This window comes from Rissa tridactyla, chromosome 2 (genome assembly GCF_028500815.1).
Source record: "Rissa tridactyla isolate bRisTri1 chromosome 2, bRisTri1.patW.cur.20221130, whole genome shotgun sequence".
Classification (NCBI taxonomy): domain Eukaryota; kingdom Metazoa; phylum Chordata; class Aves; order Charadriiformes; family Laridae; genus Rissa; species Rissa tridactyla.
In genome coordinates, this window is record NC_071467.1 from 131,421,715 (window position 1) to 131,493,803 (window position 72,089).

Below are 72,089 nucleotides of genomic sequence, written 5' to 3' on the forward strand. Positions count from 1 at the left end.
AATATGCACATTTTCTCTTGACTGTCAGGAGTCAAGGAATTGAAACATTTCAAAAAATAGTATATTATAATGGAAATTTTTATAATGAACCTCAGTGGACCTGAGAAGGCAATATACTGCAACTTGAAGCAGCCTTTCACCAAAAGATCCAGTTGTCAATGTATAATGTATTCATTTAAATCGTAATCACAGCCAAAGTCTTTCTCTCCTTTTCAATTAAATGTATTCAGAGTATTATGAGTTTCTTCTGAGCAAGCTCTGTGGAGGTTGATGGGAGTCCTATTTTAATTGTATATTTAAAATTTTATATTTTCTTTTCAATCATCTCCTGGAGCCTTCAGTATCACCTTTATTTATTAAAAAAATCAAGCTCTCCAACATATTTTCCTACTCTAAAGACAAATCTACCTACAAAATGATAAAAATTATCTGGCCAGCTGTAAGTGCATTAACAGGGACAAGTGCTCTGCACTTAGCAATTGCTGTTCCAGTGTGACTTGCCATAGGTCCTCCTCTTACGGCAAAAGTGGAGAAAGAAGTGTAAATGACCACAGTCTGAAAAAAGGTGGGTTTGCACACATGTAGCTAATTGCCTTTGGCAGTGGTTATCTTAGGTTCCATTTTAGAAATTTACCATCGAGATCTTTAGTGACTTCAGGCAGAGCTGTGGCCAGGCCCACTGAAACGTTAAATAGCTTAATCTAAAAGTTAGGGGTTCAGATGGGTGGATATCCAGTGAACGTTTGTTTGAAGATCCTTCAAGTCTTATTACTCAGGACAAACATCAGTTATGCTTAGTTCCCCTTATTCTTCCATAAAACACCCTCATGACATTCTGTGTAAACAGTGCATCAAGCTGTTCACTCTAATTCCAAATGCATTTGTTGATGTTTATAATCCTGCCCTGTCTCAATTTCATCCCATTTAGTTTTGTACTGTACCCCCTCCAATTTCATCCTACTATAGAAAAAAGTTTAACTCTTACCAAAACTCATAGGAAAATGCAGAGATGTTATATAAACCAGAAATAATGTTCCACTGGGACATAAAAAGTGGCTTTCTTACAGTTTGCTAAAGCTCCTGTACACTGAAATTGTGCCCATGTTTCTTTCTACAGAAAGAGCACGCACTGTAGCTGTGTCAGCAGCCCTTTTCCAGACTTGCTCCTTCTCAGTTGTCTCCTCATGCTCCCATCACATGCACAGTGTTTGTCCTGGCCTTTTTCTATCTGTCATCTGTGTCGCTCCTTCTTCTGGAGAAGAAACAGCTCCAAGACTTAAAATGCAAAGTCAACTCAGAAATCTCCTTTGAAATATCTGCTTCAGCAGATTCAGAAGGGAAATTCCCAACATGAAGAGTGGCTTCGACATCAGATTCGTTTCACCTGCATGGCTGGGGGTTCTGCTGTTTGGATGGGATCAGACAGAACCAGCCACGTGGAGCAGATAAATAACCACGGCCCTGAGACAACCTTTTTTTATCTTCAGTCTATTGCATTTTTTTTTGACTCTGCCTCTCCTGGAGTTGCATTTGGAACCTGATTTTTTGTCATCTTAACTTTTCCTCTATCCTGGCAGTTCTAAAGCTTGAGTAGCTAAAGGTGAAAGTGGTGACCCAGGACGCTGCAAGCAACAGACAATTTCTGGAGGATAAACACTCCCTAACACTCTCTTCTGACCTGTCTGAAGGCATTTCAGTCTTTGTCTCCTGCATGGTCTTCACAGATATAGCACAAGGACTACACAATCTTATCTTCAACCTGTTAAACCATTGCTGTTGGGTTTGAAACATATTGAAAAGACCGTGTTTTGGTCTCAGCCGCACCGTGGTGGCAGGTTTACCAAATCATTTAAACTCGTTACATCCCAGTTTCCCCATCTGTTCAAGGGGAGGTATACAACTGCTGGAGAAGCATTTTTTGAGATACAAGTCACAGAATAAATAGGCATTATTATGGTTTGGGTCTTCCCTTCCCCTTCCCATCCTGCTCTGTACTAGGGAGAGCTTCTCTCTTTTGCATAGGAAGTCCATCTGTATCTAGAATGACTCTTCCTCACTTTGAGCCCTGGTACCCTCCATGACAGTGACAAAAATTTGGTGTGAGAGTCCTGATTTGTGAACTCTGTATGGAGAAAGATATATGCATATAAAATGTATAAAAGTGCACTTGCCCACAGTTTTTTATATAAACCTGTATATGCATGTACATACACAAACAAAAGCCACACGGACTATGGAACTGCACCACTGAGGACATTCCTCGATTGGTATGAAGGATGAGAACACTGTCCATGTTTCTGTAGCACCCAAAAAGGTCAATATGACTTAAGTGGGACAATTTTGGCTCTTTCATTAGGAACCACAACAACTCTGGTCTCAGTGGATCTGCACAAGACACTGTCATTATCCCCGGATCATTGACACGATAGACCAAAACAGCTCCAGTCTATCGTGTCAATGTGCACTTAGGGAGTCCTTAATCCATGGATCATTGGCATACGATGCTGTAAAATCTCTGTAGGAGATGTTATGGTGTGGTGAGTCAACGCACACTTAGGGACTCCTCCATTTGTGAATCATTTACAGTGCATCGTGCCAATTTATACTCAGGGAGCCTTTAATCTGCAGGTTGGTGCATTTAGAGTAGCCCTGTATACTGGAAATTCTTGTAGGCTAACTGTTGCAGTATAAACGCAAAGTTCACTTTCTTAAACATATTTCAGTTTGCTCAAAAAGGAACTCCTGAAGGCATATGAATTCCAGTGGCGCAATGATGTATCATGCCATGAAAATTTGTAGCTTGCTGGGATTCTAGGGAATCTTTCAAAATCTCATTGTAAGAACAAAGGCCAAAAAAAGCTGCTGCTGAAACCTGTGTGGGTTTGACCCTCCTATAAGTTTTTAAAAAATGCTTGAACCAGTCTTTTTAACATGCTGCTTACAAAATAAATTAATCCCATGGGCCTTCTGTGCTAAAGGATCATTGATCATTTTCATAAGAGCACAGAAAGTATCCTTTTCTGCAAATAATGAATGAGTTGCTGATCCAAAAATGAGACTATTGAGGCAGCTAAATATTTACCAGGGTGATGATTTTTTTTTAAGTGGCCTTCAGTTTCACAATGCACATGTGACAACCTGCAGATGCCTAGCTACCTAGTGACACCTGCCCATCAAGCCTAAAAGCTATCATTTGCTCCTGCAGGGTTGTAACCACAAGTGGGTCCAGCTACTGAAAGCAGAGAAAAGACAAGCCCTCCTTTCAAGTATCCATCCCCCAAGCCTTCATCCTGGTATAAATCACTGTCATTCCATTGACTGCAGTGGGTTTATGCCAATTAACACCAACTGACAGCCTCGCCCCATATTTAGTAAAAGCTAGTTTCCAAGGCTAATGGGGTTGATTCAGACCTTTTGCTTACCAGGCAGCTTTGCCACAGGGTTTTTTTTTATTTTATTTTTTTTCCCAAAAAAATTGACTTAAAAATTACAAAGGCCGAGTCCTGACTGCCTTGTTATTTATGATCCTGTGGTTTCGTTTATGAGGACAAGGCGTGTCTGCGATACTATTTGCCAACACCCCCTTGACACTGGTACCCACGAGGGCTGAGGACCACCTGGCCACTGTCTCCATCCCAGCGGCACGCACACTTTGCACCGTGCTCTGCCGTTCCTCGGCACACGGGCACGGTAGCCACGCAAAATGTGGAATGTGCAATCTTCATCTCCACCTTAGTTAGAAAATCTACCTAAACTTGAAGCCGTTCTCTTCCTTTTGACCATGACAAAATGCCCCAGATGTTCGATCTGGGGTTCACGTGGTACCTTGGGGAGCTCACCCTGCCAATTCGGCCGGACCGCTGCCGCAGCCTCGCGTGACCACCCAGGACACTTGCCACTCATTAGCAGTCAGCCCATGACACCCTGTGTGTGCTCGTGGGCCAGCCCGGGCGCCCAAGCAGCCGCAGCTGCCTGTTCCCTGACTTGGAAACAAAAGCGCTTGACAGGGGCAAGAGTGCAAGCGCAGTTGGAGCTGGGGAGCCAGCGAAGCAGTAATCCAGGGAGTCGGTAGATCAGCTGTGGGGATGGGGGGGGAGAGCGGGGGGCGGAGGGTGGCGGCGATGAGGATGGTGGAGGGAGAGCTGGCAGGTCTATTTGAATATCAGGCTCTGCCACACTCGGGGCTCCGCTGACAACTTCATTACCTCCACATATAAAAATGACTGCAGGGTAATGCAAATGGCTTTCGCGTCGTACACTCGCCTGCGTTCTGCGTGCCGGCTGCAGGCCGAGGAGACCTGGCGATGGAGCCCGCAGGCAGACGAGCTTTTGTCCAATTTAATAGGATGTCTCTTCAAGGCATAATCCTCCCCTCCCACTCCCCATGCATTATGGAGTCCAGTGACCTGGCTCTTCAAGCACGAGGAGGAAGGGGGGGCTGTCTCCGGCTTGACCTCATCTGTCAATCACAGGAGAAAGAAAGCTGGGGGGGGTGAAGAAGGAGGGAGGGATGCCTATCTATCTATAAGAAATTTCTAATGAATGTTAAGCAAATTTCCTACAGCCTGACACGGTGATCTAATTAATATTATAGAAATGTCGACGGAATATCATTCCGCAGATAGGATTTATCACCTTGAACTGCTGCATAACTGATGGTGAAGGAATGGGCACCCCCGTCCCCCCTGATGCTGATTAAATTAGACATAAGCATCAATATGTTACTTATTGGAGACTAGAATTTCATGCTATTACTCTTCAGTTAATCAGAGAACTGTATCTTTTTTTTAAAAGATATCAGACTCCCAGTTCTGCTTGTCTGATAAAACAGATGAAGGGTTTGACTATATGACACTCACTGTGTGAGGGAAAAATCCAGAAAGAAATCCTACCTCAAGCAGGCTGAAAGGTCCTGCAACGACCTTGGGAAAGCTCATCCTGAATGCACCCGACCCAAAATTTGGGGTGGCGTTGATTCAGATGAAAGGAGCAGCAATATCATATTATTGCCCCTTTATTGAGCATAAAAAGACTGGTGAGGAGGAGGCCTGCCATTCATTTGCCCAAGATGCTTGGAGACAAGTCTCTTCCTGCTATACAAGATGCACCCAAGCCTTAGTCCCCGGAGCAATGGCACCTGAGAGTGCTGGAGAGCATGGGGCTGTGGCACGGGGCTGCTGCCTCTTGCCCGAACCAGCCACATCCCACTGCGCTCTGGCATGCCAAATCCTAGAAGTACAAAGTAAGCCTTAAGCTCTTCTTGTGAGGAGTTTCACCCTAATTATTCATTATTAGGGGACACTTTTGTGTGAGTAGCAAATTCCTCTTTCCACAGTAGTACGTAACACATCCAGCTGGATGTCTATTTTCCTAAACTTCCCTTTGTTCAGCCTTTATCATCCTTCCTCAAAGGATGTGCGCAGAAGAGAGTTTCTCTCAGAGAATCTTTGCTTGACGCTGAATGATCAGGGCACCTCAGCACCAGAACACCACCAGTGATGATACCAGTGGTTGAAATAACTGACTTTTCCTTTATGTGTTTAATACCTAGCAGGAATGATTATACAAAAAAAAAAAAGGTGGGGGGGGGGTAGGTGGTGCTAGCTCTCATTATATTTTGCAAGGACGTGGCTATGAAAGAAGTTAGAGCTGTTCAGGAATGTGTAACTGGGTAAAACGGGATGTATCTAAGCATAGGAAAATTGTGACAGAATATCAGGAAACATTTCCTCACAGTGAGGCCTTCAATTGTGTAATGGTCACCCCAGGGAAGTGATAGAAGTCTTGGCACTTGAGTAATTTAAAATTAGAGTGAGTAAAGCACAGGGGAATATCCTGTTGGGAGCAATCCTGTATTGATAGTTGAATAGGCAGAGTCACCTAATTGGTCTTTTCAGGCAGAAGTGGGAGTCTGTGATGACTGATCTGTCCCTTAGGCATTAGGTTGCAGAATGACCATTTTGCATCACTAAATGCCTGTTCCCGATTTTCTGGTTGGGCAGTTTAATGCATTTCTAAGCTTGACTAGCAGAGACGAATATTGTTGCATCCTATATGGGGCATAAAAACGTTAAGCTTGAAAGAAGCTCTTACGGCAGATAAGAGGATTTGTGATTCTGATCCAAAACGTTGTGATTAAAATCTAACAGCGTGATGCAAAATTTAATGAATGGCTGTCAGCACCCTTTTCGCTCAGGGTTCGATTTCACAATCCGTTTAATTTTGTACAGCTACCAGCAGCAGCAACCCTCCCGCCTCACATCGCCGGCAACCTCTGCCTTCCCATCTTCTCCCTTGTGCCAGCACTAGCGACTGAGGGGTTGCCTGGTCAGCTAGATCTCTAAAAATGAAAAGTTACCCGGCGACACCCCCCAAAGACTAGTGCTGAGCCAAATCAGCTCTCAAAGCAGCTGCCCGCTGAGCTGCGTGGATGCTGAGGACAGCAGAAGCGAGGGATACAGATATGCAGCTTCAGGTTGGGACCTTTCAGTGACAGCCCAGACTTAGGTCAGCTTCTGCTGATCAGCAAATCCGGTCCTCCTTATCTTAATGCTCTGAAGAAATAAGGCACAGCCAGCATATGCACTTCGCCACGGTCGTGCGGTCAGTCTCCAAGAGCTTTAGCTACCTTAGGGTCATCATATGATGACCTCCCCTCTCAGCTCCCCAGTGGAAGTCGGATCCAGCGCAGATGGATAGCGTGGGATTGAGCTCGTCTGATTTAGCAGCCTAAAAGTTAGGCTTCCAGCCTGAGCTTTCATCAGCCCAAGAAGACAGCGGGTGTCTCTGGAGGGTGATTCACCTGCTGTATCTTAGGCTTAGCCTCCAGCACCAGTTTCAGGCTGGTATGAATCTCAATGACTGTGGAGGGAGCCCAGAAGACTAATTCCATCTAGATATCTAATTTCCAACAGCTGAAGTGAGCTGGGGTGAATGCCTATCCTTGGATATAGAGAATTAGCCCATGAAGTGCTCGTGCTAATGATAAGCTTCAAAATGATATTGAAATATTGTTTTAAATATACATTTAGCAATCAAATCTTCTTTCGGAGAGGGAGCTCTGAAAAATACCTTTTGGGATCGAGAAACGTTCTTTGTGGTCCCACAATGACAGTTCTCTTTCTCAAACAGGTGTTTCATCTCTCTCCCACATTTTTCTCAGACCCCAAGAGGCGTAAACTCGCAGATTAATTTTGTTTTGTTTTTTATTAACTAGAACCATCTTTTGCTTAATCTGCAAAAAGCAGAAACAACTTGACAGCAAGCTGAGGCGAAGGGGTGGGAAGAGTGGCGTGGGCCACAGCCCCTCTGTTAAAGCCAATTCGTTTGGCTCATATACCCCCGGGTCCAGGCACAGCCAGGCGGCCCCTCGCCCAGGTCACCTGCCCCTAGCAATACATTAAGGTTTGTGATTGTGTGGACCAAATCGCCCACCGCCCAAGAAATACTTAGATGTACGTCTCCACTCAAAAGAGATGGTACCATGACTGTTACACCTGGCTACAAATGTGGACCTCTAAGTGTTGAGATTTTCTGCTCCATATACATTATAAGAAGACACACGTTGTGTGAAGGCTGTGGCTACGTGACCTGCTCTAGCGCAGGAGATGGCACGTAACGCAAGCAAACGCAGACGGTATCACGCACCGTTTTGTACCCCCCCAACAAATGCACAGTCACATTTGCTTTTGTATATAAGCATTCGTTCATCACCTAAAATACCAGGAGATAAATACGGCACAGTTCTTCCCTTTTAAATCTATAGGAATTCCTGTGTCCCAAGGAAAGCAAGACACGGGGCGTAACATTGGCTTTAAACTACATAAAGCTGCAGAAAACCTCTGTTTGATAGCTGTCTGTTTGCAGCATGAAGATAAAGTGCACCTTCCCAGCACAACTTAGACTGCTCTTATTACAGGTTTAAGGCAGAGATGAGGAAAATGTATAACAATTTACTAACATTCTTCAATGATGAAATACAGTAAGAGAGGAATGATAACTTTCCTTTTCAGCAACTGCTCTAACCTGCACTAATGAGTAGACTGTTAGGGATTTTCTTCACTTAGCATTTCTCATTATTAATAAATTTTGCACTGACAACTATAAAGTGAACACTTTGGATTTATGCACCTAACCTAATTACATATGCTGCATGTACGCATTTCATTATTTACTTGACAGATTCATTCCTTGATACCATAAATAATTAAAGAAGGATCAAATATTAACAATCAGATACATGTTAATTCTCCTCAAATCTGGGGAAACAAACACATTTTATTTTCTGTTCAATGAAAACAGAATAAAATGCTTTCATTAGAAGGATTCAAAAAATAGGTAAAGTTCTTGAGTGTCATTTTTATTTTGCATAGAGTGAAAATTAAAATGTCCAGCTGCTCTCTAGTCTCTTTACAGGAACGTATATAGCAATTTTAATAAGTATAAAAGGTTAGTAATTCCTTTTTGACAGTTTATAAATTAAACATTTTGGTTTACTCTTTGTCAGGCAATCTCAGAGGGAGGTGACTTCAAATGCAAAGTCTGATCCTGTCCTCATGAATGTCAGCGACAAATTCCTACTGACTTCAGGTAGGGCAGCATCCGCCCCATTATTTCCTACACATTAGCGGCTCGTTTTTTTCCAACCTAAAACCCCAAACTTGCCCCCTCCCACCCAGCGCTATCAGCTGAGCGGGGGCCTGATCCTGCTCCCTGGTGAGCTCTGGCCGTGCCCACGGGTAGCCAAGATCCCTGCATGGGCAGCACCTCTGGGGTTTAGCCCTGCTGTGAATTAAAGGTGAAATTCTGCTCCTGCCCCTTTCTGCTGCTGCGTTACACCCTCTCTGCAAGCATCCTGCTCCGGCTTCGGTGGGGTTTTTTGTAGAGGGTGTTGCATAGCAGGAACCAGGCAAGGCAACTGGTCCCTCGACCAGGAGCCTGCTGTGTCCGTGTGGCCCCTCCAGCACCGGCAGTGGCCGGGGGCCGAGAACCAGCCCCAGGAGCCACTCAGGGCCTCCAGAGTTAGATCTGTTCTCAGAAGAGCTACTGCTTAAGCTTTAGATTATAATTAAATCTTCAGGCGAATTATTTGTGATGGAAAGCTGCTCCCAGCCACAAACCCGTACGAACTGTCTTGCCTGCTGTGCAATTTAAATTGATGTTTAAATATTTTTATACACATTATTCAATATCTCCATTTGATCAAAAATATTCTCCAATTTGAACAAATTTACTTTTGGATATCACATCCCACAATTTTATCATTTTAAAGGTGTTAAAAATTCATAGATTGCCACATTATTCATCATGCAAGATTAATGCCAGCCTGACAGGTTTTGCAAAGATCTGGTTTTTTTTTTTTTCTAAGTGCATATACCATATCTGTATGAGATGTACCTTGGTTGTTGAATATTGATTATTCACATCTCCTTTCTTATTTCTGATGCTAAAGAGAGAATATTAGGGTGTGATTGTCAGGGTTAGTGTCTCTCTGACCTACACATGTACTATTAATAATTTATGAGTTGATTTGAAATAGATCTCTGTGAAATGAGCTGGCAATAAGCAGGGCTGTCTAAGATGACAAAGATTCAGAACAGGCCAACTCATGTACATCAGCTTCTCGGTTTCAATCTGAAAACAAAATGAAACAAAATCTCAATATGCCTTACGCAGTAGTTAGGGATTTATCATTTGAATACACCAAGCAATATCACTGCTCCATATTAAAAGTTACGTCTGGATGATGCAATTGATATATTAGTCAAACTTTCTAAAGTATTACTCTTATTCAGCTATGTAAATATATATATATATATGATGCATGAATGAGCGATAAAAGGTTCGGCAATCTGTTGGTCAGCCCTGCAGTTGCTTGATGAGCATCCGCTTACAAGTACAGGGACAGCTCGCAGACTCCTAATTCCATTTAAGAGTTGTCTCCCTGAGCCCAAAGAAGATAAAAATTACAAAGGTCAAGATCTGTGAAGGCAGCAGCTGGATTGGCTTGAGGATGCCTAACATCTAATGGGAGATCCTCCACAATTAGCGTTATGTTTTCTATGCTTTAAAAGCCTTCTTCCCTTGCACTTTACCCCTTCATTTAGAAAGCAGCTCTGTTTATCTTCACAGACTTACTGAGGATGCCCAGATCGCATTTAAGGGGTGTCCTCAGGAGCAGACCCGGAAAAGGCAGTCTGTCTCCCCATCACTGACGCCAGGCACTCCCTGACAAGGTGCCTCCAGCAGATCCGCACCCCACCGGAGCCGACTGCGGAGAGGAAGGGTCTCCCCTGGCAAGGGTTGGTGAGACCACAGAGTGCCCCCCCAGCCCCGAGCAGGGCAGGGGTGGCCACCTTCCGGGACCACCCAGCGTGGGCTTAGGTGTGACGGCAGCAAGAGAGACACAGCTAAGAAGCCACAACACAGATGCCCACTGCTTTTCAAAGTGCACCCTAGCAATTTCGTAGTAACACCGACTCTCTGCCAGCTCGCCCAGGAGAAACACACCTAGTAAACTGCGGGCCTCATCGCCTAGCATTGGGATTCTCTGCATCTACATTCTTTCTTTCTTGGCTGCTGGGCTAAATGTGTTTGTTGCTCACTGACAAGGTGCATTTCTGGTTTCCTTGTCAGATGCACTGCTGTGATCCTGAGCCCTTAACCTGGATGGAAATATGGCACATAAGGAGGTTTTTGGTTTTTTTTTTAAATGTGATGCAATACAAAAACAAATGGGGAAAGTAAAAGTCTAACTGACCTTACCAGAAAGAAGACTGTTCCTTAAACCGCAAATACCTAACAGCTAGGCACACGGAAACTAGTTAATACCTCATTACAAATCCAAAATAAAGATGTTCAACCAAGGAAATCACATTGAGCAGCACAAGCTAGAGGAGCACAGAGCAGCGTGTCAGAGTCACGGGGGTGTTACGGTGACACAGAGACAGTGAAAAGGGACGACACCGGCTCTTCTCGGTGGGAGGGCTTTCTCTGTCTGTCTCCTGGGAGTTTTGCTGCGCATCCCTTGCAGGAAACCTTTCCACCAAAAGTGGCAGCAAGCCCTTTGGAAGTCTTATTAATATTCCTCCTCGGTGCTGTAAAGTATGCTGTAGACAGGAGATGACAGTTACCTTACCGCGAGCAAGGGAAGAGCAGGGGGCTAACACCAGCGACTGACATACTCCGGTAAAACTGCATCGCTGGCATCTCAGAACAAGAAATGAATCAGGCGGGAGAATCGACTCGTAATCCCAAGCCCAGCCAGCAGCCGAAGCGGTTATTTATTATTTGTGGTACGGAGCACTGAACGCGTGCTTCCCAGACAAATCGGAGGGCAAGGTCCTTGCCCTGAAGAAGATACAATTTATGCAGCCGACCCTGCGAGACGCTACGGGCCCTCCCGGGAAGTGCGGAGAAATTTCATCTCAGGATCTTTTTGGTGCATCTGGGGAGGTCTCGCCTCTCTTGCTAACACAAATGGTTCTCCTGACCCTGGGGGATGACTCCTGTAAGGGAGGATGGTTCGGTTGTTAATCTGTGACTCGCGAAAAGTAAAACCCTTTATCTGCCTGCAGAGTTTCTGCATGTGCACAGTATTAATACTTGCCTAACCAAGAGGGGAGTTTGAACTACTCAGATCTACTAGGGGGGGCTGCAAAGTGCATTCAAGTGGCAGAATTTGGCAGGCGCCTCTCAGCAAACCCCAAAGCACCATTTCCTTAGGGGGGAAAGCTGGGCAGGGCAAAACCACATCCAAGTGGTGCAAACAGGTGCTGTTCGTGCTCTGATTTGTCTGGGAAGCACCACCTGCAAGAGCAGGTGTCCCTCCTGCTGGTGACATCCCTGACACCACACGCAGCCAAGGCAGTCTGCCTTGGTTGTGGCAAGAGAGCTTGAACCAGGAGCACCTCCTTGCCCTCCCTGCTATGGCAGACAGAGGAACAGAGAACTGCCAGAGGATCCTTCTCTAAGACCTGCTTTTCACCCTATAAAGCTAAATCTTTGAGGTCTCCTTCCCCAGTTATTCCCACATGGGAATTAGGGCATTGCCTTCAAAGAAATTTCCTGGGGTGCTGACAGTGGTGGTCACGAATGAGTGCAAGCACATCACCACCACTGCCATGAACTGACTTCCCAAGTCATTTTTCACTAAATTGAACGTTCAGGTCTGTACTTCCTTGTGTTTCACCCAGGAAAATCCCAAGTACTCAGTTCCCAGACCAGCAAAGTGCTTTGTGGACTCCCAAGCCCCGAAGTAGCCCAGAATACTCCTCTCCTTACAGGATGCAACACATCAGCGCACATCCAGCTCATCAATCCAATGCATCAATGAATTTGCCATCTTCAGAAGGAAACGTGAGCCTCGTCTTTTCACAATGGCTCCAACATCATCCAGGAACAAGGAGGGACAAACTAAACCAAGGAATTTCCTAATGCCTCTCTGCCGTGGGAAAGAGGAAAGATAACATTGTGCTTCTGGCTTTTGGAAAGGACAAGAACTCTCTTATTTACAGGCAGTGGCCTGCGCTGATAAATGTGTTGTAGGAAGCCATTGTGATTAGCAAGAAACAGGGTGGGAGGGAAGAGCCGGTAAAGCTCCAGGCACAGCACAATGCTCTGTCCTTGGCACAGTCTTCATCTCCTGCTCAGAAGTCATCGTCGCTTTGTACAAATAATGCAGAATCAAGGATACGCTCACAAACCCCGCTGGTGAAGCGCCTCAGTCACCAACCCGAGAAAAAAACCTGGTCAGAAAGCAAAATATGAACCTTGGAAGATTCTGCTTGGGTTTAATTAAGCAGGTTGATGCAATCTAGAAAATTATATTTACCTATATTGCTTGTATTTGAAGCCAATTTTTGAGAATTGTTTTTACAGTAGTATGGAAGGCCAGGTCACACATCCCATCAGCAAAATAAATTCACGTGGTGTGATGAGGTCTGCTGGAATCAGCTGAACAGGCAACACAACGTTGGCAGGGGAAGTTTAAAGCCCAGGTTTGCAGTGCCCATTCACACCAACAGTCTTCACTCATGTGAGCAGTCCCAAAGGGCTGTCATGGATGGATGAGCAAAGGCTGAAAGGTCCCGCCAAAATCAATCTTTCCTATAGTTTTCAGTCAACATCAGCCCTGCTTCCTTCAGCCCAGTTCCAATGATAACAACATCTGATATCACAAGACCGCAGCACTTCTGCAAGTGTCCCTCAGAGAAAATCCTGTCAGTGCTGCTTATTTAACCAATACAAACAAGGTATCCTAATTGCCTGTCTTTTCCCACCTCTGTTTTTTTTTAATTAGCGAGAGGAGCGTGTAACCCCCTTTTTCCAAAATAGACATAAGTCTCTGTTCCGAATGCTGCAACCCAAAGGATAAATAGCCCGAAATTTTCAGATGCGACAGATGAACGGAGGGAATTTGGTTTCCAAGTGCCAGAGTGCACAGCGCTTGGAAGCGAAGAACAAATCCCTTTCAGGTGTTTCAAGTCAAACATCAAAAACTGGGGGCCCCTCTCCTACCTCTTAGGAACACTTTGTGCTGATAGCTGGGGTGAGATTTTCACAAGGAGCGTGGCACTTTTTCCCTCCCGGCAGGTAAAGCCGTAGCGCCCAGCAGCGGGAATATCCTTGTTCCTCCCTTATCTGCAACAGATGCCCCGCACATCCTTGTGCATCGCCTTACTGTTCCTCAGTTTCCCCAGCTGTAAAATAGTAGATCCTGTTTACCGTAAGGCTGAATTAATCCCTCATCACAAAAGGCTTTGAGACTCCAGACGGGAAAGCTTTATCATAAACACAGACAAATTATTAACTTCCTACATCCAGCCAGTGATGTGCTGACTCTGGTGCCAAGGAGGAACTTTGACTTCCCCGCAAAATTCAAACCATCCAGAAGCCAAACTTGCTTTAAGACTTCCTTTTTTTTTGTGTAACCAAATTGGCAACATTTTGATGGATAGATAGTCATATCCCACCTCCCCTCCCAGTGTCTTAGATCATTGGAAGTAGCAAGAGTTCTGGGTCTTTTATAGAGCGGAATATGATAGTAAAAGAGAAGATTCAGATAAACAGCACTTACAAGGCACTTCTTGCCACATATTTAAAGAAGCCGTCCTATTGCTATATACAAGTTACTCTTCCGACGAAGTTATTTCTTGGGGCTAAGTACTACCGTCCCAGGGTGGACATCCATAGGGTTACTTTTCTGTCACAGGACTGGGGTGTCCCAAGGCTCTCACAAGTCAGGGGAGCATCACTCCTTCAGGGGATGAGTCAGAGAAACTAAATTTGTTTAGGGACCAGCCCCCCTAGGCTAACGTTAGCTTTTGATAAAAACTCCCCCCACGCCTTAGATGTCTCAGTCTCATAATTCAAAGCACAGAGCCTTCAAATGACCATCGGAAGTAAAAAACGGTGTGCAGACACAAATGGTAACACAGGTACACTGGATTTCGTGGGTGAACTCCTGTCCCACCCTGAGGCCTCGGAATTCCCACCAGCTAAATTAAAGGCCAATTTCATGGTGAGAGTGCTGTGCACAGATCAAGTTGTATGTTACCACCCGATGGCCTTTGCCTTCAAGGAAGGGAGGAAATGAGTCAGAACAGCAGCCCTTTTGACTGAATCTGCTCTCGGATAGGGGCCACCAGCAAACATGGGGAGAAGACTGCAGGGGCAAGACAGGAACAGGGTGATGCCTCTCTCCTGGGATACCTGCCCAGCTCTCGGCCTCGCACTGGCTTCACAGGGACAAAACCACAAGGCCAAAATTTGGCAAAAAACCAAGAAATAGTCACGCATCCACAAAAACGCAACTCAGGGAGGGAGCCGCTAAAATACCTCAGCGGGTCCAGGCCCAAGTGAGGGATGTTCTGAAGAACTCAAGGGCTCCGTTTTCAAGTGTTTAACACCCTCACCTGATCCAGGCTTTTAAGTGAGCTTGGCCACCTCTGGCTGCTGGCTGCCTTTTCCTTGCAGAAACCCTTTTAAGAATGTATTGGTTGTATAGGAAATAAAATAGAATCAAGATTCCTGACGCTCAGCTCAGAGGTGTGACTTCTGAAAAACCACAAGTGCTCTGTTTCTGAAGCACAAGCAGATACTGTTCTTTTAAAACTCTTTTAATTACCTGTGTAAATAACACGAAATAAGAACCTATGAGAAGTCTTAGAAACTGGAAATATATGGCATTTTAAGTGCATGAACATATGAAAAAGAAAGGATAGACTTTGTAGTCCACTTTATCATCATTGTTATTGATCATTATCATGCATTGAAGACTCTGGACTTAACATAAACATAAGTACACTGAAAACTTCTAGAATACTAGGAAATACATCCAGAACATTCATCAACTACCAAATGTCTTTCCGAAACAAAAATACGCTTTCACTGTGTTTGAAAATTACTGTTGGAAAATGCTCTCTACTTCAAAGCAGACATTTTTCTGCTGTTTTCAGGAAAAAAATTAACTATAGCACATTCAAAAAGGCCACCTATTGGCTCAAACAAGAATGTCATTTTTAATCTGACTGCCATTCGGAAGACAGAATTTTTTCACCTTCAGTATAAGCAGCACAAAGTTTTTTCCATCGACTTCAATTGAATCAGCACTTGATATTTCTTAACCACTTCTACTCTGAAATTTGCATTTAGTATCTGCACATAAATTAAGACAGGCATGCTGCATTGGTAGAAGTTACAAAATATCTGCAGCAAAGATATTTTTGTTCAGAAGGTTTAACCGTGGGGTTTTTTCTGAATTCGGTTTTCTGTATCATGGTTTTGCTTTGCTTTCCGATCAACCACCGAAGGATAAAAATAGGGTAAGAATCTGGCAAAATGCACATCTCAGCTGATGACTATTTTCTTACCTACAAGCAAAACCCAACCCCAACTAGTAAATACTAGTAAATTCTAGTAAATACAAGTAGTAAATACCAACTTTAAATTTGTGAGCACCCAAAATCGCGGGTGTCACAGGAAAGTTTTACCACTCTGGCATATTTTAAATATATCCATGGGAAGGAAAAGTGCAAGTACTTATAATTACGATATCCATTTAAACTTAAAAATGATTTGATTTGTTGTTTGAAATAATGCTAAGCTCAGGCATAGGCTGGCACATTTAACACGGAAATCAGCTGTGCCTGATCAACACTTCAACACGAGGAACATCTGAGCAAAGCCTATAGCTGCAGTAGCACCTGAGCGGTTTGCCACTCCTGATCGTTAAAAAAAACCCCAAAGATAGACTCGGTGAGACAATGGTGGAGTCAGGTCTGTGTATCACCATAAAAGATAAATTATTGCCTACCTTTGGGGGAAACCTGAGCTAGTCAACATGTGCGAAGATTCTTTCATTTATCAGGCGACAGTACGACAAAAGATATTCTTTGCAGGGGCACAATCAGATTGTAATCTGTTGGTCTGGGTTGGTTTGGGTTTTTTTGCTTTAAACCAAGAAGATTAAAGCTATGATCCACATGATTAGCTGACAGCCACGAGAGCAACATAAAGGCTATCACGGAGCTAGAGCTAGCCCCCCAAGGAAGACACAGTAGCCCTTCTCCAAAGAGTTTGCAAGTTGGTAAGGGCAGATCTCTGGCACCACGTGCTCAACTCCATGGAGATTCCCAAATTTAGGATTGAACATTCGAATTTTGGTACCAGGATTCATACAACCATCCTGGCACAACGGTAGAAGACAAGGCCAATATGCACATGGATGAGGCTGACCAGAGGATTCAAGCCACATAGGCCTTATTTGCTGCCTTTTATTTTTAATCTGCATTTATGATTGCAGTCTTTGCAAACAATTGTGCTTTTACTGTCATTTCCCCCTGTTTTATATCTTTTCCCTTCTCCCGGTTACTATACAGAAATGACCCACAGGAGCAAATGGTGGATCTAAGCGATTGTGGAGGGGAAATGTTCAACTGCCCAAAAGCATAGAGCAAAGAAACGATGGGAAAAGGAAAAGTACCCCTCCATCTTTGCATGGCATTTGTCACAAGAGTAGGTAAACACTTTGCAGGGAGAAATATGATGACGCCTCATGGAAACCTTTTAAAGTCATTTCTAACAACTGCATTCAGTACCAGAGCAGTCATTAACAGGTTGCCAGGAGAGAAAATAAAAGCTCCTAGGCTGTTTCCATACAGTCTGCGCTCGGTGTTATTACTATTACATCAATGCCCAGAAATGATAATGGGATGAGGGCCCTCCCCAGCCGGGCACCGTGAAGAACCGTACCGAGAGGTCGTGGTGAACCAGCAGACAAAGGGAGTTTCCTTAACGCGGGAAGTTGAGGGACATCATATGCGGAGTCACCCTCCCTGTGGCAGCATGGCGGCCAGTCCTCGCCCCTGGACCTGGTCCTTACCTCCCCTCGGCATCCTTTTCACCGCCGGGGAGGGCATCACGGTCCAGGCTGGACGACAAGTACCTCCAGTCTCCATTTCCCAGGATCATGACCCAAAACCGTCTATCCCTAAATCCCTCCAGCCCTGGGTGGCCCTGAGCCCACTCCCAGAACCCCCGATGCCCCAAGGGCTCAGTGGCTCCTGGAGGGCTCCATCCGAAGGCCTGGCCGAGAGGCAGCAAGCCCCACGCTGATGCTGCAGACCCGTCCTTCGGGCATCTTCCCTTTCCACCACACCAGGGCTGCATTTTCATTGCCACAGGGCCAGGAAAGCCCCACTCTGGAGCCCCTGCTCTCCAGGATACATCCCTCCTCTCCCTCCACAGCTCTGCTCTATACATGATTTCTCTCTCTTTATTTTTTTTTCCTTTTGGTATTTATTTTTTTTTTCTCTTTCCCATTACCCCTTTAATGCAGAGCAGGGCTGCTGATTACAAAAGAGGCAGTTTGACTCGAGCAATAGGTCTTCTTCACTAATCCTCACTGTCATGGAAATTCCAGCTGCTACAAGAATAAGAGGCTCAATCCATATTTGCCAGCTCTAATATGAAATCTGTCAGGACCCAAATTAATGAGTTCCAAATTCCTTACATCACGATAACAGGTTAAGACTGGTCAATTAATTACATAAATCCTTCCCGATTCATTGTGCATTTTCAGGCGAGATTGTGTCTTACATAACCGGGTGACACAAGGCCTTTTGGCTCTTGTTCCGCGGAAAGGGCCCCCCCCCCTTCCAACCCCCACACCCCCCCATTTCGGTGCAGCCTGCCTGCCACGCAGGCTGGCAAACGTCACGCCTTGCCTTTGTGCTGCCCCTTAATGGCTTTTACATTAAAAAATATAAAAATAAGTAAACAAACGAACATATTTTAATATATTTTTATATATAATTCATATATTACATACATAAATTATATATAACGTATATTATAATCTATTTTTTATATTTTATATTTTATTATATAATATATAGTATATAGTACATAGTATACAGTATATAGTATATAATGATATGACTATATATAACATATAATATGCGTTTTCATAGATATGTAATTTTTTATATATTATATATAGATAGGAAATATTTTTCTAAAAAATTGCAGAGCCCGGTGCTGCTGTGCCGTGGGGGGACGGCGGGGGCTCCCCCGTGGGGAGGCAGGTGCAGCCCCCCCCCCCCTCCTCCTCCTCCTCCCGACCCCCCCCCCACCTCGACTGAGCCCCATCCCCAGCGCGGGCCGGGGGGGGTCGCCTCCCCGATGTCCCTGGATGCGGAGCTGCGCGGATGCGGAGTGGGGGATGTCTCCGGGACCGGGGGCTCTCGGATGGGGCGGGGGGGGGTGAGCAGTAACACCGAGAAATAAAGGGAAAATACGCGATACGCCCCCCACGCCCCCCCCATCCGCGCCCCCGCGGAGACCCGCGCGCTGCCAGCCCCGCCCGCCTCCCTCTTCTCCCTGGCCCACAGCGCCCCCTGGCGGCGCGGCGCGGCTCGGCCGGCCGGAGGGAGGGAGCCCGGGGAGGCGGCGGCGGAGGGCGGGGGGCCGGGACGCGGGGCCGGTCTCCGCGCCGCCCCGTGGGGAGAACCGGCCCGGCGCCTTCCGCGGCCACGCGTGGATGGGGAGGGGGCTATCCCGCACCGCGCCCCCCCGCCGTTGCCATGGGCTGCGGTTGCCACGAGTTACCGGATCAAGGCCGGGCGGCTGCGCACCTCGCGGGGGGATGGGGGCGGGGGGGGCGGCAGGCTCCGCCGGGCGGGGCGGAGCGGAGCGGGGCGGAGAGGACGGCGGGCCCAGGTAAGGCGCTCGCCCCGCTCCGCGGCCCCCGGGGCAGCGCCGGGAGGGGACGGGGCGCGGGGCCGGGCCGGGGAGCGCGGTCGGGGGTGCCGCCGCCTTTCACGGGTTTTCTGGTTTGTTTTTGTTGGTTTTTTTTTTCCCTTCCCTTTTTTGAAGTCCTCGGTGCCCCGCAGCGGCGACAAAGCGCGGCGGCAGCATCCGCGGGCGAGCAGCCGGCGCTGCCGGTCGCCGGCCACGGCGAGCACAGACACGGACACGCGTGTTGCGGGGGGGGGGGCTGCAAACCAAAACAATCTCAAGTTTAAGACCCAAGGAGAAAGGCGGTTTTATTTTATTGCGTAAAGAGCGATTTAACTTATTACAGAGTATTTTTATCATCAAAGATGAGAGTAACTGTGTCCCTAAAACGCTTACGCCTTTCATGAAAAGAATGAACTTGATAGTGGAAATCATTATTTCCTTTTTTTGCAATATTGATTTACACTTTTGCAGTATCACACAAGCTAGTGTGTGGGGGGGGATAGAATCCCCTGCCTTAATTTCTCCCTGGTCATCAGCAGCGCTCCGGGTCCTGCAATTACCGAGAGGCAACACAGGAACATATCAGCTTTTTTCTAATCACCCCTGCACCTTGTATTTTACAACAGAACAAGTCACAAATGCTGTGTACCGATATAATTTAAATAGTACTCTGGAAAAAAATCCAATATAGCATATGCCAAAAAAAAAAAAAAACTTGGACACAGAATGGTGCAGTGTTATACGGATGGGTCATTTCATAATACAACTGTTCTCGATGCTTATAAAACTACAGTGCTATTGAAATTAAAATTTTTCATTCCAAATGATTTTTTTTCCCCTCATCTTTCTTGAAAGTATATTTCAATGACTGTGCAAGTAACAGGTTGCTTAACACTAGTTTACAATATCCTTAAGTTACACATTATAGAATTTGATAGGACATATGACTGGAGTTATTTTTACTTCTTTACATTTTCTACAAAACCAATAACAACAAACCCAAACACAACAGTGTATAAATGTATAAATATACACACACACTACAAAAATAGCTGAAGAGTAATTACACTTGGTAAGTCAAAGTGATTACAGGATATTGAAATAAAGGAAACCTTACTGGCAGGTTTAAACACAAAATTAAAATGGTAACTTGGTTCATTTAATTACTTAAAGGCTTTTAATAAATCACCATAAAAATGAGAATATAAAGTTCTAAGCTAAAGATAAAGCAAAGGTTCTGAGTGCAGAATTATTAGATGTAAGTTCACAACAGTAATTATGATATTTATAAACTAGATATTAGCCCATTTAAAAACTAAGAGAAAACATCAGCATTATTCAAAACTAAAAAATGAGAAACAAAATACCAGTGATCAACTGAATCAAAATATATTAGTGTCGGAAAAATCACCAAATCACTGAAGTCACAAGAGACATTAAAAATAAACTTTTTTTACATTTAAATTTGTAACAGTTACATTTCAATGTTCCAAATTAAACAAAATGCCTTAAAGCATTTATCTGTAGTTACATACAGCTGATACAAGAAGATGACATGCTAGAATGTAATGCTACTTACACAAACAACATTAAACAAGTTTCTGTCAAAGCTGGGAAAAAAGTTCCATTAGAGTAGTCTTAGAATTTCCGAACAGGGTGACGAAGAAAATAACAGAACAACAATAGAAGTATTAGAAAAAAAAATTATTTATTTCAGAAACATCTTCATTTGGATAACACTCACTGGCATACAGATAAGCTCCAGGAATTAAAAAAAAAAATAAGAGATAGCCACAAAGGCTCTCCAAACCTTGTATTTCTGTAATTTTTGTCAGATATTGAGGACGTGTTAGTAGGCCAGAATTGTAAAGTGCTCCAACAGTTTAGATCAATCTTTTAAAACAAAATTAAAAAAAAAAAACAAAAACCACTACCCTGACATTGCATTAAATAAAAACATCAATATCCTTCTCAGACATTATTCCAGTTTTTGGTTTTATATTTTCTCCATCTTTTAAATAAATTTGCTACACAGTCTTTTTTGTAATGTGCCATCTTAAAAAAGTCAAGTAAACCAACATCTCTGCCTGGCAATAACAGCTATTTTTTAAGCTACTTTCAGTGATAACTTGTTGCTTTTAATTATATGTTAGCACTTTCACATTAAAATAGCTTTGCTGCTAACTCACACACAAGCTGAGAGGGTGAACAGATACATTTGTGCAATTCAGTCAGACCGAGCAAAAAGAAGTACAGATATTTATCTTACAAGAGTGCTACCATCAACAAAATACAGTGGCTTAAAGTAGTTACCTAAGAGCTGTTATCCTCGGGCTATTAAAACACGTTTCTAAAATTACACAGATTCCCAGCTGGATGCTTTAAAAAAAAAGCATGCCCACACACGCCTGTGCTAACCTTTATTATCTGGCTATTTAATTATCTATTGTTTCTGTAATTCACAGGTTTAAAATGCTCCTTCTTAGACTATACGCACATAATTCTTTAAAAAAAAATTAAAAAATAAAAAATATCCATTTGTAGGCTGGGAACTCCAGCACTGAAGTTAATGTGAGCATTGCTAGGGTGATCAGACCCCCCAGCTCTTGTTAATAGCAGTTAAATGTCAAATATAAATACAACACCACAGTGAAACATATTCCTTTGACAGAATCTGGGACAAGACACTACGCAGCTGCTGTTAACAATAAAGAGGAAAACTGACGTTTAATCAAAATAAGCAGTGGTGGTTGCGAAGTTGTGTTCAAGCCTGCCTTTTGTTTGTGAAAAAGTCAATATTCCGACGTGTTAACTACAGCCACAATGAAATCAGCAGCCACCGTGACTCCCGAAGAGCGGAGAGGCCCAGGTCCGTACAGTGTGTTAGAGCTACGTGATCATCGTCATCATCTCGGAGAGGGAGATATTCTCCCTTTAAACTGCTAAACTAAAACATCTCCCCCGGCGCCTTCAAATATTAAGTGCCGAAAGTTAAAGATGCTGGGTGAAATCCTGGCCCTAGCCAGGCCAATGCAAAACTCAGCCGCTGGTTTCGATGGACTTCATCCAGGATTTTTCACTGGGAACGAGTATCCGTAATTCCCTGGGAACTGCGAATCTCCAGCAAGCCTAGAAATTATGTCATTTTTATTAATATTTTTAACTTCTAAGCAACCGTGCTCAAGAATTTTGGCCTTCAGTTCTTATGCATGATAAAACCAAGCTCTCCATCAACATTGCAGAAAGACCAGGGGAAGCTATATTTATATCTCAAATTGTCAGCAGCATATAGTTTGTACAAATGTTGTTTTGCTGATGTTGCTGAGCTACTTTAAAAAGTGAATACCTTGTGGGGTATGTAATTTCATCACCAATGTCAAATGACTTCTGAAGATGAAACTTCTCTGATGCAAATTACAAAAAGATGCTTTGAATTTATTTGCTATGATATCGCAACTTTTAAGCCGAGGAGTTATCTTTATTTTTCAGATCAGAGACATTAAGGGAAACATTTTAACTGCCACGTATGTCAGCAGAGCACGACTTAACCCTATGCTGAGATTTTAATAGTCACAAAAACCTAAATGTAATAGGCGGTGTGTAGACCTCAAACAACGTATATAATAAATCGACAAAGGAATAATAGTATCGAGGTCTGTTTTGAAAATTTTGTAAGGACATATGGTTGTACTGACGACGTTGTCTTTTAGGTACCAGCCAGCCCTGTTTACGTGGTACACGTAACCAGTAAACAGAAACTGCTTTGTACTGTCCTTAAAGATAGCAATACAGGAATGATTTTTCATGATTCTTCAGAAGCTGGGCTTGCTTTACATCCGCATGAAACGCTGTCATCACTAGGTCCGAGCCCGGAGGATGAACTGCAGAAAAGGGGAGAGAGGAAAGGAGGGGGGGGAAAAAAAAAAAAAAATAAAAGGAGGAAATTGGTTTTCACAACACACTCAAAGCCTGAGTAACAGAGGAGAACTTTAATTATCTCCAGTCACAAAGAGAGACAGGAAATTTGGACTTTTAATTAGCCATTTGGAGTGCAGTTGGATATTTTTTTAGCAAGATAATTTAAACGCGAATAATTCAAGTCTGACTAAATGAAATTCACATAATCAGAATGCAGATAATTGAATTTCTACTGCATTCATTAATTCAGTGTGGAGGTGTGTGTGAAGACTTCTATGATGAGCTGTCACAGCTCAATAAAATCTCAGTCAATTAATTTTTTCATTATCTTAGTATTACATCAACAAAAAAAAGTGAAGCATGCGCGTGTGTATGTCTGTCTGTATATATAATCTCAGAAAGTAAGGAAATACAGAAATCACCTCTCTGAATCAGAGTCCGCATCGTTTTTTCCTTTTTTTCTCTCTTCGTCTTCTACAGGGAAACGTCTGTTCAAAGAGGCGAAGTTATGAATCGCATCAGCCACGGAGTATTTGGTCTGCCCAGACACACAGGCCTCCATATCTTCTGGGCTTAGCTGAGTCTGTAAGAAGAGGTGAAGCCGACTGTCAGAAAGCAGTAACGCGTCTTGGAGGATCCTGGAAAAAGAAGAAGAAGAAGAAGAAAAAAAGAGTTTAAAATGCAGATGCATTTTTTAAAAAAAAGTTTTTACGCAGATGCACATACATACACACCAGAACAAATTCTAAGTGATGTCCCACTTTTAAGTTTTCAGATGAATCCTAAATCAGTAACAGAAGGTAATGAACATATTAAAATGATTAGGTGCGTGTTACTTTCTTATTACATTATTTGGAATTTTAGGTGAGTAAAAACACGAAGCTAATAGTTAGGCACATCTGCTATTAGAATAACTTCAAGGACATTTCTTCCATTTAACCATCTGTTATTACCACATGGATCAATTAATGATTTTTAGGCAGTTGGAGGCATATACTCTTACAAAAATTTGGTCTCCATTTGAGAACTTTTTTTTTTTTTTAATAGCTAAGCTTTTCTAAAAATTACAAGTCACCAATTTCTTTGGTGGGGGAAAGAAGTGTGTACAGAGACAGAGGACTTCAGACACACGCAGTGTCAGGACTTTGAAATACCTATAAATAACAGCCAACACTAGCCAAAATCATTTACACTTTTACAAATACGCGTACATTTAAGCTAGAATGAAAACACCAGTACTGAACACTGATTTAAATGATTTAAATGTACTTGCAAACAGTTTTCAGGGGATCTTAAATACTATTTCATTCCAGCTCTTCTTTTTCAAAAGTCCATTTTCATCTTTGGTTTATATATATTTTAAGTTAAGCCTTCAAATAAATTTAACACAGAGTATTTATTTACATCAAGTGAAAGTAAACAAAATACAGTACGTTCCAGTAACACAGAAAGTTGTAGAGATACTTTAATTGAGGTTCATCATAACTATTTTGAAGAAAAAAAAAAAAAGAAAAAAGGGAACTTTGCTGGAACATTTCTCTAAAGAAGGAAATCTTTAATATGTAAATCCTAGAATGATCAACAAGACTCTTTTGTTTATCTGTATATGTAATTTTACTCATGTAATAAAGTCATCAGAGCCTATAACCATGCCAAACAGTGCTCCACAGAAAGTTATTAAAATATCTTTAAACAAATTAAAACTATTAAGAGTCAGTATTTATTTATTTCTACCCATTTAGGTTACAGTCGTCACCAAAAAAGTATTGCTATGCAATAGAAAAGAAGAGATGACGTTAATGTAAGAACTAGCAAGAGCAAAAAGAAATATTGCATTCTATAGGTACTCTGACTAAAATAAAGAGTATAACTGATTAGTTCCTTCCCTCAAATAAGATTAATTGTGTGTTTGGACTATAACGTTTTAAAACACAAATGCATTCTGTAAACTGTTCTCTAAAAGGGGCCAACATTACAATAACATTTAATAAATACACTAAAGGATTTCTGGCTTCATCTAAGCCTATAAAAATTAGTCAAATTAAAATCAGTGATAAGAGATAATCTAACTGAAAATGCGGGATATTTGTGTGCATCCACGTTTCATTTGCCGAGGTAAAAATACACACATAGAGTCTCAACCAAATAATTCAAACTTTGACACTTCCCAATGAGGAAATGTCTGCAATGACCCTAATGATCTACCAGGTGCCTATGAAATTCAGCCTAAGAGGGACCAGATTTCGCTGAAGTTCAAAATAAGCAGACTTTCATACCTAGAAAAAGCCTTTCTAATCCGATCTAAAGTCTCACAATTTTACTTAAACATAGCAAATAGACATCTGTAAAAATCAAGGCACGCTGTGTATTAATATACAGAAAAACTTTGTAGTCTACAAGAGGCCAGCAAACATTGTGTAAAATGATTCAAAACGCAGAATTTGCAGGTCAACACACCTGGACAGCAACAGCGCGAATACAGTTTGAAAAGCCATCATTCAGCGGCCACTAAACAAGGATTTCAGCCTTGACTCTGGATAAACATACATTCCAAACGAAGACAAACATGGCCACAAAAAGTAAAAGAAAAAGTAGCATTCCGCACAATAAATCCGCATTTATAGTTTATGCACTTGAGGGAGTAAGCTTCCTACTTCCCCTTTCCCCCCCCCTTAAAAAAAATAAAAATACATATAGTTATATATACGACCCAACATGCTGGAGTTTACTGTAGAGTTACCGTTTTTCCCAGGCTTACGAGCACAATGAGGGGATGCACGTTTCTGCAATTCTAACATTTGCGTGTCTAATAGCAAGTAACCCAGCAAAAAGCCAAGACGTTAGACTCTGTGGACGGCATTTAGTTTCACAGATTTTTCCCCTCTTGCCATACCTTCAAAAGTTTCCTGCCAGCCAGCGAACACACAAGTAACTAACTGTTCATGAGATTACACTACACTTACAGCTCTGTTGCTGTTTGAAATGTATTTTATTTTCTTTATAAAATAATGGGTAATCTTTAAAATTGATTTTAGATGGTTTGAGGCATTACACCAGAGAAGTAATGAGCACTAATGTCAATGATATTGGACACAAATTCATTTTAGCTTTATTTCATGTCCAGTACAATTCTGCTAAGCCTTGAACTGCTAAAGCACTGTTATTAACTCGGCAGTAACCTAACACATGGAACAGCAAACAAAAGTGATAAGAGTACAGACTGATCAGGACCTCAAGGCTACTGTCCTTTTTCTGCAGCTATAATTCAATTTCCAATTTTACTTTACATTGGACTCATTATTTCACAGTAATTTTCTTTTCTGCTTCGCAGTGCCATCTGGAGGTGAAAGGAGTGGAGAGAAACCAAGGCGAAGAAATGGAAAGATGTTCATAAACCTAAACACATATATGTGCGCCTGTGTGTGTAGATACATATATGTATATGTTCATAAGGGGAGGAAGGGACCAAACACTCAATGCATTTTGCAGACCATTGAAAACCATCCTGAAAGCCAAAATATGAACACCTTTCACCCAGTCATACCCTCAAAGCATTTCTTCTTTCTTTTAATTAAAAAAACACCAACTTCTTTTTCACCTCCTCTGCACCAACAGGTTAGATTGCTTTTTAATTGCATCCTTCAAGCAATCAAAAATGAAAAATAAGTTTTGTGCTATCTGTAAGCGTTATTATGCTTTCCTGTTCAAAATACTCCTCCCTTTGAGGAAATAGCCGTACATTTGCCAACAGATGTTACTAATGGTATGAAGTGCTGGTATAGCACTTGCTCTCCAGGGCTTGCGCTGTCCTGGGGACTCACTGTGTGAAGGCTGCGCATCTAAAGAAAAAAAAAACAGATTTGGCTCCAAGGACGTTAAATATCACAATTACAGAACACACCACCTAAGAAATGGAAAGGGCAAGAGGAAAGGCGGCATGCCACCGTATCGATGCTCGGGTGTCTGAGCAGAGGCTGGAGGCGTGCGCGGTTTCCACGCCACCAGCAGCGCTCCCGCAGCTTCTCCAAGAGTTTTATTACGGCCGGTGTCGGTGCAAAGCTGCGGCGGCAGCGATGTTCAATCAGCTCTGGCTGCCCCCCCCGCGCTAATGGAAGAGTCATGGCTCACGGCGATAATTCCTATAAACCGCTCGGGCATATTTAAGAGAACAACAGACTTGCTATGCACGCCTGGAATAAGAACGAAAGGCTAAATCCTGCAAGTCTTGATCCCATCAGCAGTCATTACTTGTCAGAGATCTCACTCCTCTCAGCCAGATTGCTCACGTGCATAATGACTACTTATGTGATTAAGGGGGCTGCAGGATAAGGCTCTACATTTGTATTAGAGATAATAAAATCTTTTTTTTTTTTTTTATTCACAGCCATGTGAATCTTTGTTTGTAAGCTTTCAATAAATGCTCACAGCCTCTAGACCTTTAAAGAAACAGGGCTGAAAAACGTCACTTCACAACCGAAAGAAATAATGTCATTTTTGAAGAAAGAAACGCTGGATACTATACAAGGAGTATTTCTCCTTCCCTGTGCTACGGCAAGAACATTTAGAAAACACAAAACATGTGTTTTGTCTTATTTGGACAAGGTCCAAAATCTGGTTTTCTTCAACATGATTTTATTAGGTATATTATACACTGTTCTGCTGGAGGAGAACAACATATGGCTGAACCGTACAACTTAATCCTAACTAAAGATTTCCTGTATCTACTGTAACCTAATACAATGACAGATGCACACTTGCATGTGTGTGGAAGGTTAACGCTCCGATTTTGTTTTCGACAAGTTTACTCTGCCCATTTACATCATATCATAAGAGCACGGGGAAGGGAAAAAAAAAAAAAACAAAACCAAAACAAAAAACCACCAAAACCCAAATCCAGGAGGAGCCGAGAGGCAGGGGCCGACAGCCTGTGCTGTGGTGCCCTCTATTGAGCATCCAGCCCCTCAGCCCCAGCCCACAGCAAACAAAGCCCCAGTTTCTTCTTAAAAATAAGAGCCGACTGTTTCCTCCTTCATTTTTTATAAGGGAGGAAATAGTACTGAGAGCGAGCAACTGCGACCCAACTGTTGGGCATCTGATAATGCATACATTTAAGAAAGGATTAAGTGACACGCGCCTGCTAGGCATTATTCACTTCACTCACCAGATAGGAAATACTACCAAGGTTCCATTGGCAAGAGGCAGCCACCACTCGCCCGAGGAGATCCCACCTGCCCCATGGCCATCCATGCCCCCACAGGTAGGCATCTGTCCCATGTGGAGCCAGTCGCCCACTCTCTGGATCCCTGCGAGAGCACCCAGTGGAGACACCTCCATGAGAGTGTCCTCCAACCCTGCCCCATCTCCTGCTTGCAGGACCCTGGTGGGGAAGGTGAGGAAGGCGGGGGGGGGGGGGGGGGGTAAACCCCCAGCCACCTCCAGGAAATGGCTCTGCCTTGGGCAGGAGTGTTTTGGGTGGCTTCCTTGCTCCAGCACCAAGCGAGCCCGATGCACAGCCATCCTGAGCAGCGACACCAGGGATGCTCTTCATCTCCTGTGGATCCGAGCGCTCCATTTCTCAGAACTCTTCCTATGTCCTCCACCCCATCATAAATCGCACATTTGAAAACTAATTGAAGACTAATCCTTTTTCCTAAGCCACATAATTTTTTGGAACCAACTGTATTCAATAAAAAAAGAGAAAAGTCAGCGATTGAACCCAGCTTCATTTAAAACATTTTTTAAAAATTGGTTTTCTAATAAGAAAACCCAAATGATCTGCTGTGAAGGTAATCTAAATCCCAAAGTTAAACCTGTGCAGCTACAAAGGGATGAAAGCAAAGAGGATATTACAGACCCTAATATTATAAGGCAGTGTTTTAATTTTGCACTCTAATTTAAGAACAGGCTTTTCTTGCAAATTTACAGACATCCTCGAAGGTATAAGGATACTTACCAGGAAAAACACATAATTTTCCTTATTCTTACCAAGTAATTCATAATTGAAAAGGGGCTAGCTGACTTCCGTTAATGCAAATGGCCTCTTGAAATATTAAATTATGGCCAGACAAGAAGTGAGCTTTACAGCTCTTCATCACTCAGAGATAATAACCTGTGAGACAAGCAGGTCTTACCCTGCATTTGTGCAGTAAAGCCAAATCAAAATGGGACACCTGTTCCCAGATTTCACCAAACTCCAGGGCTTTGCTTTAGCGTCCAGCTGTTGGCCTGATTCTCACGCTACTGTGCTCAGCATGGAGAGGCTTCACAAGGGCTCTGAGCAGGCACCTTACCCCGTGCTAACTTGTCCTGGGGTGACATGAGAAGGAGGACAAGAAAACTTCACAGCCATCCACGTACAGGTGATACAGAGGAGCTCCCAGGGCCCGGAGCTGAACACCAGAGAGCCTCCAGCTTCTCCATCCTTACTCCTCGGGCATGTGGCTCCTGCCTGGGAAGACGCTACACCAACGGGCACAAACTGAGACTGTGAAAGATCTAAAACTCCATTTCAGAGACGCTTTGGGTCCCAACAATCCCACAAGGCGCTGACTGCAGAGAGGGGCTCGGCTTCCTGCATCACGTGTGAGCATTTGAAACACGTTACCTGGGAATCTCTCCCTTGACAGGTCCACATAGGCTCAAATCCCACTTGTGCCCACTGTCACAAAGAAATACCAGGGGGGCTGTGAGCTTGTGCACGGCGACTGCCATCATTGCTAGGGCGAACGGAGCACTTGGTTTGCAGCTCACCATCCCATGCAGCTACCTTCTAGCTCCGTTCCTACCCCCTTCCTAATTAACGTACCAGGGAGCTCCTGCTTCCCCTGGCATTGCCACACTACAGAAGGTGTAGCATACACGCATATACATACACACATACAGACACACATGCTTGTCAATGAGTTCCACAAATTAAGAGAAAGAAATCATAACCTTTGGTTCAGACTCACAAAAAAAGGGAAAAGAAAAAAAAAAAAAGCATCACGGCAGCCTGGCTGAGCCAGTAAAAAGGTGCCTTCTGCAAGGAGCGGCAGCAGCGAGGTGCCAGCCAGCAGAGGGCAATGGTACAGCACAGAAGGTGCCAAGCCAATCCATCACAACACAACCCTGCCTCTGAAAATTCCTTCCAACTATTCCCGGGGGCTGAGAGAAAGCTGACACCTTTCTAAACAGCATCCAAGTTCAAACATTTAAATCATTACCTTACAACAGAGACACCTCTTTTCCCCACCCCTGGACTGACAGCAGCACAGTAAAATGCTCCACACGCTGTCACTTTCTGCTGTCAGTACCCATATAAGTTACAGGCATCCACAAAATGGGGGCGTGAGGATGTGCTTTAAGAACCTACCTCTGTGTTTTGCCTTCCGAAGCACAGTCAGTGTTGTAAATATTTTAGTGCTGAAATACTGTACCTTGTTACCAGATTGGTCTCTTTGCCATTTTAAAGCGAGAGTGGTTTTGGAAATGCACTGCTCCATGGGGCAGCAGAGGTAAGCTAGAACTGCTCTGACCCAGGGATTTGAACTACCATACCCTTCGCTTGACCCCTAATGTCGCCTCTAGAAGCACAATCACACTGTTTCCCCATCTTTCTTTCCTGAGGTGCAGAAAAAAACCCTCTGATCCTCTTCCGCTTTCCCTTCCCTGTCTCACACACCTTCATCCAGTACTTATTGGCTATCCTTTTGGCCACAGATCCTATATAACTGTATACAGAAATTTTATTCCTGCAGTGGTTAGCTCTCCTTGCCTTCATCTGCTAAGCCTAACAAATATACCTCAGGACCAATGATTTCTTGTCGGCTAGGAAGGTTTATAATTATATCACAGTGACTGGAAAAACAGCAGGTCCAATATTCCTCTACCCGCTGACCACGAGGCTTAAAGCCTACTGAAACGATTTGCTTTTTCCCTTTGCGTATGCAGTTCTGATTGATGGAAACACCGATACCGAAGGAAGATGAATAGGTCTCTACTCACCGTTTCCCTGTGCCCTTACCCCGAGCAGTGGCTAAAGAAAGCCTGCAAACGCACGCACAACCCCTGCCCTCAGCCTGCTCTCACTCCAAGCAGTGCCAGGGCACTGCAAGTACGGCACAGAAAGCAGAAGATTACACCAACAGGGTCCCTGCCACCGCAGGTGATGTGGTTGCAGCAGGGGGACCGAGGGATGCACTACAGAAACTCATACAGTCCGCCCTTGTGAGGCAGGTCAGACTCTATGCACTTACACTGACCCTTTACAAAACCCCACAGATGAATGATTTTACACAGATTGCAGCTGTACTGGAAGTGGTCACAGCTGCTAGAACCTGTTTGTGTTAGTGGGAGTAGTTGCCATTATAGGAAATATCTGTGTTCGGAAATCCCACTAGCGAATTTTCCCAGGCTCCCAGCGGTTTAGCCCACAAAGACACTGATTTTTCCATGAACATAAAAGAGGGAGAGAAGTCTGTTTCTTTGCGTGAGAATATCTAGCTCATTCTTGAAAGCTAGAAATAGACACCACGGTGAAAGATCTCCCAACCTTAGTACACAATTGCAGAGTGACATAAATCCCAAACTATAACAAAAATGCAACAAAAGCAGAACGTAAAAGCCCCAACTGACGTTTCCTTACAACCAATAGAGCTGAAGTCACGTGAATGAAATATGACTTTGCAAATAAAAAAGCAAGCCAAATATGTAACATGTACAGATGACCACACGGTGGCTCTCAAGTACCAGAGATGAGCTATTTTAAACCAGAAAATTGATGACATCATAAAAATGCCAACATCTCTAGCACAGGCTGTACTTACTTTTCCAGGAATTCTTGCAGACCCTGCCGGCGATGGTCCACATGATGGGGATTGTTCATGTTGAAAAAGGGAGTTTTAGATGGCAGTTCAGGTAACTGTCTTTATAAACGAGAAGCAAACGCAGAGTTAAAACCACATCTGAAACAGCTGAGAGAAATGCAATATGCAAATGCCAACCCCGAGTATGTGAAATTCACGGGTCACGTTCCAGAAGCTCATGAAAGGGAATCTGGGAACGTGAGGCTGAGAAACTGGAGGGCTTCTCACACACCTCAAAGGGCAAAATAAATAAACCAGGTATTTCTGGTCCAGTTGTTACGTCTGCATGCATGTCTGCCTGAGTCTCTCATAGAATGTGTTGGGTTGGAAGGGACCTTTAAAGGTCATCTAGTCCATCCCTCCTGCAGTAAGCAGAGACATCTTTAACTAGATCAGGTTGCTCAGGGCCTCATCAAGCCTGGCCTTGAATGTCTCCAGGGATGGGGCCTCCACCACCTCTCTGGGCAACCTGTTCCAGTGTCTCACCACAAGCATGTCTTAAAAGCACAGAGAGGAGGTACATACACCCACACCGCAGCGCTGTTTCTGCTACCTCTGCGTAGCAAAGGGAAACACAGACCAAATCTGTTGGAAATTAGAGGGGGGCTCACCAAACAAAGGCTATCAGTAGAAACCACCTTCTTCTGGGTTTAACACAGAGAAAACACCTTATACAAATAAACTCATGCTAGTAAGAAACACAGGACGCTTTCCAGCTCCGATTTCTGTAATTCTCAGTGCTAAGATGAAACGATCCTCCCCTTCCATGACTGACAGATTATCGAATAGCCACATATAGAGTTGCTCACATAAGCACCGCATTGCTCTGAAGCCTCTGTCGAAGCCAAACAAATTCTCGAAAGCGTCTTCTAACACAGGATGTTTTCCTTGTAAAGCACATACTGTTTGTCTGTTGGGAAATAAAAAACATTTTACTTTGTAAATCAGCTTAAGCTAAGGTGCAGGCATGGTATTAAAAACACATCCGAGATGCTAATCCCCGAGACACCAATGGAAAGCTTGACATGAATTCAGGTTAGGTTAAGAACTGTGCTTTATCTCAGACAAGACCGGTGACAGTTTCTGCTGCTTCTCAGGGAAGTATTTTTCATTGCTTTTTTTTTTTTTTTCTTTTTTTCCTTCTTCAAAGCAAGAGATCTGGATCATAGTACAACTTGCAGTAACAGGAAAAAAAAAAAAGCTCAGAAAGAAAGTTTCAGCAGGTAACGCCAATATTTGCAGGGAAGTAAGTCACGTTTGTTATTCTGGTTATAATCCTGCAAAGAGTTAGTGTCCTGGTTTGAGGTAAAACAGAACCAGTTTTCTGTTTTGTAATTTTACTTTTTAGCTGGGCCTCTTCTAACTGACTAAACTCTGAAATTAACAGCATGTTGTTCAGAAACTGTTCACTCTCAGAGTGATAAGACCTGATTACACCAAGGAATGGTATCCAGAGAGGCTCTTGCTTAGACTTATTGCGATAACAACCAAGGTCAGCTAACTTCGCTGTTTTGCCCCGTTAGAGGGTTGGAAGCAGAGAAGCATAGAGGGGTCCCACCTGCAGGGAGGAGCTGATGGGACAGGTGACCCAAAACTGCCCAACATGGTATTCCATCCCAATGCATCACACTCAGTATAAAAGCTGAGAGCTCAAAGGGGCAAGGCTGCTCTGGCTCACTGTTTCTTCAGTGGCCGACGTCTGAGGAGGACCCTGTCTGTTCGTCTGCCTTTGATCCCGATCCCAGCATTCCTGACTCTAGTTCCGGAATTCAGCTCCTGTCCATCGCTGACTCCAGTCTGGGACTTTCCCTGTGCCTGCTGGTGACGCGATCGTCATCCTGGGAGCTGGATACGGTTTTGTACGTATTGTATACTTTTTTTCTTTAATTTTTATTATTCTATTATTATTTACTATTTTCATATCTATTATTATTTTCATTAGTTTAGTTCTTTTTCTAAACTCGTAAATCTCCTTATCTCTTCCTCCCCTCTCCAAGGAGGGGGGGGAGGTCCATCTGATTGGCCAATCCAGCCAAAACCAGGCCAGTTAGCTACGAAGTTCTTCCAGTGTGCAATCCTACTTAAATCAAATCAAAGAAACCCCTGTGACTGCTCTCTGCAAGTAGCAGCATTTGGAAATTTTCCCACAGAACACTATTAGTCCACTAGAATGAAGCGCCAATTCATCAAAAGAGAAACAATTCACGGAAATTAAATGCTTCTGCCAAATCTTACTGTGGAGCAGACATTTAGATGAAACCCCACCTGCCAAAGAGGACTGCAGTATAAATCTGCCTGCAGTCCAACCATCCTGGATCCCCTGCCAGGAGCCACAACTCCTAGTCAGCAGATTGTAGAGGGCCCAAAGACAACAGCTTTCTGGAATAGACGAGTGTCCGGGATACTACACAGTTTAAGAAGCCAAGTGCTCTAGGTGCTGGGCAGAAGAGGAATCCTGCTGGTCTAAGAGCCTGGCAGACTCAAGATTTTTGAATCCATGGAGAAGCCTGGATGGTAGGACTGACCTAGAGACCTGGTCTCTGAAAGCCCTGGCATTGTGACGGTTGGAAGCTGAGCTGATGCTTATCAGCTTCAGAGGTGCCCAGCCCTGAATCACGTAACACTGGGTCTAAATGACCCCATCCCAATTTACCAGTCGCTGAGGAAGCCAGCTCTCCAGAAGCACCAACATCCGTGAAACAGTAGTACGGCACCCGCCCCGCCAAACCTACAGAATTTCTATCGACCAGAGGTCAAAAATATAATTGCTTTGGAACCAGCACTTAAACCACATTGCAAAATGTGAACGTTTCACAGTTCCGATTGCCTCACAGGAGAGAAGCACTTGTCACGATGGACATGTAAGAAGCCATCATTTGACTGCTTGCTCTCATTACCCTGAATGCTTAACTCTCCCACACAGGAAGGAAATGCTTTCGGTCCTCTGCCAAGCATTAATCATGTAACTCTGTGCTCTCAAATTCTTCACTTGATACGCCTCACAGAATTTTTATTTTTATTTTTTTACATTGCTATTAAAGCCCCTGAATCTAGATTTGTGAAATTAGGATAACTCCTTCCGTATGCGACCCACCAAAGAAGAATAATCAACAAAAAGTTATGCATAGGACAGATTTAAGAGACAAGAGAACAGTAGTTCTAAGCGCACTCCCATTGACATATGGTAGACTACAATCAGAAACCCAGATGTAGTTACTTTACATATCCAAGCACCACTAAACTAGCATAATAGGAATGTCAAGGTACACTGAAAAAAACCACACTGCAGCAATCAAATAACTTGGCCAAAAAAAAAAAAAAAAGAATTTAAAGTAAAAATAACCAAATAATTACTGGAAAAGAAAGCTGTTTTCCCATGAATACCTGAAGACGAAACTACTTCTATAACGGTAAAACATCACTGACTATGACAATCTTCTAGTTAATAAGTAGAGCTAAAAATACTCTCTGTTGCAAGACATTGTGGAGTGCGCGTGTGAACACACCAGGTTCACCTCCCAGCTCTGCCACAGACCTTCTGCACCGCCTTTGGCCAACCCACCTTACCTGCTCCACTGCATCTCAGTTGTTAAAAGTAGAATAATATCCTCCAGCCTCCCATAAGCGGTATAAAGAAATTCCACTAATACCCCAAAGAGAATCCTGGCTTGGACAGAAACAGCAGTAAGAGCCCAAAGAATCTTTGCTGATGTTTTTTGATACTTACATGAATAAATATCTCGTAGTCTATGTAAGAATGCCATGAGTCTTCTTTTTGCGTCCTGGGGTCTCTCACCAAGACAGTTACAAATTCCTGCAAGTGCATAATAAAAATCAAGCAATTAATTTAAGAAGACAAAGGGAGCCTGAAAGACTCTCTTGATTGCTCTGCTTTTCCACAAACTACTGTGCTCAGATTAAAAGCCGAACTGCTGTTTTATTGAATTTTGCAACCCTATAAAAGGAGAAGCAAAAAGCAATGAATCATCTGAGCTACACCACATGTCCGGGAAATTCCTTGCCAAACTGCTAGCTGAAAAAGAATATTTCAGATTAAGTAATACTGTGAGAAGTCACACATGTTTCATGCATTGGAGATTTGGTGATTTCAGTAGCTACAAACCAAAAACCTAACATTCAAAGTCACGCATGTAAAACAGAACTAGGCAGGTATTTTAGGCTTTTCCCACCCTTGCAGTCAAAATTCACGATGAACGTGTTACAAACCTGCTTCATGTACCCAATACATACATATAGCATTTTATTCGCTCCTAAATTTCTTTTGCTATTGTACCTATGTTGGTTTTTTTAATCAAGTATTTATACCCATTGATTTCAGGGATCTGATGTAAGTGCTCGGTACCTCCACAAGGAGCTGAAGAACTGCCTTATCTCTATGCCCCAAATGAGTCGCTCCAGCACAGTGGAAAAGGAGAAGGAAAAGGAAAATACTGCTATTAATTGCCCTGGACACAGATTCAACACAGGGAATTCAAGGTCTCAAGCCTAGCATCCCGGATGCCGTATGGAAGGTGATTAATCTTCCTCTGCCACATACGCTTCCTGATACACCAGGAACTCAATCCACGGAGTACACCCAAGGATGCAGGACCTGGGCTCCGCTATCCCAGTCTGCCCATCAACCTGCCCAAGGAAGCAACACAGACACACTGCAGAGCGCAATTCCCCATTTTGGGGGCACAATGGTATACAGTATTTGTCATAGAAGTTGTCATATATAGTCTACTCCCTTTTAATTCCTACATTTATATAATTTAGAGGGATCCTGAAGGACTATGAGGCCTGTGGGCATCACTGCCATGTAACTGGGCATCACTAAGAGGAACTGGAACAGGCTGAAGAATTACATGCTTCCAAGTATCCTTAGCTAATGACCATGTGAAAACTTGTATCATGTTTAAAAAAAAAACAAAACCAAAGCAACAAAGCAAAAAAAAAAAAGGTAAATCTGTGAGTTCATACTGAGATGGAAAAGACCTCTTTAAAATACAAAGGTTGAAAGTGTGCCCAACTACCTGCTATTTCCCAAGGACATGAATAGGCTGCCCTACTTCAGTTGCTTAAATAAGCTACTCAGCCAAAGAGCTAACCCAACCACTTAAATAATGACTCAGTTAAAGAAAACCGCATCATTTTAAGCTGTAGGTATATTCCCCCCGAGAGGAAGGCACTGCACAAGATCTCCAGGCTCAGGAATCAGCTGTGGGAGGAATGACAGCATCTCTGGTTAAATAACACTCTATTTTAGTATGACTTTGCACAAATCAAGAAATCTTGAACTAGGAAGCTCTCAAAATGTGTCTCTCCATGCCCAAACCACAGATGTCAGAGAAGAAACCTTTCCTCTTCAGCCAAAGTCTTCTCTCTCACACACACACTTCAGCGTGCCACCAGCAACCTTCAACGGACCGACAGGAGAACAATGACAACCTTGGATGGAAAAGATTTTTATTTCTTTTTCCTGAACAGTCACACTGCACTGTGTACATGTCAGGGAGACACTCATGGTCTGGAATAAATCATTTACCACGCTGATTTCCAGGCGGCACTGCTTCAGGGATGGGGAGCTTGTGGCCTGATGGCTGGATACAGCCCACGGTTTCATGTCCCTTAGCCCAGCTCCTAGTCACAGGGGCGTTTTCTACATTATTGCCTGAAACCCTTCTGGGGGGTGTCACGAGCACGTCGCCCAAGAAACCCTGTTTGAGAGGCTCCCACCATCTCTGCTGCTTCTTTCCTCACCCAAGAGCACCAGAGGCCCGATTCTCCTCTGCAGCTTCTTAATCCCATGCCAACGTGGCACAAGAGGAACAAACGAACAGAGCTGCAATCGCTTGTACCACCTGAGGGTCATGCCTTTACTTCTACAAAAATGCTAGTGGGAGACACAAGGAAGTTACTCCCCCTCAAACAGCGTGCTGGTTTTTTTCCACCTGCCTCACCGTCTATCATATTTAGCATACATATATAGACACAGCAGACTTTTGGACCCACTATAACATCTTTTCATACCCATAGTCTTATCTTCTCCCAAGTTTTTGTCTTCCCCAGCCTCCTATTTCCCCTGTGTCCCACTCCTCCCCAGAGCTGCAATCACTTCTCCTACACATACTTGCTTTTCTCTCCTGAGCACTGAATGCATCAGTCCCGCAAGCTGGAAGAAGAGGAATTACACCAGGAAGCTTCAAATGGGACACATCTCTCTCCTACCCTGCAACTGCTGCAGCCCAGGAGTCACATCTGCTCATAACCTAACCTCAGTCCCCTTCCTCGCACCCACCGCCTCACTGGCTTCTCATCGTCCTTCCTCCTATCCAGGTTCCCCAAATGACTTCATTTCCAAATAACCTTCTATAACCCTCTGCTTTGTACAGAATCAAAATAATCTTCGAAGTAAAATGCTTCTTTCAACCCCCATTATACCAAAATATTACGATAAAGGGTTGCGTTAGCCACGCTAATCATCAAAATTTACCTTGCAAATCATCCCAGACCATGCTAATTTACCTTGCAAGTCATTCCAGATCATGTCATTTACAGCAAAAAAAAAAAAACATATACTTTTAATTTCCAATTACACAGTTACAGTTTCAATACTGAGCATAGTCAAGCACCCTTCAGACTCTACCTACAGAAGAAAGGAGACCTGCTCTGGCAGGTGGGTGTCCAGGCAGCACATCACCGAGCCCAGAGTGAAAACGATCTGCGGTACAGCAGAGCACCTCAGGAAACTACAGCCCTCACACGCAGTCAGGGTCAGCTCTGATTTGAAACACCGGGATTTCAGCAGAAGACTGGGTGGATTTTTGTTTTGTTGTTCCCCGTCCCCCCCCCCTTTATTTCCTTTGTTCTGAATTTGAGTTCAGAATGAAGCAAGATGAACGTTAAGCAACAAAAAAAAATTAAAAAAAAACCAAAAATGTACAGCCTTTCTCAACATCTATGGTTACTTCTTCTATAAACATCTTGAATCCTGGAAGCCCTAATCCCAATTCCCATTAAATTTTTTTTGCTGCTCTGGAACAGTGGCATTGCACACTTAGACCATCCCTTCTCTTTTGACCTTTAAGCCTTCTCCAGGATACAAGACCCCACTAGGACAACAATATTGATTTAATCAAAGCAGCCCTAACTGCCCAGTATAGATGCCAATAGACTGCCAGAAGAGGTGCTTATGCCTCCCCATCCCTATAAAAGTAGGCTTGTAAAGGCCAATATTCACATATAGGCTATGTTAAGGACCAAGAAGAGTTAGGTGGCAGAATATTTCTCTGGGGGACTGCTGTTGTATGCTCAGTCCACCTTGCGTTCACCATCAGAGTCGCCAGATTACAGCAGTTTTGGGTAAATAATTGCCCTTCTCCTCTGTATATACTCCCTTTACTCCCCTCGTCTTCCTACAAAAATTAGGATACCCTCAACAGATGTGTCTATCTTGCAGTAATGCACTGTTCACCTAGGGGAGGGGAAGCTGACCTCTTCCTCCCACAGCCCAGATGAAGGCTAACGTCACCTTTTGTCACAAGGCTGCGTTGCAGCCCAGCCGTACAACCAACCTGGGAAGCAGAGCCTGAAGACAGCCAAGGTTTCAGGGACTTTCTACTTTTGTCATCTGCAATCCTTTTCAGCGTGTCTTCTTCCCCTCCCACTCAGTTCTGCTTGTCTTTTCCAGAATAGCAGATCTAGTTATTATGCCACATTATATATACTTTTTCTTTTGGTATCGGTATGGGGTTTGTGGTTGGTTGGTTTTTTTAATTGAGGGGCACAATACATGCATGTCTATCATGCATTCAAAAATGACATGTTTCCTGTAACACTTCAGTGCAAAAAATTCTCTCAAAACCAGAAATGGCTGCTGACAGTTCAGAGTGTCCAAGCTTGGTCATGAAGGCCTGTTGCACTGGGAACAATACGGACTCAACAGAAAGCTGCTGGAGAAAGTGGCATCACCATTTATTCCTTCTCCCTGGAAACAGCTACATTCATAAGCAAAGCATTTCCTATCCAAACTGCTAGCACTGTAGCTTTGATATGAATCACAGTAGCCATGCTAGCCCTAACATCCCATGAAGAACCTCAAACCTGCACCCACAGTAGTCGTAACTGGTACAAAAAATGGTCATCACTACTTAACGAGCAGGAATCAGCAGAGCAGCTTCTCTGGCTGGATGTGCCTTTTAATTCCTGGCTAAAACATCTGTGATTTCTGTGCCAGCAACTTCAGGCACGGATGGCACCGGTGGCATTTTGCTACCCCATCCTCGAGGCTTGCAGCAGTCCAAGTAGTTAGGGTCACACAGAAATGACAAAATGGCCAAAGTGTCCCCCAAGCCCGGTTTACGGGGAGGCCGTAAGGGAGCCTCGTGGTTCCAGTTCCACGCAAAGAACAGGAGCGCTGACAGCAGAGGAAAAGGGCAGCACCGAGGTCATGTAGACACAAGCACTGAAAACTGAAACGTTCCCATTTGGATTTGCCTCAAAAGGAAGAATACACCATAAAAGCAGATAAAGCAAACACAAGAAGTCTTTTTCTTTTTTTTTTAATTTTTTTTTTTTTTTTTAATTTTTTCTTCCCCCCTCCTCCTTTCTCCTGTTGGAAATATTTCTGCACAATGCAATGGATTGCTCAGAGACAAGGATAAACTAAAAGCTCTACTACATAGAATTTGAGCACAAAAACTGTTTCTGAGAAGTCTCCTTTTAACCTTTTCCTATTAGGAAAATAGGAAATCTGACATGGAAACATCTATTTTTAATATGAGGAAAAAAATCTACCACAAGGAGGATGAATAAAAATAATCTCGCATTGGATGATTATTTGCATTACTCATTCCAGCTGCATTTTAACTCCAATGCCTGTGCCCAGGACCACAGCAGGTGATAACCTCATGCTCCACGGTGCCACTGTTACACATCTGATTAGTCAATAACCCCCAAAGAGTCATTTTCCGCAAAGCTGCTGAGAAAAATAGAGTTTCCCATCAGATTGCCTATTAGTAAAAGAATCAACCACAAAGGACGTGGGGCTTTTCACGCTGGGAGTGTCGGCATCTTCGCTCCACGCACGCTGAGTAGTAAGGCTGTTAAGAGACTAACAGCTGAGACAAAATAATTTGTTGAAACTTTTGATGTTCATTGGGACTGAGCAGAAGAGAACATGCAAGTGTGATTCTTGGGGTCCGTGCATCTGGTAATCAGAGTTCAGACCCAGCTCCAGCCATTACGTCCTACAAAAAACCTGAAGACTGATGGAGACAAGACCAAAATCCAAGTCCTCTCCTGTCTCAGTGTCTGAGCCCCTTATGCACAGAGTCACTTACTCTCCTTCTCTGTAATCCAATGAATATTTGATTCTTTCATCAAACTTTAACAGAAGGAACTGGCACTACATCACTCCAGAATATTCTCTAGCCTGGCAATTAAAAGCATGAAGAATGCAACCAATCTTTCCTGGTCCACGTGAACCTTAATGAAATTCAATCCACAACCACCAAAGTAGAATCCCTTTTTATTAAAGCTTAGACGTGACTTACTTGCTTTTCATGTTTTGGCGTCATCTTCACTGGTTTGTATTAAAATAAAAATCAACCTGAAAAAAAATAAAACAAAACAGACATCAGATTGGCATTTAGTAGTTAGCTGAAGGTCATTATCACTTTTGCTAGACGTTAGTAGACAGTGGAAAGAGTCAGGCTCAGTGCCATATATACCAGAAAATATGCTTGTGTTAACTATATCGACGAATTCATTCGTTTAAAAAAAAATAAAAACCCCATTTTAGAAACACCGTGTTAGTCCCCTGCCGCGGATATTTGTTGTACGTGACAGTGCAGTGATGCCTGTCCATGTCTGGAAATCAGAGCTTTTCTTTATTGCTCCGAGAGCTGCCCCAGGGCACCCTCTCAAGTGGTCCCTGCAGCCAGCATCCCCCGTGCTCAGTCACAGCCCCAGCGGTGCTGCCCCTGCCTCCCCCCCGGGCACAGGTCTGTGTGACTGCGACTGACGTCCAGGAGATGCTAAAACATCTGAGTCAGCGGAATCAAAAGCCCCTCTCAACCGTTTCTCCGAAACGGAGATAAGCAGAGAGACAAACTGTTTGGATCCTGCAGGATAGAGAAAACTCGGGCTACATTTCACAGCATCCACGGTTTTAAAAGCCTCCCTGTAGGGGAGTGTATAATTAGACCAAATCAAAACATCCCACCTATGTTTTAAACCTGGTTTTTCACTGGAAATCCTGGTAGTTCTTTTTAACTACCTCAGCAGCCCCATAAACCAGCGGGTTTGCTCAGGACAGGCACCCACAGAGGAAAAGCAGGGCAGCTTTGTTAATTTGCTAGCTTACATACACATTGCCTGCTCAAAAACAACCGCCATGGGAAAAGGATTTGCAATTTGCCTTCCCCCTTTACCTCCACCACACGCCACCCGGCCACTGCCAGCAAAGACCTACACGGACCCCCAGCCACAAAAACATCCTGCCGCTTCCTCAGCTTTTAAACATCAGTCTCCTCTTCCCAAAGGGAGAGGACCCAAGCAGGATCCCTCCTTCAAGATGCCCCTGCTTACTGCAGGGGGGTTGGACTAGATGACCTTTAAAGGTCCTTTCCAACCCAACACATTCTATGATTCACCCCAGGCGTACGACACCCCGTGGTCAGGGTGGAGCAGGAGAAGCTGAGCAAAACCCTCCCGTGCATCTCTCTGGGCTGGCACCTCGGCCTTGGAAAAAAAAGGTGGATTTTGCAGCTTTTTTCGGCAATCCTCGGCAGCTGTTGTCAGCAAAGCGTTCACACATGACTAGGAAAGACACATCGCTACCTTTTTGGAGGTGGTTTGCTAAGGTTTAGTGACACAGAGCTTGGAGCAGCTCTTGTTATTATACACCTATATATTTAGGTCAAGCCCAGCTAAGGACTCCTGGAAACCCCACCCCTGCCCAATGCCTCTTCGAAACACACCTAACTTCCAAATTACAACTCCACCTATTTTAATAAAAAAGAGCACAAAGATAACCACGCGTGTATTTCTTTGACCAGGAAATTATTTTGGAACAAACACATCTTTGACAAATTTCTACAGGATCAGTGATATCAAAAATAGGATACTCTGTCTCCAAGCAGAGATGTCCATACACGGGACTTCAGACATCCTGAACAGTGCCATCAGTACGGTTCCCATCTCCATCAAGATAAGGCCACCATTTCACTTCTGTAGCTAGGATAGCGCTGATAAAAGCATAGAGGAATATTGAAAAACACACTCCCAATAAATTTTCTTTTTTTTTTTTTACTTAATATATTCATGCCTGATGGGCATATACGCTCTGGGCTGAAGGTGCAGAAGACACCTCGGACGCTTCTTGCTGCAGGGGATCAGCAGCTCTGTAAGCTTGGGGGGGGGGGGGGGGAGGGCGGGCAAGAATTTGGCTCATCAGTTGTAACTGCTGCTAATATAGAGGTACCTTTGGAGCTTCCCTTTTGGGGGAGATAAATGGCTTTTACCTACCAGAGAGAGCGCAAGCCCACACCACTGAAAACACCGTGCAGGGCTTGGGCTGTTAGGATTCTGTCAGCTATCTGTCCCCATTGGGTGCAGTTGTAAGCCTATCTATATAGTTTTGGTGTTCCCCCCCCTCACTCCCTGCCTCATTCTGCTCTGGTTGAACGTGTTGTGTTTATTTTAAAAATGGCATTTCAATAATTTATTCCCCCCCCTCCCCCAGTTCTTCATTCTATCATATTCTGCAGCTTCTTTCTCTCCTCTCTTTTAACTGATTTAAAGTAAGAGATTATGCAAGCCCAAAATACCTCATTCCTGACGCTGCTGGTGAATGACAAGGCTGCAGTAACACATTGCATTTTGTCATCTGTTTTTCTAATGACCAAGTTACATGCTGGTGCAGGTTAGAAAGATCAGTTTAAACTCCAAACAGCCCTGGCAATTTTAAATATTTAATGACTAAAATGAATATTTCAGCACAAAAACCTGACCTAAAATATTTAAAATACATTGTTTTCTCATTAAGTAACTTAAAAAAAAAAACAACCAAAAAAACCCAAAAAAAACCCAAAACGAAATGCAAGCCCACCAAAACTACCTTTTCCACTGACTCCAGCAAGCCCAAGATCACCCCAGTCACCGCAGTGGCTGCAGCCACTTGCAAACATACTAAATGCAGTATTCCGTCTGGCAGAAAGACCTACATTTTGTGACTTCTTTAACACATGCAGAAGCCAGTGAAGCAGAACAGTTCAACTGTCTGCTTAAGAAGATGCCGTTTTATCTTTAGAAAAACCCTACCCAAAATACCGGTGACGGAGAAAAGCAGCCTTCAGAAGACAAACAGAAGGTTGCTGGTCTTTTTACTCTTAAAAAAAAAAAAATAAAATTCCATTGACAGAGAAGTGAACCAGTGCTGGGAAAAAGAATCAAAAAAGGCAGTGGTAGATCTGTAGTTTTGATAAGATGCTTTCTACTGAGACTAGGAAAAAGCCCCGTCGCTTTGATAATAGATCAGAAGCAGAACGAAAACTTACTCAGTCTGAAGACTTTTTTTTATTATTAGTTTCATATACTTAACATAACACCTGTTCCTTGCAGTACATGTTTCTGACAGTTCTTAATTGCATAACCAACAAAACCACCAGGGAACAGCTCCACAACTGCCAACAACAACAACCCAAAGCGAAAAGATTACGTAGGATGACTTGCCATACTTCCTGTAGCCTTAAAAAAAAAATTGGGGGGAGGAAACAACCAAATCCAAGTACTGCGGTGCTTTTCTTAGGCATAAGAGAAAAATACTATTAAGTACTATGTTTTATTTCATATTTCAGAGTTTATTTTATATTTTAACACCTAAATTGAAACAGATTATTTAACATTACTAGGAGTATATCTTTTTATCATGCAAATGGGCTGCTCTTAAAGGAGGAAGTAACTTCTCCCCTACATTCCCAAACTGAAAGATGAAAAGTCAAGCGGTATCACAGACAAAACCCATGACAACTTGCTGTAACAACAGCACAAACAAACACGAGCCCTCCCAGACACCCCACCAATCGCTGTGTTTAGTTGCACTGAAATTTGATGATTTCCCTCATTGCTGGGCAGTGGCCTACGCGATGTCCTTGTCTGCTCCAGGAGCACTCACAGATTCCACGTGGCCAGAGTTTCCCCTCAAGCAATAAAAGTTGATTTGCAGCTCAAGAATTATCCATGCACCCGCCTTTGGTCATTTCTAAACATACAGCTAAACAACCACCTTTGAGCTTTAATGGGGAAAGAGTGATTTATTTTTAGAGCTTAGTGATGATTGAAAGTCCTATCCAGTCACAAGCAAAGTCCTCAGCTGCACTTTCAAGGTTGTTCCCATCATCAGTATCAAATGAAACTTTCGTTCAGGTCTTCAATGTGACCAAGAGAGAGAGATCACAAACCTCTAAATACTTGAACGTCTTCCCTGCATTTTGTTTTGCTTACCTTAACACTTATTTAAAAAAAAAGTTATAAGAATTTTAATCTACAGCCTGTAGAAAGTTCAGCTGCATCAGTACACATAGTTCACTGATGCAGAACATGCCTCCATGCACCCGACCGCACCACGTTCCTGAAGGGCAAGCCATCCATATGGATTTGCAAGGAAAATACACATGCAGGGGGCAACTGCGGGAGAGGGACGATGTGAAGAATAGAGCTGTAGTAAAAGAAGATGCTAGATCTAGAGAGTTTAAAAAAAAAAAAAAGGACTATCATAAAATCAGTAATCCCATACTAGAACATAAGTAGTACTTAGATTTGGGATAGGATAATGCAAATTTTCTTTGGGGAGCATTTATTCTATTTGCAGGAGCCTCAGGTTCTAGACTAATTCTGAAAGGTCAGTCACTGGCAGGGAAAGTCACTGCTGGGGAAAGAGCATCTCCTGCAACTCCTGCACGGAGCAAAGGACCCAAGAGACACCTGTGCCACCGCTGCTGCAAGTGAGCAGGAAATGGAGGAGCTAAATCCCCACTGCGTACTAACTCACAGCTAGCAAGAAGCACGGATGAAGTATTATTACAGGTTGCAAATGAAAGGATTACAAGTGGCAGAAAGCAATGTTAACTTGTTTATGGAACAAAACTGCCTGAAATCATAAGACCAGCCATACTGTATATATCAATGGAATGGTCCATCTAGTCCAGTAGTGACTTAGAGGGTGACTCATACTGGAACTGCAGAGTATAAAAAACAGGCAACATTTTGAGCACTTATCCCCCAGTTTTGAAGAAAATAACGTGAAGACTATACATAGGTAGCATACATTTATACATATAAAACATACCATTCTGTGATGCCAAACTGACCACATCATAACATAGCCTGGCATTTACAGGAATTGGGTACATGGCCATCACGGAACTACTGCTCTTGTTGATAGGAAAAATCTTATTCAAATGCTGTTCCCCAAAGCAGGGACTTCCACTCAAGCCAGAGTAATTCAGCCTCAGTATAAACAGATGCCTTCTACATCACCTGGTCCACCTTAACACCTGAGGTCAGCAAATCACAATAAGGGTCTGCTCGTCAACAGTGAAAAAAAAATATGAAAGACATCAGCATTTTCGTCTAAGCTCTGCACAGCACTCAGGTGGTCTGCAGACTGCTCACTGAAGCCAACAAAATAAAGCACGCCTCAAGCAAATCCATCTCACTTTCCAGGCTCAAGGTACCCATGCCATCGGTGTTGTATTGCAGCAGCAGCAGAATTGCTTTGTTGCTGAGCAGGAAACAAGCACACCCTTTAAATTGCCTTTACAGGAACAAGAGCTTTCCAAACCACTGTCAGAATTCACACAACCCTTCCCTCCAACCACAGCGCTATGTAGAAACTCACTGCCAAAAATCATGCCTTTGCAGCTGCAGGTGATATTCTGACTTCAGCCACCACTGCCAAGATGCTTAGGTAACTACTCTCTTCCTACAGGATTTCACACCATTTGGTTGCTAAATGCTTGTTTATGGCCACCAGGTATAAGACATCTCCTCTATAAACACTCTGTTACCATTTTTCCCCCCAGTCAGCCATGCCCTTGTGTTGCAATCTTCCTAGCTATTAAAATCAGTTTTATCAAGAGAATGAATTTGGTCCATTTAAAAAAAAAAAACAAAAAACAAAAATACACAACACAAACCTATCAAAGAAATTTTCATTAATTTCAGAGAAACCTGAGAATCAAAAAATTAACCAAACATACAAACTCCCCTCTCCCCTCCACAATAAATACATTACTTGGATTACAGTGTCGGGTATGAATCACAGATTTCCAGTTACAGTGGTATTATACCACATTGGAATTGCCTCAAGTTAATACCATGTTGCAGGACAGCAGGATGACTCACAGGCCAAACCTCTTTGAAATCTCTAAAAGCCTAAAGATAAACAAGGAAGAAGTACTACGAAATCCATTCACAGTAGGAGAGAGGATCAGATAGGGGGTTTTTTGGGTTTCTTTTTGGTTTTTTTCCCCTCCAGTCTCAAATTGCAGATGTATACTCAACCAAAGGACTTCACGTATATTCTGCAGTTTCGGTGGGTTGCTGATGCCAGAGCAGCTATTACTTTGGTCTTCCTCGCATCAGAAAATACCAGTAAGGCTAACACTAGCAGCTTGGGCTTTTAGGCAATGGCTAGAAAACGGTAATTGTGGATCAAGACACTGAAAGAACAGTACATGCTGGTCTTCGTCATGGTAATTATTTATTACTCAGGGCTGACGCTTGCCACAGCTTCTGCAGACAACCTGGGGACCCCTCAAAAGTCTCACTCAGCTCTGGCTCCTGCGTTCTCCAGGCAGCCTGTCAAGCTGGTCTGCCACATGAGCCTGCTTTTGCTACTCTTTCCAAATATTACAGTGTATAATAGGTAGCTTAAACTACACTAAATGATTTCCTACCATGAATAATCGCAGGTTTTGTTGCTAGGGCATTTTCAGAAGGCTGACAAAGAGATGAGGCAGCCTTTAAAGGGAAGCACTGGTGACCTCCAAGGTGAAGTCCCAGTAAGCATGCTTGCTCCAGAGAACTTCTGAGATCCCTTGAGCTAGGAGAAACCAATTTCAGAAGCAGCAGCAACCTTAGCAATCTGGCAAATTCAATCACCTTTCAACTACAGCCGTACTCAACTTGGAAAATACTGGATAAGCACGAGACTTCTTACAGATACGTACACAAACAGGGCACACCACTGGCAGTAAAAATACATTTGAAAACAAAAGGGAAAGAAGCAAGTAACTTCCAGGCTAAAACCACTTGCTGACATAGTACCGAAGTACTCTCCAAGTCAAAGTTCTGTTCGGTCACAAAAGTGATGAGTGAAGACGCACATGTTGTGCGCGCACAAGCCATACGCAGATCTCATTAGATACACCAACGAGAGCCGGGAGTGCAAAAATCGCCCACAGACAGATAAGCCACCCCTAGATATTTTTATATGATGCCAGTTACACACAACACATCAGACAGCCGTTACTTTTACAAGGTGGATTACAAACCAAGAAGAAAGGATTTGTAAATAGAGACTTTAGTATCAGCATTTCAGAACACCGATTAAAATCCTAAGGAAAATCTTAAATGCTGCTTCTGAAGGAGAAGCATTTATGTTCAGAGGGTGTATGTTTTTCTTTCTTCCAAAACTTTGTGTTTCTTACAGGAATTGAGTATTTCATTGCATTAAATCAAATTAAGTTGCCCTAAAAACATGATCTTCCCCAAGGTATCTCTCTGCAATAAATAACTTTTACTTATCACGGGAAGAGAAGGGCTGATGGCAGCTGCATCTCTACTGCTGAGTAAGCACAGCAAAAGTCAGCAAATGCCGTGCAGCCTTATTGCACCATTTCTCTCTCAGTCTCTCAAATGCAGAGGCTGACATCACCCGACCCTTTCCTTCCCAACTCACCCCCTGCCAACATTTCAAGTCACATGCCAGAAATTTCTCATTTTTATTTTTTTTTGCTCATTTCAAACTCTTTCAATTTATGATACGATTTTTCTCTGCTGCTTGAATTGCCGTTACTTAGCACTGCGCGGTTTAGCTTGGCTTTCTTCCTGCTGCGGATTTCCTTATTCTACCCAAAACAGCTATTTTTGGTGACGTGCCACCTGGTCCCATCTAGGAAGCACTGGTGCTTGGTCTTGTACCGAGAGGGGAAAGTGAAGCAAAAGAGATAGTCTTGGCCATAACCACAGAATTAGAAGTCCCAGTCTCATGATGTGCATCTGAGGAGATGGCTGGGAAAGACCGAGCACCGATACAGTCAAAAATGAAATGAATAGTTAAGTAATAATGTCCTGAGACAGATCGATCCTCAACAGTCTCTATAACTGCACCTCAAACAGTGCGGAAGACAGAAAATACTGCAGTCAACACAGCGCGCTCACCAAGCGTTTTCATAGAATACCAGGTTGGAAGCGACCTCAAGGATCATCTGGTCCATCCTATCCTGGCAAAGGCACAGTGCAGACAAGACGGCCCTGCACCCTGTCCAGATGAATCTTAAAAGTGTCCAGTAATGGTAAATCCACCACTTCCCTGGGGAGATTAGTCCAATGGCTGATTGTTCTCGTTGTGAAAAGTTTTTCTCTTGTGCCCAGAGTTTCCCCAGGAGCAACTTGTACCCACTGCCCCTTGTCTTTTCCATGTGACTCCTTGTAAAAATGGAGTCTCCATCTTCTTTGAAGCCACTCTTTAAATACTGAACATGGTGATAAGGTCTCCCCTAAGCCTTCTTTTCTCAAGGCTGAACAAACTCAAAACCCCATTTTGATCAACTCTGTTCAAACTGAGTCGTGTTTCTTGGGTCTTTTAAGTTGACCAAGCCCATGAGGGATCATTACAATGGTCCAGCTGGATCAGGTGTCCAGTCCAGTCTCTCACACAAAGGCAATTCACTCTTCAGGTTCTCTTCCCCTGAAGAATGCATCAGATTTCCCATCATTACTACAACATGTTAATCTGTGTAGCTGCACCCATATGTTGGACTAGTTCATGACTTGCATCTATCAACAGCTTAATTACCATTTAAGAAGGCATTAACAGTGAATTCAACTGGGCAGCTTGCTTGTTCAACAGGCTTTGTTCTCTTTCTGAGCTTGCCTGTGACAGCGGCATGAAAACAATATTTTGGAAGTAAATAGCTTCTAAATTAAAGCAGACAATTCTGAGAAACAAACAGCATTTGGCAGGAGGAACTTTCCATGAGACTGACCAATAAGACAATCAGACTGAAAATCAGTGATTTATCCATATCCCTTGGATTTTCTACTTCTCGTTTCTTTTGTGCTCACTAAATGTTAAGATGTGATTTTGGTTACTTTCACTCCAATTATGGACCCCCACTGCTGCACCATAACTTCATAAGACTGGCATCAGTCCTTGGCCAACTCTCAGCACAGGAGGTAGTTTGCTGGTATGGAAAACTCCTTTCAGAAGTTGTGAGAGAACAGCAGGAGATGTGACAAACACACAAAAATGCGAGGAAGAAAAGAAAAGCAGCACTTGGGTTTGACTGCTCTGCCCTCACAGCCAAGTCAAAAGAGTCGCCGGCCAGCCTGGAACAAACACTGGCTCAAGGTCAAGCAGTAAGAGGAGCTAAAGTAGAAAACTTCATGCCTGCAGGACAAATACAGCCCACAGCTCGCTTTCCTAGTGCCCAAACCCACGTGATATTTTTCCAACAATGAATTCAAGAAGACCACTAAGTGGCCTGAAGAACTATTTCTAACTTCAGCAGGAGAAAGACTTCCCACTCACGGAGCAGGCCTAATGAACAGAATGCACAGATTTAAATTCATTATAAACCTGGTCAGTTCACATTGTATTACAAGCCTATAGGAAAACAATGGACCGAGATGAAACTGGTTTGTGTTGTTTAAATAAGGCTTATTGCAGGTTTACTTAAATGTTTACTTGAGGCAAAAAAAAAAAAGCACAATGCAGTCTTTAAACAGAATGTCAACTTGCATAGCCACGCCTTTAGCTAAACCAGTTGAAACCTACACATTATATATGGATGTATTTGAAATCCTACTTTGTGGTCCTACAGGCAAATCCATAATAAATGTCTATCATTTGTCTGCTGGGACCTGACAACCACCAAGAGATGTTCTCCAGCTCTACCATTTTGCAGATACACAACGATGCTGCAGGGACAATGGCTTTCCAGCCCAGGGCTACACACCCATCTCAGAACCAAACTGCAATCAAGGCAACACAGAGAAATGAGCATCCCAGGTGAGGCAGGAGCAGAAGGTACCAGTTACCGCACATCCCCAGCGGCTGGAAACCCACAGAAGAAAGCCTCACTGCCGGCATCCAGCCTACGTGGTCACTGCCAGTAACTTTTCTGCAGAACTGATGCAATTGGGTTTCTATAGCCAATGGGGATGGAAGCAACCATTACTGGCAATGTGTTCCACTTTATAGGTGAGTTTCAAATCCTACAGCACTTTATATACAGGCAACTGCTTTACATACTTGGAAAGCACTCTATAAACATAGTGTTGTCCTTGACATGGTCTGTTTTATTGGTCTAGCAGGAGAACAGGAAGGAGAATGGTTGTCATCTTGCCCCAAAACAACACAGTTTTTGGAGCTGTAAGAGCTAGCTATTAACTGACTGCTGAAAACCAGAATTTTATCTGTATTAAAGAAAGAATAAGGCTGTTTGAGGTCTGAAAGTTATCTAGTCTAGCTGAGCTTATGGGGAAAAGACAGTGCTCCTTAGAATTAAGCTTTACTAGAAGTCTAGTCAATGGGTAATCATTTACACCAAACCAAATTATTTTCCGCACTGCCAACAGACATATTTCAGATGCCTAGGACAAGTCAATTACCACCCAAGGTTAGAGGGACAGAAGCTCTAGTGATCCTCAGGTGGACAAAAGTAATTCTGCAGTGTTCAGAAACACACTAGCGGTCATCACTATCATGGTCCAAGAGCAAGGCAAGACAGTGCTGTAAGCAGAGATGGTGCCTTTTATGACAGATTACAAGTATAGTTGAGAAAAGAAATGAGCTCTCAGGTTCACAAGCCCTTCTTCAATGAACTTCAGGGGCTGTACATCCCAAAGCTGTATTTTTTTCCAAGAAGACTCGTTACTCTTATTAAAAGATATTTAACATGCAAAACTTGCCTTGGAAAGAGATCTCTCGCTCTGAAGAGCCTAGAGGGATTGGAAGAATCATTGCTTATACCCATTTCCTACAGTACAGCATACTATTTTTCAAACCTTGTATTTAAATTCAAATATATAATGGCAAAAAGAAGGTAAAAATCTGTATGTTGACTGAAGCCTGAGGAGTACCTTTATGTTTTCTTAAAAATAGTCCACAGTACTCCAAATTCTCTTTACAGTTACCTTGCATTAGTTAGAAGGCTTGGTGCAGGTACTGAAGGGTAGCTTTCCCGAGAAAGTCAAGATGCCTCCTTTGCAAACTGACCTGAACCATTAACACCTACTTACCGGGGTTTGCATTAAATCCCTGCGATTCATCTGTGCAAAGCTCACTGGGAGACCCCAGCTGGGGGAGAATCTTGCATCTCTACTTTAAGATTTAGCCTTGGACTACACATCTAGTCTAGACAACCTTTTCCTGGCCAGCAGGTCAATCAGATCTTCCTTCCAAATCTACCTGCAACGATGAGTGAAATAGCAGTCAGGAAGCTTCCTTGCAGACAAGCAGATTAGGAAGGCTTCGTTTCTGTGCAAGTAATTATGCATTTCAAACAGTTCTTCATAAAATCCCCAAGGGGACATTCTGGCTACAAACCCGCTCTAATTCTTGGATCTTACTGCCCAAACCAAATTTCGTGCCCTGAGAGGTGGAGGGACTGTTTAAGCCAGCCACCTGGCCGCCCTCCCCATCACCTTCACAGGAACACCCACCTTCATCTCCCCCAGAGACAGGGAGACAAGGGGTTTTATCTCATCTGGAATGAGTGATTTGCCTTCCTGTCACCCCAACAACCCTTTTGATTCAACTCCAAATAGTCACACCTCAACCAGTCTTCACCCTGAGCAGACAGACGTTACGAATGCTACGTAGTCATGAGTTCTTGGGGAGCAGACCAACTGGTGTCACAGCTATTAAACGCTGGTCTGGTTGTTTCACATGTCTGAAGACATGTGAGGGTATTCTTGGGCCATGTTCCCCTACGCCATGAAAAACAAGGCTACTACATTTAGCTGTTCTCAAAGCAAGCATGATTGCAATGACACGCTGCGCCAATGTGACTATTTATACATGTGAATGCCCAGCATGTCATAGGCTCTGGCATTATCAAAATGCCCTCCAGTGCCCGAGACTCACAGCTATTTCCCTTCTCCCTGTAAACACTCTACTTACCACCCTGCCTTTTCATGCCTCATTAATAGAAATTCATTTCTTATGGGAAAAGGCACATCACTCTTGGGAAAACAAAGCCTTCCCCCTCTGGGGAGACAGCTGAAGATCTCATTAAAACGGATACTGAAGTTATGACTAATTTAAAACCACACATCACCATTATGCAATTAAACCAATGATGCTATTAGAAGGCACAAAGTTATAACCCGGTGACTGTTGTACACATGGAGCAAGGTAGGTGAGCAGATAGGGCTTCCCTGAGGGAAAGGTGGGGCAGGAACCTGAACTTGAAGGATGTGTTGGCAGCGCACACACACACACGGAGGTCAGGGCATATTACTCATTGTCAGCTTCAAAGTAAAACAGATGCTTTGTTGCAGGAGCAACACATCCATTTTGCTTTGAGGCATGGCATACCTATAAGTGAGTTTATCCTCATAGACAACTCTGGTAGAGAGGAAAGGGAGAGGAAGAAGTAATTTTCTTAAGCCACAAATCCTTTAAATACCAAGAAACATTAAAGCAGGCGTGGAAAGCAAATGGCATTCTCCCTCTTTTTTTTTTTTTTTTTTTTTTTTTTTTTTTTTTACAGTCAAGAGTTACTGGAGAGAAGATCCATAACAAAGACATCATTGGTTTATTTGTTTTTAAACAAATGTAACTCAATGGTATGCATCCTCCTGAACAACTCTGTGGCAACCAACAACGTCAATCACGTGAAGATGCTGGAGCTTTCAAACTGATCAACTCCTTCCTCTTGGGCCAGGCCCATAGGTTGATGATGAGTTGTAAAGGCTTTTGCAGGGTTCATGTGTATCGATCAATTCCTGTGGTACTGGGAGACATTTTGAAATAACTCCTGCTGCAGCACCAACAAGGCAGCATGTATATAATATTCCCAACAAAGTCCAAAAGGAAACTGGTTTCTGGTCCCAGAAGCCCCAAAGGCATTTAAGGATTCTATGAAGACATATCACTAATTAGACCTCAAGAAGAGAAATACTATTTTGAAGTTCTCCAAGTCAGAAGAGGATCATTGGAGGAATACAGTGGGAAATGCAGGACCATCTGCAATTATATTATTGGATTACGTTTTGCTAAATCTCCCACTGATCCTATCCTGAAGAAATCTGGACAAATAGGATTCAGATAGCTAAACATAAGCATTCAGTGTCTTTGTGGATGCTCGCAAGGTGTCCTACTTACTCTGCAACTGCTGCCCAAGAAGAAGGTGGATCAACTGTAGGTCATGTGTCATGATGCCAACCTCATACAGATGTCCTGGATCCCCTTGGACAGCCCCCTTGACAGGCACTGGTCACCCGCATCCAGGGAACCAACGCACGCCCAAGCTGTACTGCACAGAGATTTAGCAACGAATGCTACAAATAAACAGATCTAGAGCCAAAATACGATGCCTCAGACTTGCGCATGTAGTTCCCTGTAGTCAACAGGCAGCTACAGCATGATTTGCTTCTCTGTCCCAAGAGTTATCCTGCCAAGAAGCCAAGAAATTCCTGTAGGACACATAGCTGCCTGTCCCTCTTAGTATTTTTAGTATCAGAAGAACAAAAAAGGTTTTTTTTTTGAGATAATAAAAAGATACAAACATTTAACAAGGAAAAAGAAAAAAAAAAATCACAATATCTTAAATTAATCAGATCTTTTCTACTTCTCTACTTACAAAAGCCAAAAGCGTACTAGATACCAGATGCATGGAAATAAGATCCACATGATACATTGCAGAGATATGATACACCTAATTTGTCACCTGTCCCGTCCTACCTACTCACTCCCAGGAAGCAAGGAACACCTCCAGCAGTCCAGGCTGCCAAGCAAATGCTCGCAACCTTTTTACTTTGGGATTTATTGTTGGGCGTTTTTTTGTTTTGGTTTTTTTTTTTTTTTTTTTTTTTTTTTAAAATCAGCCTGCCAGATAAGTGTTTCCTTCTTTCCTGTGGAGAAGTTAAAAAAATTGTATTAGAAGAGCAGAGAAAGGTTCTGTTGCCTGAAATGATGGAACAAAAATTGATTAACATAGTGCTTCAAGACTGATTCAGCCCTTTACAGCCAGAAGGGCCCAACTTCTGTATCAATATTCTCGACAGCATCTTTCGCTCCCCAGTACCAGGGAGAGGGGAACACCACACTGAAGCACGTTTGGTACCAGCAGGTGCAGCCCCTCGGGCCAAAGGGAGCACTGCTCCCCACCGAGGGGATGGAGGGGAGCACCAAGGAGAGGTGCTCTAGGGTAACTTACCTAGGAACAGATGCAGGAAGCTTCAAATTACTGACTGCCACGACCCTCTCTGGGTGGGAAAAGCTATTTTATAAAAGATTCACGTGCAGCAGCAGCAGTATGAGCTCTGCAAAAAAAATTCTGGGAATGTAGCCTTCACCCTTAGGATGCTCTGGTCCTCATCCGTTCATTGCTCCTACCCTACATCAGTCACATCACCCGTCCTGGCAAGATGGTGGCGGTTTGCCCAGAGATGCCACATCACAACATGTTTACCAACTGCTGGCTTGATTTAATGCTCCACCTCCTCTTACGCCTGAGAATTACTCAGCTTAACCCAAATCCCCAGCACGTTTTGCTCCGTGCGGTACTGTGCTCAGGAAGGGAAATCCCGGGACACTCGGAGCCTGCAGCACAGCATGGCTCATGTCCGACCCGCGATGCATCTACACTAAAAGCATGGCAGCAAGCACAGAGGTAGCTTAAGCAGCTACAGCAGGGCTGGTGAAAGGTGCTGCCTTGAGAATAGCTGTTCTTCAGGAGCCAAGGTGGAAAAACACGTCCGAAAACAACTCCGAAACGTATGAAAAGATGATAGGGTTTGAAGGGTAAAGGCAGTGTTTACCCAGCTCTGCCTGCAAGGCAGGGAACGAGGGAAAACCAGAGAAGTGGAAGTCCATTCAGATAGGATCTGGGTGATACTTCATGAAACACAGCAACACAGAGTTGGGATGCTACTCCAGCTTTCTACACGGCTACCCCTGACTGACTGTACCATAAACATATCTTGAAAGAAAAAAAGGAAAAAAACAAAGCAAACAAAACAAAACAAACCCCCCCACCAAACCTGCATCATGCAAATAAATTACTGTCTTTTTCAAATATAAAAACTATTGCAGCAGATTCAATCACAAAACAGCTAATTTTAGGAAAGAGCACCTGCAAGCAGGCAACTGCTGTTTGTTTTGCAATGGTATTAGAAGCACAAATCCTTAATCCCAGTAGCTCAGCTGATAGCAGTTAACCGCAGTTAAAGTACAGAGACATAAATGAAAGAGGAACCATGACACCAATATAATTTATAATGGATTTGACATTTACATGAACATTTGAAGGTACTTGATTAAGCAATTATTTCTGTCTATGTTCACAAATAGCGCCTCTAGGACCAAGAACTGCCTTTTTGCCTATATTTGCACAGCTCCTACCATGGGGCAAAAGTAACTGGATGAGGCTTCTAGGTGCAACTGGTTTTTAATTACACTATATCATTGGAGTGATTATGCTGTTAGGACCTTCGCAATAATATTTTTCAGAATGTTTTTCTACTTTAAAAAAAACTTAAATGTAATTATTTTGCAAATAAAATTTAAAATTATAGTAATCAAAGCTTACATGTGTTATAAGACCTTAAAAGTATGTGAATATGGGCATGGTGCACCAATGCAAGTTCTTTAAATTGAAATCCATTATAATGTAAATACTTCTTAGATTCAATATAAAATACACATAAGAACCAAGACACCTCTGAATTTCAAGTCAAGCATTATAAACATAGCATAATACCCTAGGCTGAAGTAGGCATAAATACTATTCTCATCTTCTACACAAAGAAAACATCAGTATTTCCATTTTTCTAAAGGAAGTCCAGTTTGTGTTGTTCAGGAAAGCTCTGCCTTGCATTACTTTTGGTTTCAGTTTTCCCTAGCAGGAATAGGAAGCCCATCCTCTTCACTTGAGCTACTTCCTGTCAACGTGAGAAGCAGAGTGGAAAATTAAAACCCAAACTGCTGTTTTCCCTGGGCAATGGGTGATATGGGCATGTGCCAGGTGGGACCTCCAAAGAGGCCTCCGAAGGCACCCGAGCTGGCCAGACCTCGATCCTCAGCGGCCTGGCTCCACACATCCGCCTGCCTTTACCTTCTCACCACCGCTTGCAGAATTAGGCAATATTTACCTAAAATTGCCACATCCTGGAAGGAAGGGGCTGTGGGAACACCCAGCCCACCGGGCTGATCCGATGGCGACTGTGTGTCTCCACGGGGCGATCCCAGCAGGTGGGTACCAGACGAGAAGCTAAGACGGGCGTTTCGAGGAAGAGCACGGGCAGCTGCCTGCATCCCTCTCTGCCTAAATCCAGTCTGCAGCCCGAGGCAACGCCAGCAACACAATCACTGCAGCTTTCCTTTGGTTTATAAATCAATTAGTTTTAAGCACATAGTGTGTTTTCATACGGTTTCCTCATATGCAGGCCCAAAATGCTCAGGCTGCTTAATTTAAATAACACATTTAAAAATTAATTTTAAAATAATTAATCAATTTTAAAGTAATTAATGAATTTAAAAATACTAATAAGGCAGCCTCCTGGCTAACAAAAGAGGCCAAGTGTAATGTATTTAGAGGCATAATTTTATATCAGATACATTATATGATATGCATTATATATTTATATATTATACACAATGATATGCATGATTATATAGTGTATATAGGTAATAACATGTTGTACACAGATGCAGAGCTTTCGCATATGCATAGAAAGGTCACCGTTGCCAAAGGTGACGGGACCTGCTTCAACAAAACAAAAAGCCTTCGTTCAAAACACGATTAGTAATTATTTAAACCCAAGCTTCTCACCGCCCGGCGTTAATCATTACCAAGGGCCGTCCTTTACACGGCTGTAAATCCCAGCGGAGACCAGGGGGATAAAGACACTTTAAAAGGCAGGGAGGAATGCTGATGCCGGCAGCTCCGCACTGGGTCTCGCTGCTCGTACGAGCCGCTACCCTAAACCCCGGGTTACCTTACCGAGCTCACGCACCGTCACCCAGAGGAGGGCGGCCCCACGCCCGCCCACCCGCCCGCGCCGCCGGTTGCAGACAACACGCACACAGCCCGGGTAACCCCGCCACGGGCGACCGGTGGGCAGTGCCCGGGCCGGGCCGGGCCAAGCCGGGCTCCCGCCGCCGCGTCCCCACTTACCGCCCGCTGCTGCTGCTGCTGCTGCTGCTGCCGCCGCCGCGCGCAACCCCCACGCCGCTCTCGCCGTCGCCCATAGGCCGGGAGGAGGCGGTGCGTCACCAGCGGTGGGCGGGGTCACACCCCTCGCCCCGCCCGCCGCCGCCTCCGCCCCGCCCGCCGCCCCCCGCCGCGCGCCGGGTGCCCGGGAGACCCAGGGTGCGGGGAGGGGTAAAGGGAGGCGGTACCGAGGGGGAAGCGGGGGGGATCGGCGGTGAGGTGGGGCTGGGGGGAGTGCCTCGGCCAGAGCCGGGCCTTTCCGCGGGGTCCCGGGTGATTTTCCCGGCGGCTGCTTCGTTTTTAAGCCCCGTGTTTTCACTCCGCCTGAACGCTGGAAACCCGGCGGTGCGAAGAACGGCTTTCCTCCAAAAAAAAAAAGAGTTGTTTTTAGGAGGCTTTTAGTTAAGGGGAAAACCGGGGGAAAAAAAGAGAGAAATTAAGAATGATAAATCCAATTAATTAATTAATTAGATTTTTAATTATTATTTTTAAATAATTTTTAGAATTTTTTTTTTTTTTTTTTTAAATAGAATCTCTCCTGAAGGCTTATTTTCAGCTTTACTTGATTTCTCAGGCACTCAAAATACTACTCTTTTTTCTTCCTTACTGTTTTATTTATTTATTTAATTTATTTTATTTTACCTACATCACACCTTTGATCGCTAGATGTTAAAGTTCCAGGAGGGATTTGCAACACATGATCAACATTGTGGGTCAGCGCTTGGGGCTGATCTTAGAAATAGCATGGTAACTTTTTACGCCATATCTCTGGAACCTCAGATTCCTGGGTTTTTGGAATCTGGCCTCTGAAAAGGAACTTAACGAGCTCGGGGAAACCATTTGTCTGTGAGAATGCTTGTCTCTTGCTGCAGAGGCTGTTCTTGTGTGCTGGAATTGTTCTAAGAGGAATAAATAAAAGCGCTTTAGGAAATATCCACTAATGAGAGTGGAAGGAAAAGAGTTAATTTTCTCTTACAAGAAGTAGTAAGGGTTTCTGCTTCTGAAGACCTTGAATGATCTGTACTTATCTATGTACTGGTAAAGAATCACTAAAGAATCTGAGCAACTTCTATTTTAAAAAAGAGGAATCATTTGAATACTATTATACGTATTTACTTCATTTCTTAATACTGAAAAGCTTAGAATCTTTTCTTTTCTTCATCTTCTTATGCAAATAATGGGATGATTTTCCATACAAGATATTAAAATATGAAGGAAGTTCTGGGATAAAAATTCTGCTAAAAGAAAATAATAATTATTAGTTTGTCTTGAGTACCCCAAAACCTTCATCTGATAAGAGCCCTTAAGCAAAACTCTACAGAGACCTGTAGAGATCAATACGAACAACAACTTATTCGTAATGACAAGAGTACAGAGAATTACAGGCCTGTTACACAAGGTGTCTGCATCAGCCTTTTTCCCAAAAGATTTGCCACTTTTGGCAATGGTGGTTCAGCGTCACCGGCAGCGGAGACCCCGTGTGAGCGCAGACAGGGCTCCAAGCGGCTGCTGGCATCTGGCCTGTAAAGTTGTATAGAGACCGTTTTTGTGGTAGGATGGTGAAAGCACCGAGGCTGGGCATCAATTTTTTTGCTATTTTCGTCAGATCCTGTGCTCTGAGCAACCACCCCGTCCGAGAAACGATTCACAAAGAAAGGCCAGTGTAGAAAAGACCAGAGTGAGAAAGGAAGAACGAGGCTCACCAGCAATTAAATAGTTCTCCGTGGGATTGTTAATATAAACTCGTTTTCAGAAATCAGATCTCTAGCATAATAAAAATTATTATCAATGAGATTTATACATCTCTCTCAGTTATCTCTGCATAAATGTGAAATCATGCTACCTCTAAGCCACACAATTTAGCCAGCAAAACATCATTACCAGATATAGTTAAATTTAGCAAACAGAGGCTGTGTAGGTGAGTGTTCTTAATGAGAAAGGAAAGAACAACTATGGCAGGGGATGATTTTTTGTTTCAGAGAAGGTCTGTTCAAACTTGAAAACTGCTTGTTTATAGGATTTAAACCCTTAATTTGTTTTCCAGGCTTTTTTTGTTCTGTCCCACTTCAGTTTCCTTCTGAATTACCTCCTTCTATAAAGACACCACGTGCAAATATTTTCCAGGAAAGAGTGGAGGCTGGAAGACATTGGACCTTACTAAGATGACTGTTTGCGGTGAGCAGCAGAACAAACATGTGAATGATGCTCCTATATGAATAGGAAGGAAGAAAAGTTCCATAGGAAAGCTTGCATCAAAAGGACTGGATGCTGATCATCACAACATCCACCTTTCATGGTTCTGAAGTGGAAGATCTGTCCAAGACCTCCTTGATGAATTTCCTCAAAAGGGTGGTGTATTTTTTCCATAGCCTAGTTTGGTCAATGCACCCAGTTTTTGCTAGCATACACAAAATTTTCCTAATCTCAGTCATCTTAATTGCTGTGTCCTATTTTGTGTTCTGTTCTCCATTTATTCATGGGTGACGGTGGCTGTATGCTCCAACTCCTTTCCCTTCTTCCTTCTGCCAGCAAAGCAAGCTCTCAGTTTGCCTTGAGGTGTGTAACACTGTCTGGTGAGAGACCCAGAGGAACGTGCCAGTTATTGCTTAGAGCATCTACCACTGGACCTCCTGGAAATAGCTATCAGCTCAACAGCAAGATTCAGGATTAATGCAGCCACTAAATAAAAAAAAAAAAAAAGAAAATATAGCATCCTAGGAAAACAACAGGAAAGACTGAGGAAGCAGAAGAAAAATAGGCAGGGGAAAAAGACCAAAGGACTGGAAAAAGGGGGTTAATATACTGAGGAAAGGGCTAGAAATCGCAGGCAAGGGGGAGTTTTATAAAACTGATGTTGCCCATTTAGTTCTGTTGTCAGCTGAAAATTTGCATAGAGGAAGTTCCTGTGCATTTTCTGTGAAGTTCTCATGCTATTTTTGTCCAGCTTGTTTCACGCCGGTGGCATTGTGTCCTGACATGATGTCCAAGAACGCATTTGCATCATGTTTTTTTGTGAGCCTTTCCTGGGGTGCCGCCATAGTGCTGGTATGAATGATGGGGCCTGCTGCTGGCGTTGGCCGACCCACTGGTCTGAGGGGACTTCTTCATCTACACCAAGAACTTGGCTCTAAACGCTGTGATAAACTAATTACTCTTCAGGGAGTTAGCAAAGAATAAGGTGTTTTCTCCGTGTTTCAGCCAAAAAAAAGGGGACTTTGTTCCACAACAGCGCTCTTTTAATATTTTCACTGCAATAATTTATTGGGGCCTATAGGAAAGCTGGGGAGGGGCTGTTTGCAAGGGCATGTAGCAATAGGACGAGGGGCAATGATTTTAAACTAGAGCAGGGTAGGTTTAGATTAGACATTAGGAAGAAATTCTTTACAATGAGGGTGGTGAGACACTGGAACAGGTTGCCCAGAGAGGTGGTGGAGGCGCCATCCCTGGAGACATTCAAGGCCAGGCTTGATGAGTCTCTGAGCAACCTGATCTAGTTAAAGATGTCCCTGCTTACTGCAGGGGGGTTGGACTAGATGACCTTTGAAGGTCCCTTCCAACCCAACACATTCGATGATTCTATCTATGATTATTCTGCTATCATGACATACTTCAGATTAAACCTGCCACAGCTATGGCCATCCATTTACTGGGAAGGGCAAACTTGAGTGGGCGTCTGCGTTAGCATTTTGTTTCAGACCAGGATCATTTTTGTGGAGCAGCCGCAGAAGAGGCAGAAGAAAGGTTTCACCTGAAATGTAACCAAAAGCTGCACTCCAGCCACATATGGAGCCAACCTGGAACAAACCCTCCAGGGCACGCAGAGGGTGAAAATCAGGTCCTCCACACAAGCTGGTTTCCACTGCACAGCTTTTCCTGTGGCATCCCCCTGCTTACTAACATAGACATAGCCTAAGTCGCCGAGTGATTAAAATGCTGGTTCTGTTACCGCATGTTTATAATCCCTCAATTATTTCATTAGACTGGAATAAAGCTCTGCACCCAGAAAACGCTACAGGACTATCTGGATCCCAACTGCTTGGTAACGTTATGAACAATTTCAGATACAAAGGAAGATTCCTAAGTTGGCAAGGTACGCTTCTTCAAGCTACAGAACTAGAGTTAAAGAACAAACACATATGGTGTATTATGGACACAAAATGAAAATAAATATACTTTTAAAACTCTCCTTATAATTTCCTTTTTGTAGCTAAAGAGGGGAAGAAATTATACAGCATTAGGCTGGAGTGAGATTCCTAGGCAATACTCTTAGGAAGCACCAATTAAGAATGACAGGAGTTGTGTCACTGATTGCGGTTCTAAAAGATGCTTGGTGCTTTCATGTTGTGGAAGGCGTAAGGTTTAAGAAAAGAGTGAGAAGAAGAAAGGAAGGAACTCTACAAATATTTCCCCATAGTGGTTTGTGTTCTGTGGTGGAAAAGAACAATAGTCTGTCAACCGTGTTTTCACATTGTATTTGGCAAGCAGTGATTTCTTTGTAGTTTTTTTGCAACAAATCATGAAATCAACACATTTGGCGGTGTCCTGCTAATAATTTTTATCCCCTTTCCAAGTACGTATAACGATAAGCAGTTGAATATATTTAAATTGTCCTACCTGCGAGTAGGACATTCCCTCAAGCAGCTTGGACAGATGTTCTGGTATCTAAAATTGCTGGAGGAATGAAGCTCTTGGCTTTGGCTTCTCCATTTACATGAGCCTGGCTAAGGGAGGAGTTTTGGTTAGAACAGGCAAGTTGCCAGTACACTGGATGTTTTAGCCTCACAAATGTAGTAGCTTTAAACTTGATTTTGCAAGTGCTGTGCTCTCATATTCAGTAGTGTCTGTGAAGTTTGCAGTCTCAAAGGTGGCTAGCTTAGAAAAACAAAGTCTGCCCAAGCAAAATTGGGTCAGACTGTGGGAGGGAGAGGATTATTTGGATTTGCATGTAATATGAAAAGGGACTGTTTATTTTCTTTCTTTTTTTCTCCCCCTACAAGTAATTTCAGTTTTCTGTATAAGACCTGATCTGAAGACAAGCTAAAATGGAAGGCCTTGGTGTTCCTAGCGTGAAGAGGAAGAAAGTTATCAATTGAGAAGAAAAGAACCATAATTAAATCTCTATGCCATCTTATCAACTTGAGCAGAAGCCAAATGCCTTATTAAAAACTGAAAACCATCAGAAAGATCCATCACCATTCTCAGTGTTGCAGAGAGCTGCTTGGCCAACCTGCAAGACTTGCATGATATTCTGCAGTAAAAAATAAGCAAGCATGAAATAAATAGGAATATTTTTAAAAGGACTCCTCCTTTAGACATTTGATAGAAGCAAAGGAATAGTGACTTTCTGTTCTTTTCTGCCCTCTAATTTAATTTCTTACAAGATCTTTGTTGTTTCCTCCCTTCTAGGCAATTTTTGTTCTGTATAGTTTTGTTTCTTTAGGTCAGATTTAACAAAATAACATACAGTCACTATGTTTATACACACAGATCCAAAAAAACGACACCGAGGGCAAATGCTAGAGTAACAGAATATACAGCCCTCAAATTTTGCTTGGTATTTATGACTATTTCAGAGAATATAATAATAGTGTAAAGCAGCGGTTGACTGGAAGAGCCTCAGATGCTGTTTTTCCACCTGCAGTTTCTTACTGGTTGCGTGCTGGTTTCTTGCAAAATATTAGATCAGAACAATAGTGTTCTTGAAGGGCTTTCCAGCCGAGTCTTTACTTCCATATCTCCCAGTTTTCTCTCCTGTTTCTGGCCCTTTGTACTGGGATGCAAGCCACAAAGGCCAAGGAGCTGGCATCCCTATTTTCCCTACTTGCACTGGGGACTTACTAGTCCCTCAGCTCTGTAGCTGTAGTTGAGGCAGATACAAACATCTTCTTCAGACAATTCAGGTTGCCTAGGATTTATTTAATTTGTCCTCTGAAAACACCTGTGCCTCCAGTGTCTGGGAAGGCAGCCAAGGGCAATCCTGTACCTCAAGTGGGAGGTGTCTGGGTCAGAGTGGCTGTAAAAAAGTATGTTTTTTCTTTTGGTTTGCAGAGGCTTGGCCATGAGCTGGCATTTGGTTAGCACAGAAAATGTGCATCAGAAAACGTGCATGACATATGAAGGGCAGTATCTCTGTGGACTACTGTCTACTCTCCACCGTTGTTCTGATACATTCACAAAAAGAGGTGGAATAAGGAGACTTGCAATATTCTCGGTCCAAATATTCTCACTTATATGTATGTACCACTAATATGTACCTTTCCTGTATTTGCCTTCTGTTTTGTCTTTTGATACAAAGAAACCCATAATAAATCCTCATGTGCCATTTATTCCACATCTGGAAAAAAAAAAAAAACACATGAAAAAATTAACCATTCTTTATAACCTTTAGAGGAAGCCCTGCTTTAAGCAGGTTGTACATGTGTATTTCCAAATGAGCATCTGTTTCCTTTGGCAGATTACCCCACAGTTCTCACGACACTCCTGAAGCCCCAGGAGCTTGCTTCTTCTGCTGATGGTTCGCAGAGCCCGAAGGGCAAGGTGGGTCTGACCAGGGAGGTGACTACTGCAGTTGACTTCTAGACAGCGTCTGTGCAATGGCTTGCCAAGGTAACTTTTTGTTGCCTGGGGCAGGAGGAAGTTAGAGCACCAGAAATGAGAACCAGGGTTGAGTGATAAAAAGGCTGGGAGAAATTAGTCATTTTGAAAGGCATTTGGGTTGATACTTGTTATCTAAGATGAGTATGGGTGGGAGGGGTCGAGTTGGTGGTGAATATATTAAGAGAAGCTGCGGCAAGTTGGCTGCCAATGAAGTCAGAAGATCAAGAACAGCAGAGATGTAATTAGGAGAAGCAGGTTTGGAAAGATCAAGGTTTACAGGGTCTGGCGTTACTGACGGTGGTTGTGTTACTGGAGAAGGAACTTACCCTCTTCCTTAGCACAGGCATAAGCTTATCTATATACAAACCAAATGCCAATTTAATGAACTATTTGGCAAGGCTTTATTATTTTAAACACACCCGCATAGTTAGAACGGTACTACTCTCCTGTGGTGGTATGACTCCCATGCATAGACAACCTCTAGTAGAGCATTTAACATGTCAATGGCTGTCAGTTTTAACTATATCAATACCTCATTGCTGCAAATGGATTTTACAAGTACACATGGATTAAGTCTACTGAACCAGCTGGCTTGTTAAACAGAGGAGATGGGCAAGCAAAACTGTCCATTGTTCAGAATTCCTTCTTGATGCTGTTTTTTACGGGGTCTTGCTTAGTACTTTCAGATACCACCTACTACCTGGCACAGCTGCATCAGACAGGCTTTGCCCTCCCTGTTGCCCATGGATTCTGTCTCTTTTAGAAGAGTGTATCTATTGCCTTAAAGGCATTACAGTGAAGAACCAGTGCTATTTTTTTCAGGCTTATTCTAAAGTCTACATGGAATAAGCAGTCACGTCCATGTAATATTTGAACTTACAATATAATATACGTATTATAATATACAATATACATCGTATACACTACAATATTTGAAACAGCTTCTTGGTTGTCTCGTAAACAACTGCAAGGCCATTTATGACCACATAAACACATCATAGGGCATGAGCAGTGCTGGACTATTGTTGCTTCTTTGCAGTTGACAGCCTGGACTTAGTGAGCCTACATGTGTGAGTTGCAGCAATAGCTCAGCACCACATGCAGCTTCTGGCTAACTATTACCTCATCGTGAAGCCATGGAATCTGTTGTTCCATTTGCTTCATTTTGTACATTTAGAATGAAGTGTAGTGCACTTTAGATTGATCTGTATAAAGTAGTTACTGTGAAACAACCTGAAGTGCGGCATTCAAAGCCCAGCAGCTACGGTGTACCAGTTCCTCAACTAGATGCTCATATTTTCTGTGATGGATGCCTTTGTTTGCTTTTAACATACTTCACTTCTCATGTGTATTAAGCTAAACCACACAAATGCATACTTACTGCAAAAAAGCGTCCCCCTGGGGAGCTGTTGCAGAAGAGACACTCTGCAGTAGCTGTTCTGAGCTCTTTCCTGTGTAGACAAGTCGTATGGTGCAGATCATTGCTTTCTCTGCCCTCAATGACTTCATGTGAGGTTTATTCATTATATTACATGGCCAAAAAAACTAAGGCTAAGAGCTGCCTGAAGTGTGTGTTACTTAATAAGCCATGCTTTCAGGCATTTGAGTGACTCTTTAGTTTCCGCCTGTGGCTTGGTTCCCTCTTTCTGGTTCCAAGTTCTAAAATGTTTAGCTTTATTTTTTAATTACCTGGTGGTAATCACCAGAGTTGGATACTAGTGTAAGTTCTGTAGTGGGAAGAGTGATAAGAATTTCTTAGTCCAATTTTTACAGAACTCCTTGGTCTGACCTTAGGATTTGTTGGTATAGCAATATTCGTAGGGAGGTTTGTAATGCCGCCTGTCTTAGCTCAGTTTGCGATGGGGGATTCTACCCTGCGCTTGCTGTGATTTCAAATAAGCATTTCCATGCTGTATGGTCCTGCACTCCCTCACTTCATTAGCACACTTAAGCAAGAAACCAAAAGTATTTTTACAATAATTTGTTTATTTTCTCAGCAAGTTTTTGTATTACTTAAGTAAAATGATTTTAAAAAGCATTTTGCCCCTGTGCATTGCGAGCATGGTAGTTGGGCTTGCTGGTGCAGTTATACTGATTATACTCTGCTTAGATGTATTTTGTGTAGTATCTGGGCAACAGTTAGAATTGGGATTTCAAAGGAGTACATAAGCAACTCTCCCTCACCTGTAGCTCTGACCTGCCTTTTCAAAGCATGTTGTCTTCCATATCTGCAAGAGTCCAGGCCTTGCTATACTGACCTCCACTCAGACCAGTGTCAGCATCTACAGAATTCATTTCTCACTGAGAACAGGAAAGAGGCATGCAAATTTTAAGTGAGAGCCTGCCGAGTTGTCTTCATAATGAGGTATGACTGGGTCAGACACAAAAAGATGAAGTCGGTTCCTTTTTTTGCTTATTCAAAACAGATACAGGCAGTGTACAGTCTGTAGCAGCTGTAATTGAGCAGCTTCAGATGGCAAGCAGTATGGAGGATGATAAGGAAGAGCAGGGGGCCTTCAATTGTTTGAATTTCAGGTCTCCGCTAACAGAGGATATCTCTTAAGTATGTAATTCTGTCTTTGAAATCTACTCCAGTGCTAGTGGCTTTAGGTACATACATAGTCCTCTACTAATTCAAGCTTTAGTATTGTCTTAAGCTTCAGTTTTGCCTTTGCAAAGCACTGCCTATCAAATCAAATTGCCTCTTTTTCAAAATACAGCATCACTTATTTTGAAAGCAATTAATATTCATCATGGACAAGAGTGAGGGACTAGGAACCAAGCCTGTAATGGCATCAGTGTTGTAGGTTTCTTGCAATTGCGTAAAGAAAAGCTAAATGCTCCATGTCAGTTCTTTCCACACATCATCCCCAGAATACACTATAATAATTCTATCCATATGGTTAAAGTGCTGTAATTTATTTGCATAGTTTTTCTTCAGCTGCTCTGCTGCATCCCCAGCCTTGCACCAGCAGGTCAGCTCTGCGAGTCTAGTCCAGCATTTACTGACGTTACTGCAAAAGGAACAGGAATGTTTCGGTAGGTGCTGCTTCAAGGGCTCTTTTAGCACAACTTTCTTGGAGAGATAGTGATCTATCAACGCGCAATCTTTTAACCAATTTGAAATATCTGCACTTTGCAGAGGCGACATTTCCAACTGGTGAGAAAGTTTCCCAAATCTATGTTTACCAGCATTTGCTGTGGTTCTTCTGTTGCTCTTGCTCGTATGCACAGCGGGCAAACTCTGCACATTGCTACATACAGATAATCTGCAGTCATCCCCGTCTGCGCCCTACTGCCGCTCCACAGCTGTCCTGGATGAAGTTTAACAGCTTCTGCCTCCTGTCCAAACATTCAGTAAAACCACTTGGAAGCCAAAGAAGCAAAGAGTAAGTTGGACATCATGCCACCACCAATGTGACCAGCAGCCATGTAATCACAAGCAGGAAGGTAACCGCAACTGTCACAAAGTCGGCTTGTGAAGCTCTTCTTTTTCATCAGAATTATTATTGTATAAGAGAGTCCTTTACAATATCTTTGGGAAGGGATTTTAGTATTGTAATTAATGTTATCTTACATATCTTTTCAATTTAACTTTTTAAACTTCATCACTTAGTTGTTGTTCATCCTAAAATACATTTGCAAACTTCGTCATGTCTGCCTTTTTCAGACAGACTTTTTCAGGCCTTTTTCATGGCAGACTTTTTACATGTCTGCCATGGGATAAAGAAAACCAAAGTCTCTTTATTCAAACCTTGAACCATATTTAAGCAGTTAATATTGAAGACTTAGGTTACTACCTTTATTTCCCAGGCCCACTTACTTCCCTCTAAATGAACACAACATCCTCTTAATGGAGGCACTAATCTTCATGACAGCAGCTCCGACTGCCGATCTACTGGCGGCAAATAGATAAGTCGCTAAAAGCAATGAGCATAATTAGATTCCTGCAGGAGCTGTCAATGCCTGGAGCCATCTCGAGGGAAGCCGCTATTGACCTCTGAAATTCTTTGGCCACTGCTCACCATTCCACTCTTGGGACTAGCTCATCCCAGGTGGAGCATCATGAGGAGACAGCCATACAGAAACAGCTGCTTCCATGATTCCTCTTCTCCAATGCTGTCCATGTTATATTACAGTGACTAGGCTGGTGGCATCTTCTAACTCTTCAAAGTCATCCACCAAGATGAGGGACAGTATGCTTGAAGAGCTATTCAGTATTAGAGGTTTTCAGAAAGAAAGTCCACAGTACTTTGAAAGCGGCACCTAGAATGTCAGCAGCAAATTCACTGCAGAGCACTGAATATAGGAAAACAGTACATTGTTAACCTGACCCCTTAGCATTCTGGTAGGTTGTAAACTACAACATCCCAACCTTTTGGTGGGAAAAACCAAAAGTCACCCTCCCTCCCCGGCATCAGTGCCTTTCTGAGAGGGGAGGAACTGAATCAATCTGCTGTTAAAGCACAATAGCCTAAGGTCCCGTTAGCCATGGAATTCTTGGAAGCGCCAACAGGAGGCTGGCACCAGGGGGACTGACCTCCTGCACGACCAAGACGCCGTTCACACCAGGCACAACCAGGTGTGCTCGGAGATCTGCAGCTGCCCATGGTTTTCTCCTCGTGGTGCCTGCTCAGGCAGTGCGGGTGCAGCCACTCCACCTGCTGGGGGATGACAGGGTTGGGTGCAGGCAACTACAATGACTCCCAGGCTGGAGTGCCATCTGCTGAAGCACCATCACCGTTGCCTGTGGCAATGCGGTTAGGGTTTGTCGATTTAGCCCCAGCGTTTGAAATAAAAGCAGCTACGCATGAGGTATTTTGATTGTGTTATATCTAACAACATGTTTAAATGCTCAAATGTAGCAACTGTATCTTCAGCTACCCTTGAAGGAGCAAAACCAGCCATAAGTCAGCAACACATTCAGAAAAGACAGGTTTAACTAGTTTATTTTCTAAAATGAGGAGTTGGCATATATTTTCTAAGCAGTGATGTGCAGAACACTGGCAGGCATGGCACCTGTGGGTCTGTGACAACTAGAAGAAAGAACAGAATTTCAAAGGGAAGCCCACAAATTCTGCCTTTTACCTAAGGACTACCATGTATTACTCTATAAAAGCAAAAGCTTTAAGCGCCTCCACCTGGATCATTAATATTGTGGTTATTAACACTGGAAGGACACAAGCATATTTCTCCGGTGACTGGAACTGTGCAGCCTGCACACTGTTTCAGCTGGTTTTTCTTCAACAGGAATGTTGCATCTTGTCCAGTCTACTTGTGGTGCTAGATGACGGAAGGAGCAAATGGCTTTTCAGTTCTTAACATCCCCAATGGAAGAAAAAAATAAATTTAGCTGTCTCCTGTTGTCCAAGTTGTCCATATGTATTGGTTCCTTTAAAGTAGTGTTATGGTTTGAGAAAACTCATAACAATTTTTTATTGTTTAGGTCCCAATGACCCCTCGGGAAGAGGAGTCAGGGAAAAGAAGGAAACATGAGGGTTGAAATATAAATAGACTTAATAGGAGAAGACTAAATAATTAACAAAAATACTAAAGAACCAGTATTGATCTCGATACCAATATAAAATATACAAGGATTAAACTCAGCCCATTCGATCATCAGGAAGCTGTGCACTCCCAGCTGTGGACAGTAATGTGGGGCACTGCGAGCGCTGCGGCTCTGGGAGGAAGGAAAGAGCTCAGGGGTCCAGCACCAGGGCAAGACATTCTCTGGACTGCTGCCATAAAGGGAGAGAGAAACTCCTCAGAAAAATATCTAATTTATATTGAACGCAATGTCTATGGTATGAAATAATCCTGTTGGCCAGCTTGGGTCAGGTGCCCAGGTCTTGTTCCTCCTCAGCCCTGCACCTGGCAAGGCTTGAAAACACTGGGACCTTGAATCGCACATAGACTAGCTGGCTATAAAGTAAATGTTTTCACATATTCAGACACTAGAGTCTTCTAAAAGTGCAGTTTTCCCAAGCATTAGACGAGAAGTTAGTGCTGTGTCGCTCAGCCCAGGACAAGTAGCCTCTGTAAATGTATTTGCATTGATTTGTGTCATTCTCTTGGCTTCTTTTTCAATGGCTCATCCACAAAAATGAGATCTATTTTTCGCTTGCTGACCGTAGCCTGTGCACACTAAGGAGAAACCCTTCTTGCCCGTGGGACAGCAAAAGACAATACAAATCAATATTGTAGTAGTAAGTGTTAGCGGTGCCTGTAGTTGAGAACTGCAATTATGTATTTCTCAGTATTTTCCTCTGGTTTATTTGGATTTAACTGTAGTTATCTCGTTTAAACTAACTTTTGTCATTAAGCGAAGAGAAGAACACTGACTTTCCAGCATTAGTTAGAGAATACTGGGAAATTTGCAGCTGAGTCTACTAGGACAGACATCACTGAGAAGTGTATTGAAAATCAGAATTTGTAATTCCAGGTTTCTTGAGGAAGAAAGCCGCTTTATTTATGTTTACATACACCTCGGGTGTATTTTTGTAGAACTTTTTTCCATAAATTTCCTCATCTGTATCGTTGCACTGACCTAGTTCTTTGTTGGATTTTATATTAGGGTTAGAGCAACGGGATGGTTGCCGAACACAAAACCCTGAATTCAGAAAGATGCATTTCCTAGGAAATCAACCATCGACTCATCAAAATCAAGAAATGTTCAGCAACAGCAGCCAAAACTTTAGATGAATGAGATACAACAGGTGGAATCATGCAGAAGAACCAGAAACGCTGCTCAGTGCAAGCCAGTGACGCTCCTGCAACAATTGCAGAACGTCTGTGACAAGAAGGTGAGATCCTG

General features: G+C 43.2%; 1 protein-coding gene across 3 annotated transcripts; it reads right to left on the reverse strand.

Annotated features, from left to right (window-relative positions):
* Positions 1-22,656: 22,656 nt before the first annotated feature.
* Positions 22,657-58,674, reverse strand: SNX10 (sorting nexin 10). Of its 3 annotated transcripts, XM_054191968.1 has the most exons (8): positions 58,318-58,481; positions 57,618-57,845; positions 41,561-41,616; positions 35,731-35,817; positions 32,813-32,913; positions 31,965-32,063; positions 23,583-23,798; positions 22,657-23,123 (listed from the first exon to the last, which is right to left on the reverse strand). In XM_054191968.1, the coding sequence occupies exons 3-8, from the start codon at positions 41,582-41,584 to the stop codon at positions 23,045-23,047; spliced, it is 606 nt and encodes a 201-aa protein (XP_054047943.1). In that variant the 5' UTR covers positions 41,585-41,616; positions 57,618-57,845; positions 58,318-58,481; the 3' UTR covers positions 22,657-23,044. The 3 variants fall into 3 exon arrangements, with proteins under 3 accessions (XP_054047943.1, XP_054047944.1, XP_054047942.1); XM_054191969.1 differs by lacking the exons at positions 57,618-57,845; positions 58,318-58,481 and adding an exon at positions 58,643-58,674; XM_054191967.1 differs by having other exon boundaries at positions 57,618-58,481.
* Positions 58,675-72,089: the final 13,415 nt, after the last annotated feature.

Coding starts and splice junctions, on each gene's coding strand:
- SNX10 (XM_054191969.1), bottom strand. CDS start 41,584: ATGACGCCAAAACATGAAAAGCAA. Junction 23,799..31,964: donor CTGCAAGAATTCCTGGAAAA/GTAAGTACAGCC, acceptor TTCTTTTTCCAG/GATCCTCCAAGACGCGTTAC. Junction 23,124..23,582: donor GCGGACTCTGATTCAGAGAG/GTGATTTCTGTA, acceptor CCTTTTCTGCAG/TTCATCCTCCGGGCTCGGAC.